A 72,089-nucleotide genomic window follows, 5' to 3' on the forward strand; every position below is an offset into this window, starting at 1 on the left:
CGCCGCGCCCAACGACACGCTGGGATAGAAGTTCCCGTAATTTGCTTTCACATCGCCAAAATACCTGCGACCTTGGAAAAATCCCCACGAAAGTTCTCGTAATTTGGCCAACTACCTACTATTTAGCGGGTATTTTCTTTCGGGGAAATTACGCGTAGTTTGCTTTCACATTACCAAAATACCTGGTATTTTCTGATCGGGGTAAATTTCCCGATCAGAGAATACCTGGAACTGGCGAACTTCGAGGCGGTCTGAAACCACCTTATGTGCTTCAAAAGCATTGTTATTACCCCAGCTGTAGCTCAAGCAGCCTTCAGGCGCTCAGTGCATTTAAAGGGGTGGTCCGGGCTGAAAGTATTTATAGCTTAATAAATAGAGTGGAATTCACTGAGCAAAATGCCGAAAATTTCATAAAAATCGGATAACAAATAACAAAGTTATTGAATTTTAAAGTTTAACAATATTTGGCGAAAACAGTCGTCATGAATATTCATCAGGTGGGCTGATGATGTCACATCTCCACTTGTTCTTTTGTATTTCATTATATGAAATTAGGTTTATTCAATTTTTTCCTCCAAGAACTAGACAAAGTGGATTGACAACTGATTTTAGTGCATTAGATATTTATTGCTGCATCTTATTTCATAATAAGGGAGACATATTATTCACAAAAATATGAAATAATGAAAAAAATATGATTTTATGTAATAACATAACAAAACAGAAAGTGGAGATGTGACATCATCAGCCCACCTAATGAATATTCATGACGACTGTTTTCACAAAATATTGCTAAACTTAAAACTTCAATAACTTTATTATTTCTTATCCAATTTTGATGAAATTTTCGGCATTTTGCTCAGTGAATTCCACTTTATGTATTACGATACAGATATTTTCAGCCTGGACCACCCCTTTAAGGAATAAATTCCTGCCAGGTACTCATGCACCTCACCTGGGTTGAGTGCAGCACAATGTGCAAAAATGTCTTGCTGAAGGAAACTACGCCATGGCTGGGATTTGAACCCACGACCCTGTTTCAAAGTCCGGAGACTAATCCACTAGGCCACAACGCTTCACTCAATACTGAATAAAGGGTACAAAGAAGTGGTACTCATATGAGATTTGACACCCATAGGGTATTTAACACATTGAAGGTTTTTGCTAACTAGTGTCAAAAAGTTTTGAATAATTCAAAAGGCATGGATCTGCACTTTGCTACCCTCTACCCAGGTGTTGAATGAGTGGGATGCAAAAGTTAATTGTCAAAGCCATATGCTACCCCTTTCATACTGGAATCTTCCTTTTTACCCACCAGCTTCACTGGTGAACTTCTCCTGGACACATTCCTCACTTCCCTGTCGAAGAGAAAAATGTGCCCTTTCGCACTAACACCTCTTCCCTGGTAAAAGTCGACGGGCGAATTGCTTGGACAGAAGTAAGGGCAGACCGCGGCACACTTTGTTAAGGTACTTGTTACCCCTAAAGGAACAAGTTCAGCACATGCACAAGGAACGAAAAGAAAAGTGTAAATGTAACTTGATTACACAAGGTGTAAAAATTGTTTAAATTACAACCTAGTTTAGGCTTCAGTCAAAACTCTAAGCGGCGACTGACCGATTACCGGTTGTAGCCTGCTTGGGCGACACTGGAAGTTAGGCATCGCCTAACGATTTTTGAAAAAGTCGAGCTGGCTTTAAACAGACTTATCGGTGGCCGAGCAGTGCCCAGTCGCTTACCCACTATTCAAGGCCAAATCTGGGTCGAATCAGGGAACTTTTCTGTTTGGTGTCCAAACAGTGATGGGCTGACGACCCACCGATTCCCGGGTGGGCTTCCAATGGCCACCCGCCCATTTTTTAGTGATCGCCCTGCCAATCTTGAATTCTATGCGAGATCGACTGATCTCTGAGCAGCCAGCACATTTGCCAGGAAGTTATCCTGTGTACCTTTCATACTGGACACTTTCCCCCTCCACTGGCGAACATCAACTGTGAAGTTCACCAGTATAAAATGGGCATGAGGTATATCTACCCCTTTAACTTTCACTGCATTGAACTTTGGACAAATGTATTTTAATTAGTTCATTAACTAGGCCTTGGAATTGCCTTGAATTGAGTTTGGCATTCAAACATTGCAAGTAGCTCAAATTAAGAAGAAGGTGCATACATGTGTAAAGTCAAATGGTGCCACAGGCACGGTTCACGTACCAGATCGTTCTCAACAGAAAAGCACCACCAAGTCTAAGTCAGTGTTACACAACAATTTTCCAGTCTAATTTGTCTTAACCATGTTAGCTGGATCAGTAGAGATGAGAATATCACACCTTGATTAATAATGATAATAATAATAGGCATTTATATAGCGCCATCTATATAGAAACAATCTATTCCGAGGCGCATTGTTTATTATTATTATTATAACCCCGGCTTTAGCTCGAGCTGCCTTTCATCGCTCAGTGCATTCAAGGAATTAATCCTGCCAGGTACCCATTCACCTCACCTGGGTTGAGCGCAGCACAATGTGGATAAATTTCTTGCTGAAGGAAATTACGCCATGGCTGGGATTCGAACCCACGGCCCTCTGTTTCAAAGTCAGAAGAATCCACTGGGCCACAACGCTCCACCTTGATTCTCATAATTATTGCATCTTATTATCTCTCAAGAGTCTGTAGTATGCATATTTCCTTCTTCTGTTGTTACCATAGGGCAAGTGTCTAGACTATAAGGAAATTTAAAGATATGATTGCTTTCTTAGCTAACAGACGGATCGAATATCCAATAAATGAGAAATTCAAGAGAACCATTTGACTTTCCGAAATGAAACATCCTATCATACTACATCTACATGTATGTTGTATTTGCATGAACAACTGGATAATAGTTAATACTAACAACAATAATACTCAAGTTTTTTAGCGCAAATTGCAGTTAAGTGTCTTATCATTGATACCCTTTTGCATTAATGCGATAGAATAAGACCTTAAATCAAGTTATCAAGTTCAACACAGTCTTGTCAAAAAAGTTTTGGGATCTATGCATCTGATCCCGACTTTGTGAATTCTTTTCAGACATATCAACATTTAAAGGCAGTCAGGAACATTGCCCAGGATTAAGAAATAAAAATCAAGGATTAAGCCAGTAATTTGATCCAAATTATACAGACAAACATGACCAGAGCTCAGGAAAACCAAGTGGCAAAATATTCATCAAGATTCAAGACATATATATTTATATATGATGCTACAATAACGGTACCACCATACCATTCATAAAGAATTTGTCCACAAGGCAAGGACTGTTTCAGTTGCCACAAAATTCTGGGCCACCCGGCACATGTGGTCTATATACCAGCTGGGTGCTCTCGCTAAGGCCGTCTGCATCTGCCCGAGTTCAAATTAGCGCGCTATTTCTGCAATCTCGAGATTATTTGTAATGGAGACGCAATTATAGTACTACTTTGTAGGATTAATCTCGAGATTGCAATCCCAAGTCAACTTGGGATTATTTGCAAAAATAGCGTGCTATTTACGATCTATCCCACTCATTCGCAGGTGCAGACGCAATAGGGATTATTTACTGCATGCACGGTGTCAGACCATAATGCATCGATGCCTCGCTCGAGCAGGAATCGCTCTTCTTGCGATGGTGGAGACGGGGTTTCTTGAATCGCAAAGAGGGCTGATCAGGCTAAAAACTCGAGGTTGAACAAAATCGGGCTGGTGCAGCACCGCCTATACAGAGTATCTCAAGTATTTTTTTCAACTCTTCAGACAGTGACTTTCATATCATCTCAAAAGTTCATGCATGGTTGTCTACATATAACATTGCCCTGAAAGCAAATTTTCCTACTTTTCACAATGTTGATTCATTCCTTTAAAAGAAAAAAATATATAGAGCTGTTTTCTATCAAACTTTGGCAATCGTATAATCATCAAGCGAATGGTTAGGAAACTAATGGATGACACCATGAGGTAAGAGACGAAGGAAGGAGGACATACACTTGGATCAACACCAAACTAAAAAGGTTAGAAGTTGTTTTATGCATCACACATGCATGTGGAACAGGGAAACAAGTGGAGTGCCTCTGGCAGTATCTCCTGCATCACGCAATTCAATATAGCAGCAGCGCTGACTTTGAAAATGACCGTAGAATAATCATAAAAAAATACCATTTATATGATGATATAATACTATGTTCATTGACCCTAAATGACTTTTGACCTTGATCATTACAATGAAGACTTGTGCAAGATGATCAGTGATACTTGATTACATTTCATGAACTATTTCCATTAACTTTCAAAGTTATGATAGCAATGCAACTAGACCAAAGTTCATTGACCTTAGTCATGTGACCTGAAACTCACGCAGGTTATTCGCTGATGATTGATTACTCTTTTGTCCAAGTGTCATGAACTAGATTCATATACTTTCATAGTTATATTTAAACAAAACTTAAACTTGATTAAGATCTCATATTGATTACCCCAACATGATTTAAGTTCATTGACCCTAAATGACTTTTGACCTTGCCACCTTGGACATGTGACCTGAAATTCACACAGGTGAGATCAGTGATACTTAATTACTCTTAGGTCGATGCAAATTTCATGAACCAGGTCCATAAACTTTCAAAGTTATGATGGAAATCAACAAATATCCCAAACATAACCAATATTCATTGACCCTTTATGACCTTGGTCATGTGACCTGAAACTCAGGCACAATTTTCAGTAATACTAGATTACCCTCATGTCCAGGTTTTATGAATAAGGTCCATATATTTTCTAAGTTATGATGACATTACAAAAACTTAACCTTCAATTATTTTGATGTTGATTCCTATGGTCCTCATATATTAATTGACCCTACACAACCTTTGACCTTGGTCATGTGACCTCAAACTCTGGCAGGATGCTCACTAATACTTGATTAAACCATTATCTCCAAGTTTCATGAACTAGGCCCATATAATTTCTAAGTTATGACATTTCAAAAACTTAACCTTTGGTTATAATAGATTTAATGTTGACGATGCCATCACCACCAGATCGCCATCATTGGAAAAGCGGCACTTATAGTCTCACTCTGCTATGCAGGCAAGACAGAAATGAGTTTCTGTTTCTACATGTAACTGTTTTCCAAATTCCATAACAACTAGACTTTATCTTTTGGAAAAAGAAAAAAAAAATTAACACAGGGCAATACCTTACCAATGCTCCACCCCCCCCCCCCCCCCCGGATAAGTATGTATCCAGGACATCATAAATGTACCTTGAAAATATACACCCCTCGGCCGGGCCTACCTCAATATCTATAACCTCAAAATCATGACTAACTTTACTGATAATGATGTGCACAAAAAACACATAAACAGACAAAAACAGACCATCAATCATGTTACAGTAGAAAGAGTATCAAATTCTTGATCCTATACAAATTGCAGGAGACAATTAATTTTCCTCATTTATTCAGACATCCTCTATTACCAGGGAGAATTTCATGTACTACTAGGTGACAAAGGTTCACTGAACGTTCAGTTCTGCTGTTGCAATAAAACTGCAGTCACATCATACTGTACATCAAATTGGGTTAGATTGTGTTGATAGGTCAGTAAAAGCTATTTCAAGACCAAATGTTGGGGACTTAGAAATGACAGTGGAAGGACAGAAAGTTTGAGACGGTAGAAACGAAGCAGTTTTTGATTGAATTTGGAGGAGTAACTTCTTGAGTTGTACTTTATTTATCCAAGGAGGCTACGGGCTAAAAATAATCCCAGTATTTAATTTGAACAACATCCGAGCCTTCCGTGGGTACATGAGCATGTTCCCCTGTAAAGTCTGAATAGATCTACAGATATCTTTCCTCATCCCTTCTAGATCCCATTTATAGACCAAATTATGAGTCAACTCAAAGCCCCTGAATTAATCCTTGCAACTTTTTATCTACAAAACCTACAAGTATGATCATTTATCAAGAGCCAAAAATGAATATGTGAGTACTTTGATTATCTAAAGAAGATACGTTTTTTAATTCTGCAATGTTACTAAAATTTCATAGTTGATCAGAAACAAGAAAATGTCTACATAATGCAAATACCCAAACCCTTTTCCCACTATTTTTACTATTTCAACATTACTACCAGGAAAAACATCTTTAATCAACCTACATATAGTTCACATTCCGTGGAATGAATTCTATGGCTTTGTAAATAATTATACTCTTTTTTTTCTCTAGCTCTTCTCATTCATGAAAGTTATAAATCTCACATGTCACACAACTGCAAATACATTGCCCATTACATGTAATATGAAGGTATAGATTTTTCATTAATTAATATGAAGCTATAGATTTTCATCGTGGAACATTTGTAGTGCATTGTGGCTCAGTGGATTGGTCTCAGGACTTTGAAAAAGAAGGTCTGGGGTTCTACTCCAAGACATGACATAATTTCCTTTAGCAAAAAATTGATGCGCAATCTCCATTGTGCTGCACTCAACCCAGGTGAGGGAAATGGGTACCTGCAGGAATTTATTCCTTGAAATGTTTGTCCACTGTAAAAGGCTTTCTGTTCTGATATAAAAGTCTTTGGAAGCACAACGAGATGTTAAATGGCACATGATCTGTGCTACAACTACAGGAACTATATTATATCATTATTATTAGTCAGAATCTTTGAGAGTGTCTCAAAAGGCCACAAAGGAGAGGGAAATAGAGAAAAGTAAAAGTCTATTACAAAAGCATGCTATTCTCATGAATTGTCAAAGGTACAAAGGGGAGCCACGGTGAGAAATTTGACTGATTTATATGTTCCTAGAAAACATACTTTACTATCACCAATTACACACCTGGGTGGAGAGTGGCATATGGGGCTTCACATCTTGCTAAACGGCATTTGCTCAGATGTTGGATTTGAACCCCAGACCCCATGGTGTACACTCTAGGGACTCAACCACAGATCCACACCTCTTCTGGATGGGGAAATCATACATGTACATCTATCTTCCTGTCCACATCACCATGTAGAGTTCCAAGAGTCCCTGATACAAGCCTTGAAGAATTGGCTTGGAACTGACTGGTGTGATCAGAATATCATCAAACTTGATTGGTGTGGACAATGATTTCACTTCCACAAATTATCTGCCTTATTAGCTTGATGAAAGATTAAGGGCTGAGTCACAATCAGGACAAAATGCCTTATTGCGATTCTTCCAAGTGTTGCAGGGACATGGTTTGGGCACCTTACAAAAATTCAGATCTGTGTCTTTCCTTCAGGAATCCTACAAGCATCGTTTCATTGCTAATTATCACATTTCATCGTTGACAAGATGTTGGGAATGTGCAAGGATAGCTGTGGAAGACACTTCACACGTTTACAGTGGGTTTTCTGCTATTAAAAAAGACACAGCACAGACTAATATTTGTACCTCAATAATAAAAAATGTATCCCAAGAATTTTTCATACCTTAATCCAAACAGCACATTACCAATCAAAACAGATAAATTTGTCTGAATAGCTAACAGATAGTAGCCCATAAAAGGATGAAGTCAATCTCTCGTTCGTGGATTAAACATGTCAGTATGACCAAATATTGTAATATTTTAAAATGTATCCTGTAAATGATTATGAAAGTGAATTTCAAATCAATTTCCACTTTACTACTAAAACTTACTACTAAAACTGAAATTTCAAAGTATTCAATCGACAGGCAAACTTCACAAAGAGCAAATGAGGAAAAAAATGCAACTAAAGATACAAAATGTGTACATGCAGCTGCTTTTAAATTACAAATCTTTCACATCAAAGCCGATACACTTGCAACATGAAAGGGAAGTGCATGCAGCTAATGTTGGAAAGAAACCACATAGGAAAAAAATCTAAAAGTACATTATTGAAGGAAAAGATTGCCTCAAATCATGGAGGTAGAAGCTTCTCTTTCCTCCTTCCAAAATAAACCGTTTTTATAACGTCTGAAGATTGAGATAATATGAGGAAACACCCTGTCTTGGCATACGCACTGATTGCAAGAGATAACCGACGATGTCTCGTAAACCTGACAACCACAAGCTCTTCCCATGTACCACATGCTCCATTTAACTCTGAACGTGCCAGATGAATTGCATCTCTATTGGATTTAAGTGTGTTATTTGGTGATGATAGGCAACAGTGGCATGTTGAGGGTTAAAGTTCAGAAAGTTGTATATTCAAAGGAATCTATCTGTTCTGATTGCTGCTCTGCAATAAAGTACAGTGGATTTTTAAGATATGTAGCCTTGCGCGTTTTTAAGTGTTCCCTGTGTTTTAGAAGGGAACCCCATAGTGCATACATAGAAACATTGGTTTGAGCTATACCTGTACCCCCCCCCCTCCTCCTCTCCTCTGCTAACAAAGACAAAATAACCCCTATCCCCCAAACAGTTGTGACTAATTATTGAAGGGGGGTGAATAGATAAAGAAAATTGATTCAAACGTAGCATTTATCCACATTTGGATGCTCGATCCACCCAGGTCTTGAAAAGTAAATGGTTACGTGATAGGAAAGAATTAATGTTCAGGAGAGCCAAGCTAATGCTGCATTGATAGTTACACCAGCACTTACAAACTTTGAATCAAGCACTGTAAATGTTGCATTACTACATGTATATCAAGCAAATTAAAATTGAGCAAAAACTGTAGGCCTACTGCCATTAAAAATGTTTTTAGATCTGCGTTCAAAAATGTGCTTTTTTCTAAAATCCAAACTTAGGCAAGCTTATATTCTGCATGACACATTCATTGAAATTATCCATAAATTATCATTTAGAGCCTAACTTAAGATGACATATCAGGGCTATGCTATTCCTAAGGCTAACCTGTTTGGATCTACACACCAATTACTCTAATTGAATAATATCCCAAAGCTTAGGCAAGTTGCCATGAAAGGTGCAACTAAATTCTAAGAAATTCAGTACTTTTAAATCCATATGCACTCTTTGTGTGTCCAAAAGTGAATCCATAGAAAACCCCTGAACAGTCATAATTCAATTAATATTCTTTCTTCTCATTTCTCTTACTCCTACTCCTATTTTTATTTTGTGCTCGTATAAGTCTCAATCTTCCACATACATGTAGGAGAGCCTATACTATTTCTTCCTCTTTTTTGAGAAACTTTCTTGTTAAGTTACAAACTATGTATACAAATTAAAACTGCGATAAGCACAGTAGAGTTGGAAATAATTGCCTTCAGGATAATGATCATTAGCATCAGCTGAAACTTTTTAAAAATTAAAAGTTAAATGCACAAAGTTTTTCCAGCATGTTATCATACATTCAATAAAGATGCCTAGATCACTCTTGTGTCTGCTGTAAAGTTTGAAAAACCGATTCACAACCAAAAAAGAAATTTCTAGCCATGTAGACTGGCCTAAGTTCTTGAGCCTATTAATATCGAGTCTGAATAATAATCCAACAAACTACATTTTTTAATAGGCATTTTAAAATAGCACCCACAATTCCTATAAAAATGAAGCAAAATGGCCTACCCATTCAATATTTAATTCCTGGCAATCAATTAACACTTAATTAATAATGCTACTGGTCACCTAAAGTTCATATTGAAACGAGGAGTTCCAGTTGTGTATTTTATTTTTATTTGAACATGAATATGAAAAAATATATCCTTGAATTCGAATATAAAAATAAATTAAATGGAATAAATTGAAAATTCATGATTCACAATTGGGGGAACTTCATCAACTCCTCAAAGAATGCACAAAATATGCATATATATATATTTTTTTTTTTCTTCCATCTGGTAGAGCTTCATGAGGTTCACCAAATATGTAAACATTTTCATTCACTCTTTAATACCAAGTAATCAATTAACAGTAAATTAAGCTTCTGTCACCTCAAGGTCATACAGAATCTAAGAGTAAGGGTTTTTTTTCAAGTTGATGATTCATAATTAGAGACAGGGCAGAGCAATCCCATTCACTCTTTAATATCTAGCATCAATCAGTTAATAGTTAAAGGAGAATGAAACCTTTGGAACAAGATAGATTGAGTGAAAACAGAAAAATCAAAGAAGCAGATCAACGAAAGTTTGAGAAAAATCGGACAAATAATGAGAAAGTTATTAGCATTTGAATATTGCGATCACTAATGCTATGGAGATCCTCACATTGGCAATGCGACAAATATGTGTGATGTTACTTGTGAACATTTCTCCTCATTACTTTAGTATATATTTCACTTAAACTGCCTCTTTTATCACATCTATCGTTAGATCATGTGTTCTTTCTATAGGAGGGCATGTAATAAAGATTTTTAAAGAATACATCATGGATAAAGAGTTTGTATCACCATAAGAAAAAGCAAAAAGAGACATTTTGGGGGTATTTTACAGTCCATCAAAGGGAAAGTTGTTCACATGTGACATCACACATCCTTGTCACATTGCCAATGGGAGGATTTAAATAGCATTAGTGATTGCAATATTCAAATGCTCATAACTTTCTCATTATTTGTCCGATTTTTCTCAAACTTTCTTTGTTCTTATTCTTTGATTTTTCTCTTTCGACACAAGCCTACTTGTTCCAAAGGTTTCGTTCCCCTTTAATGAGACTATTGGCACTACAGAAAGTTTAGTTGGGTTTTCTCCTTTATTCAATGAATCATAATTGGTCAAAGCTGACTCTAGGTTCCTCTATTCAGGAGCTGTCACACCTGTGTCCTGTTTTACCAAGAATTACGATTGATCAAATCAATCGTAAAATACTCTATGGAAATCAATCCATGTCATAACTTTTTTTTACAGAAAATTTGCAAAATGCCCTTTGTAAACAAAGGAGAACACACCAAATTGTCAAGAAATCAATGTATATCTAGGATTTTATTTTAAACAAACATGCATTTTATATGTTGACTTTGCTGGCTTTCCATAGTTGCAATTGATCGGATCAATCATAACTCTTTGTAAGACGGACCCCTTTTTCGTCATACAAAAGTTACGAATGATCCAATCAACCACAACTATGGAAAGCCACTAACATCAACATCTTAAATACATGTTTGTTCAAAATACTTTCTAGATATGATGTATTCATACATTCACAGTATGCTTGACAATTCAGTATGCTTCTCTGTTTTTAAAGGACATTGTGAAATTTCCTGAAGAAAAAATTATGACATTGGATTTCCATATACTTGAGGTTGATCTGATCAATTGTAAGTCTTTGTAGACGAGAGCCCAGGTTCCTTTCTTAAACAAGTGGAATGCCTCTGGCCGTCTCACCTGCATCACGCGGTTCAATATAGCAGCAGTGCTGACTTTGAATACTACTCTAACTCACACAAGATGTTCAGTGATACATGGTTACTCTTATGTCCACTTTTTATGAACGAGACCAATACACTTACAGAGATATGATGGTTATTCAACAAAAAACCCCAACATAGCCGAAGTTCATTGACCTTACATGACCTTTGACCTTGATCATGTGACCTGAAACTCGCACAGGATGTTCAGTGATACTTGATTACTCTTATGTACAAGTTTCATGAATCAGATCCATAAACTTTCAAAGTTATGATGGTAATTAAACAGATACACCCAATTCGGCCAAAGTTCATTGACCTTTGACCTTGGTCATGTGACCTGAAACGCGCACAGGATGTTCAGTGATATTTGATTACTCATATGTCCAAGTTTAATGAACTAGACTAATAAACTTTCAAAGTTATGATGGTAATTCAACAGATACCCCCGATTCGGCCAAAGTTCATTGACCCTAAATGACCTTTGACCTTAATCATGAGACCTGAAACTTGTACAAAATATTCAGTGATGCTTGATTACTATTATGTCCAAGTTTCATGAATCAGATCCATAACCTTTCAAAGTTATGATGGGAATTCAACAGATATCCCCAATTCGGCCAAAGTTCATTGACCCTAAATGACCTTTGACCTTGGTCATGTGATGTGAAACTCATGCAGGATGTTCAGTGATACTTGATTAACCTTATGTCCAAGTTTCATGAACTAGGTCTATATATTTTCTAAGTTATGATGACATTTCAAAAACTTAACCTCAGGTTAAGATTTCGATGTTGATTCCTCCAACATGGTCTAAGTTCATTGACCCTAAATGACCTTTGACCTTGGTCATGTGACATGAAACTCTAATAGGATGTTCAGTAATACTTGATTAACCTAATGGCCAAGTTTCATGAACTAGGTCCATATACTTTTTAAGTTATGATGTCATTTCAAAAACTTAACCTCAGGTTAAGATTTGATGTTGACGCCGCCGTTGCCGCCGCCGTCGGAAAAGCGGCGCCTATAGTCTCACTCTGCTTCGCAGGTGAGACAAAAACTTGTGATTGATCTGATCAACATCAGCTATATCAAAATGCATCAACATCATACTTTATTAATGTATTAATATGCATCATAGATCTAGAAAACACTTTGAACAATCATGCATTTAGGCCTATATGTTGATGTTGCTGGCTTGCAATAGAAGTTCTGTATTTCATAATTAAATGTGTGGGCGCACTCACTCGTCGGAGTGCTCAGACTGCATGCAAGCTAAAATGCGCACTGCTCTTGCTGATGAAAAAAAAAACATTGAAACATGTGTATATCTCACCCTGGTTTTAACAAAATGACGAAAATACAAATCACCTAAACTTACATGGATCTACGTGTCATCACCATATTTGTGTAAGTTTTATGAAATAGAGAGATACATGTATAGAGATGATTTTTCTCAATAAATTGCGATTTTGTAAAAAAAAAGTGTACTGCCATATTTTGTTGGCCAAAAACATACTAAATATGCCAAAAACGTACTGGTTGGCAGGTCTGTAGAAATCATTCACAACTCTGTTTTATGAGGCCCTGGATGTTTCATCCAGTGTATACCAATGTTTGTGTAAAAATATGTTTTCTCATTTAATCCTATTTCTAGATATAAATACTTAAAATCACAAAATGATTTGATATAAAGAATTTGATTTCTTGAAATTTTATATGGTTAATGTAAGGCAACTTTTTAATAAAAATGAAATGTATCATATAAAGAAATGGGATTAAATGAGATGATGGCTTGCCTTACATTTGTTGGCATACACTGCATGCTGACTAAAACATCCAGGTTTGACAGGCCCTTAAGGAAGGTAAAAGTAAGCAGTAAAATGAGCCTTCCATTGAGGTCAAATTAACTGTAAATCATTTCACCACAAAAACAATGAAAGGGTGTGAATTAAGACTTTGGCAGATCAGGGCTATGTAAAATTGGGGCTAAGGCCTCTGTTTGTTGACCATTACAGGCAATGCCAAAGCTGTGTTTCTTGCCATATTTCATAGCATCAAACTACCAGTAGCATAAATCCATTAATTAATATATTTGCAGGTAAAAAAGAGACCTATTTCCCTCCTTGAAATTAAATAGAATGTCACATTAATATTACGATTGATAACCATAAAGTATTCATTCTGATTCTTTATTTTTGTCATAAGATACAGTGGGTCAATGCCTGTGCAGTAAAGATAGTGTTTTTGTTACTTTTTCTTGTCAGCACCGTTCAAGGTAATAAGTCAAAACAGGTTGAAAAGGACACTATCAAAAACATTGCAGGAACTGCTTCACAAGAAAAAAAAGCTCAAGTTGCAGTGGAGTCCAGTACATAACCTTTCAACAAACTGGACAGGATACATGTATATTTTCAGGAAACATGTGCAAATCAATTTCACAAATGTGGACATTATTGTGGAAGAAGAGAGGATGAAAACAGAATAAAAAACTATCACACAAAAATACAAAATGCAGCAAACAGGGGGCAATCATTCTCAGGTATTAAAAAAGGCAAAACAAGTAGAGGAGGGAGGAAAATTAAATCAATTAAAAAATTTTCAACTTGATAATTAACCAAATTTAACACCCAATTTCGCTTCAAATTGCCTTCTTTTTTCCAGATGTCATCTTTGTTATCTAATTTAAAGGTTCCACAAAGAAAAATTGCAACAGCCAATTTTTTCCTGATGTATATTTCTTTGTTTTTAGAATGTCTTATGTATTTCTTTGTTTTATCATCTTTTGTTGTTATTTTTTCAATGGGAATTATTACAGACCATTTAAAAACTATTAAACCCTAAATTATTAAGCAGACTAATTAATTATCAAGCAGACTAATTCGAACAAAAAATAAGCACCCTTTTATAAATTTCACCTCATCTCCCATAGACTTTGTACACAAAGTATAAAAATGAGCCAATTTGGCATGACATCGTCTCGTAAAAAGTCACGTGGCATCGCAGTGCTATACCCATATGTCGCGAATTTGGTCTCAAAAGTTGTGCAAGACTTTAAAGAAAAATTCATTAAATTTTGCGTTATCTTTTTGCATTTCGGAAGAACCATCGAGGGGGGCCAACATGCCCCCCCCCCCCCCCCGTCCTTTTAGGGTTAAGTAAAAGTTGAATTGCAAAATAATTTGACATATTTCATTTCATTGCCTCAGTGGTTAGATCACTCGATTTTGACAGTATAGGAAACAACTTGTCACATTATTCTCACTTTATCTTGCATGTTTTTTGTACACAGACTTTTTAACTTGTCTCTAGGGTGATAGATTTTTATGCATCAAAATCTTCCTACATGTTTTATTGATCTCGCAAGCAGATTATAAACGGAAGAAAGTTATTCTAAGCTATTGTGTCAGAGCCAATAAAATTGGTGATGCATGAAAGTACATCATAATCAAGGCATGATTGGAATAAAAGAACTATGCAAGAAATCAAATGTCTCAAATAACTCCAATTTATCAAAGACAACCCATCCAACCTCCTAAGAAAACATCTTCAACTGTACTTTAGAGTACTTAAACTGAGAAAAGAGTGCAAAACAAGTCATCTTCTAGAATACCAATTATTGCGCTGTAATAGAAGAGAACTAACAATTGGAGGGTGTGTTTCAGTAAGATTTTTGTTAATAGCGATTTTCACAGACAGATGTTATAAGCTACTGGAAATTATTTCATCCAATTGGCTGGGAAAGAAGTTAGTCAGTGAAAATTGGCAGCAAGACGCTAAAGTGATACGGTCCCAAAATTTTGGGGCCTCCAACATCCCTCTGTACTTATGCTGGAAAAAGGTGAGCGGAACACGTTAACTTCTATCATTCATCAAGAATGAAAACTGCAATAGGAGAAAAGTGAGAACTGAAAGCAAAAGTTTGGGCCTCCCAGGCTACCAATCTGTGGTGTCCTCAATGGAGAAAAAATGAGATAAATGGAGGACCTACGGGGGGTTTCATTACTCAAAAGGAAGAATTAAATCTGAAGGTCTTTAGCTATCTACAGGAAATACTCCCTCCACAATCAAAGTGCCCCCTGGACAAAATGCCGGCTAAGATCCCATTCAATGCATCTTACTGAACGAAGTTGGTGTGATTCTTGAGTTAAAAGGAAGACCCGTGTTTACACAGTCCCTTTAATGCCTTTTGAGAAGGGGGATTGACTGGGTGTTTTGGGGGGCTTTGTAGTGGTGTAAAGGATGCTGGTGGTTCAATATATTGTAGATAACACAAAGGAGTGCAGACAGACAGGCTGTATGACCAATTTGATTTGGATCACCAATGAAGAGAGTTAAAAGAAGCCAGAATGGAGACTGTTATTCACAAAGAATGAAACTGCAATAAGTCAGGGCTTTTCTATTACCAGACAGACCTGACATCACATCACAATGATTTTTAACACTTTGTTCTCATCTTGAGATAAGGTTGTTTTTGTGCCGACTAATAATAATCACTTGTTATAGAATTCCTCGCTATAGTAAGTATTTGCAGAAATTCTGATTAATGAATAATTGATTTGTCCTCAATGAACCTTGAAATAAACTCCATATTGAATTCCAATAGGAGGTTTAAATCAATCTAAGTTAGTTTTAATACAAGGTTTATGCGAACAGTACATACTGTGGTTTAAGAGATATTTGAAAAGATGCAAATTAGCTGGTGAATTGACAAGAATGGGTCGAAGGAGGAGATATGGGCAATTCCATAAAATATATACATTGGACCCCCTTTATGAGGGACCTTCATGAAATTTTCAGTCTCTGATTTCTTGCTCTTTTGACAATCTGTAATGTTCTCAAAAGACCATGACTTGGTCAGTTTATTGAGTGACGTAAGACTTGAGAAAAATGGGGGTTGGACGCACAAAAAGGTTGATCATTTTATGGAATTGCCCATATAATGAACTGTTCATGCTGCACTCATCAAAGCAGAATGGCAAGTCAAGCCTTGTCAACAGAACCATTTGCTAAGGAGTTACGATTGATCCAATCAGTCGTAACTCTATGGAAATCCATCAGTGTCATAATTTTTTCTACAGGAAATGTGCAAAATGTCCTTTGTAAACGAAGGAGAACATGTGCACTGAACTGTCAAGAAATCAATGAATTTATGGATATACATTCATATCTAGAAAAAAAATTAAGCAAACATGTATTTTATATGTTGACTTTGCTGGCTTTCCATAGTTATGATTGATTGATCAATCGGATCAATCGTGACTCTTTGTAAGACAGGGCCCTGATCATTTTTATTTTCTTTAAATTCCAACAATCCTTCATCATAATGTACCACAATGCGTTTAATAATCATTACTTATCTTTCAAGTTTTTAACAACGCAACTTAATTTCTTCTATTTATCAGGGATGCTGTCAAGGCCTGTACTTCTAATTCACGAGGTCGCTGGAAAAAAAAAAACTCCTGTTTTGTACACAAGACTTGGAGTGAGGCTACAGCCAAGGCCAGCAAATTGTGGCCTCAAGTTTGTCTTCGACTACATACTTACTTTTTACATTTTGTTTTGTTTATAGTTAATATTCATGTACATAGAGCAGAATGTGACTGGATGATCAGCTGTATATAGACTAACTTGAAGAATCTTATAATTACAATGATTTCATGTGGGTTACTCATAATCATCCATTTTTTAAATTTTTTATTGGCTGAATGATGAGGTTCCTGTCTATAGTATATTTTGCTTCTTTTTTTCAAGGCACTTGTATCTAGCTATGTATCTATACTACCCCCACTCCAAATCTTCCACTTTCCCTCTCTTCCCTCACTGCCATAATCATCAATTTCAACATCGTCATCACCACATCCACCACCACCACCACACCACCATCGTCATCATCATCATCATCACCCACTAAAATAAAATTAATCATATCACATTCATCAAATCCCCTTCAGCAACACGCCACTATCACCTCCATCACCACAATGACGGATTGTGGCAAGACTAGCTCATTCAGACACGGTTCAACAAAGCTCAGCACCAATAAATTGTTTACAAAATCAGTAGGATATCAGGCCCCCCCCCAAAAAAAAAAGGAATAAATAAGAATAATAATGTTGAGGAGACATGAGACATTTGTCATTGCAGGGTGTCCAAAGAAAATTGTGAATTAAAAGAAAATTCTTTGTCTTGACTATTACAGGAAAACCCAAATATCAATATTCACCATATCACGTAAGGTCACAATTAAATCATTTTGACATCATGTAAAAATCATAATGAAATAAGAATAAGGTAATGACCTTTTCCTTGCAACTTTGGAAAAATGTGATGGAACTTTACCAGGGATGATACTTCGAATTGACATAAAAGCCGTGAATCAACTAGAATAAAACATTTTGTACACAAGAAACATGTTTCCTATCACATGTAATTAAATTGCTTCGGCCTACACGTAAATTCAGGATTTCAGCCTGAAAAGTAGTATCACTACTTGAAGCATCAGATACATGCTTAACTTTAATATTAATAGCAAACCTCATCTAGTGCTTTTTTCGGTAGGATACAAAGTGCAACTATTATTTCTAGATGCAAGGCTGACCACAATTGTCTCACCATGTCTGAATGCTAAAACCTTCTTGCACTTTGTCGCACCATACATCTCCAGTCACTATCCATGAGGTGGTCTTACCTGTAACCATGTGTCAATCTGTAATGTCTTGATCCCTTCGGTCAGTGCCTCGTAGACCTCTGTCCACTGACCGTAGTCAAACCAAAGGGTCAGTAGCCTCAAGGTATCCTGGAGGGAGTTATCACTGGACAGTGAGATGGAGCGCACAAAGCCATGGACAGCTGGGACAGCGTACTTCTGGACATAGTTATTCTGAAAGATAAATTTGCATATGCGGAAGTTTATTTGTCTTGCAAATTTGGGAAGGGAGCAAATAATGATTCCTTGGGAGGAATTTGAATTACAGTTAAAAAGATGGCTTTCTCAAAGCACATAAACAATGTCATACAAAAAATAAAACATGTTCTATCAATGAAACATTATCATTACTCTGATTCTCTGCCACAATGCCCACGTAGTTCATAATCAATTAGGACATCGTTCTCACTACATTCCTAAAACTAGTTTAGTGGAAACTAGTTTAACGTGTAATGAGAACGGCCAAAGCGATCTTAGAAACGATCTTCCCCCAACCAGATTGAAAAACCACCTCGTGATGTAGTTTTCAAAATCGCTTTGCCTCATGAAACTGGTTTTAGCGTGAAGATCGACAGGTGTAGAATGCCTACGCTGCGGTTTTCAATTTCGCCCGAAATGTGTCACCCCACTGAAAGCCTTTCCATAGCAACAAGATCGCTTTACGTGCATAATTTTGAAAACAACTTTCATGTGATCAATTGGGAATGCTAGCAAAGCGATCTTCCAAACTTTTTCTGAACCAATTTCCGGTAAACTAGTTTTAGAAAGAGAACGGTGTATAGGAGAATGATATAATTCAGAGGATCCAACATCAACTAACCTGTGGCTGCTGGGTGGTGGAGGAGGGCGTGGTCGCTTCCGCCCCTAGAATGTCGCCCTCGCCTGCTCCCAACCCAGGGGTGCTCGGACCCTCCCCTTCCCCGCCCACGTCACCCGCCTGGCAAGTGCCAACTCCGGGAGAGACTGGTGCGGCTGGGGTAGCGGAGGGGAGCCCCTGGTCGGCAACAGGCGAGGATGCGGCGGTGGTGCCGCCAGCGGGCGTGGTCGGTGTGGAAGTAGCGGTAGCGGTAGGGGTGGTACTCGCTTGTATGCTCTGCTGCTTGTAGTAGAGGACCGATTCATAGTTCATAAAGGCCCATGAATGCCATGCCTAGATGGAACAGTACATGAAGTGACAGGATAATAAGACTTCTCAATCAAAGGAGACAGGAAGGGATGCATTTGAGCCAATGTCATCAAGGTACACAATATCTTTCTATATAGCTGATGAAGAAACAGTGTGCAACCCTGATGACTTTTGGTTAGCATTTCAAAAAGCAAATAGTTTTACTCACTAATGATATGAGCTACCAAGATCTGATTGACTGAGAACAAATTTGTCAGTGAAAATGACCAATTGTTTCAGGAATTCCCTTTCCACTTTTGGTGTTTTTCTCAATAAAGTTAACCCTAGTGTAAAGGGTTTCATGTGGAAGTTTCATAAAGCTGTTTGTAACTTACGAGCTACTTTACAAATGACTTGTGATCCTTTCTCGTGGTATGATATACACAAATATTTCAGTGATGCTGATTTTGCCTCTGAGAAAGGATCACCAGTTGTTCGTACATTGCATGCTTCAGTTACGAACAGCTTCATGAAACACCTACCAATTTCATAGTGTGTGTTATATCCCTGTGTTTTTTTTTTTTTTCGTTTTTTTTTTTTTGCTTCAAACAAGGTAATCAATAGGATGTAAAAGGTTACAATTTGAAACGTTTTGATAGGAGTGATTAATTCAAACCCAATGAGGATCTCACCTTGTACCAGTCCCTATCATGTTCTGTAGCCTGTCTGAAGTAGCCTAAGATCTGTTCTACAGTTTGTTGGTTGAGACCTTCTAAGCTTTGCTGCCATTCACCCAGTTTCAAGTAACATCTGAAAAGAGATTAACAATCGTGTAAGATGGGTTGAGTATCAAATCTTTCAGGTTGTTTTGGCAACATTCATACCTTTGCACACAACATCCAAAATATAGCAATGCACAGACACATATGCCGCAATAAGATCAAAGTGCATTCACTTTTGTGCTTGCTAACTGCACTTGCAAAATATAATACATAGCAATCCATTTTGTTTCCATGACAGAAATCTCTTGCATTCAGTAAAAGTGAGACACTCTATTCAACACAGCTTTGCCTTGTTAAATACTTGTACATTCATCACTCTTCGATCCCATGCAAAATTCAATAACATCCATTTATATTTGCTAGTTGTATAACTATAATGATTACAATAATAATAGTATCGACAAAATGGTCAATGGTCAATGTAGAGTTGTGATTTCATTTTATGTGAATTACGCTTCAAGTAATAAATGAATAAAATGACCTGATACTTTTACTCATTTAACAGCTCTAAAATAATGATAATAATAGTTATACTGAATATGCCTATTTGTTCTTATTTTAACAATGATCTCATTACACTCTTTAATCGACTTATGTATATATTTATGAATATGTAATATGTATTATGTGCACGCCAATATTTTGTATTTGTCTCTCCTTGATTATGTATATTTCCTTATGTGTAGTAATTTGTATGTTTGCATGTACACAAAATGAATTTCCATTAAGTTTGACAATAAAACAATATACAAATAGCGAATTGGCATGAGTGCGATGGTGCGAGATTTCGCATGAGGTGAAAGAAAGATGCTCTATTCAACGAGGCGTTAGCCTCGTTGAATAGAGTGTTTCTTTCTTTCACCGAATGCGAAATCTTGCACCATTGCACGAATAAGAATATTCGCTATTTGTGTTGTACGCCTCGAAATCTAGCGAAACTATGAAAAAGAGTTTTTCCCTGCAGTAATCTATGAAAAGGGAGCAAAAATATTTAAAGCGAAAAGCAAATCCCACAAGCCGGGCCTATAAGCGCACACAGAATTGCGCATTTAGCCAGCGAGCTATACGTGCATTGTCAAATTAATCAATGAAATCGCATTGTGACGTCACCTCCTAAAGCCGTGTAACGGTACATTTTGGATGGTACGTCTTGCGTGCAATTTTGCATTTGCTCGTGTATAACAAGCTGAGTAGGCGTTGTACAATATATTATTAGTGTACCTTGCAAGTAGTTTATGAAGATCTGGATTCTCTTCTCCGTTAGGTAGTGTCAGCAATGGATGTTGGGTGAGGGTGTTTTGAACAAACTGATGCAGCTGAGACAAGGCTAACGGCTGAGGAGGGAAGAAAGGAGGAGAATGGAATATGAAAAGGCATGACTACACCAACATCCCCTACTTTGCTACTGAATAGCATAACAGCAGTTTATCTGGGATAGAGGCCAGTTTACTCTAAAGTCCTTAAGATTTTTTGAGAGGCAGGATTTTGTCACTCAAACAATTCTGCAAAATGGTATAATTCAATCAAAAAGTTAGGAGGAATTTTAGGTAAGAGAACAAGAACCAACAAATATTTTCTTCTCATTATGAATTATGTATATGAATGGAAATATCACCATTAGCTTAAGATTTTCACCATCATCATCATCACCACCACCACCACCACAATCACCATCATCATCATCATCATGACCATCATCATCACCATGACTACTACTCACCCTGATGCCATCCTTCCACATATGTTTGATGTAGGCAAAGATGACCCTTGGATCTTTGATGTGAGGGGCAAGGGATTCCAGTGTCACCTCCTGGACAGATGGATCAGCTCCAAGGAGCATCACTAACGTCTTATGAGATAGGACCTAGAACAAATATCACATGAGGTGAGCATTTCATGAACAAAGTCAATGATATTCGTTTACTATTTGATATGAGCTCCAGAAATCCTTGACTCTGATTGGCATAGAGTGAATTTGTTAGTGAAATATTACTATTTGCATCATGAAACACTCCCCAGATCAAAGGTGATACATTAAGGCGACCGCACACCTTACAATTGGTCTGCGACCAAATTTCAAAATAAAATGTAGTAGAATTCGATGCTAATATTGAGACATGGAATATCTTACTGTGTAATGTTCTAAATCATTTTACGAATACCTATTTTCAAATCTGTGACTATGCTATCATCCTTCTTAGAATAAAAGCAAATTTAATACCTAGTCGTAATGACGTCATAGCAGTCGTAAGATTGGCTGCGATTTGAAACTAATTTGTCCTTTACTCCAAACTAAAGGCTTGCAATCTTTCAAGATGGTTATATTAGTATTCTTTCAACTGATTTTAACCTCAAATTAAATGATATGTTCCATTCACATTTTCAGAAAATGAGCAAAATGCAATCGTGAAGTCGTGAGGTGTGCGGTGGCCTTAAGATAGTGACTTCTTAATTTCTTTCCTTACTTCTGGTGTGTTTAAAAAAGAATCAAGTATGACTAAAAGTCATGCATATACGGCAATGTGCACAATATCCACAGGTAACCTCAATGGTAAATATGTAACTCACATTGATCTTCGGCATGACAATCATTAACAGACTCTCTTTTCAGCTTAGGTTTCATAATTTTTTTTTCTTTCTTTTACAGTAGATCTAAAATGATATTGTGACAATTGGCCTTGATGTTAAAGACTTCCTTGTGGCATTACTACTATTTGTAATTACTTGTGCTTAGCTTTACGGAAGATGATCGTGTATTATTTTTCCTTTTCATTTGGACACAGCTGATTATCTTCCAACACAGAAAAAAAATTCCCTGAATAAGGTACACTCACCATCCTACCACTCTTCCTGCAGAGACTAGCATACTTGAGCCATGTTCTTAGATCTTCATGGGGAGAGATCACAAGAGACCGAACCTGGATGATCTTCTGCCAATCCTCTACATTCCGCTGACATCCCTGAGAAAAAATATATAAAGAAAGTTCTTGAAGTAGGAAAATCAGTCTGCAGAGCATTTCATCACCATTGTTGTCTTACAATTTGTCTGATCCTTTGATTTTGATTGGCTGAGAAGCATTGGTACCATGGTAACTGACAGATAAAACTGACTTTGTCAGATAAAATATCCGACAGGTCCTTTTTGAAATGCTACCCAAGTTGTTATTGCCAACGTCCATAACCATGAAATATATATTGTTAACAAGGCCAGCAAAACTGAACAAAGAATTGAATAAAACTTCATGAAGCAAAAAAGAAAATATGATCTTTCAGAGAATATTTTGTAAATCAATCAGGTTGTGTATTGCCAAAACCTCAGTAAGAGCATGTTTACAATGTTACAGGAGATGATTCCAAAGATGTAATATGGTGGCCAAGGCAGGGAATTTCTGGCTAAGATTAGACAAGGAATTTTTAAATCATGGTTTTTCTGAGTGCACTTTTATGATGTGATTGGTGCAGTGGATATTACTGGAGAAAACTGTTACTAAATAAATACTTTCATGTACCTGGAGCCGATCCCACCACATCTCCCTGATGATGTCCTGCCTCTCTGGAACCAGCTTGTACTGGATGATTTCCTCAAGTTCTGAGAGCATCTGGACAGACACCATGGCTCCATACGCTCTGTCATAGCTCTCCCCTGCCATAGCAGTCAGCTCTGTGTCGAGGATATCCCGAGCCTTGTCAATGCACTGAAAGAACAAGAAATATCAATAATGACATTTTCCTAACAAATTGCCCCCGTTCTATAAATGTAAAGGAATCGGGGCTGACACCATGGCCTCATAGCTCGTTTCTGCTATGTTTGTCACTTCTGCATCAAGGATATCCTGAGCCTTGTTGATGTGCTGCAATAGCAAGAAACCAATTTGAACAGAAAGAGCTTTTATTACTTACAGAACAACTTTGCTAAAGAATAACTTTTATGGGGCATTGACCCCCTTTAGATATTTGTACATCTAGAATCAATATGAATATTTATATTATCTTGTGTAAAGGACTCATTAAAAACTGAACAAAATATGATCAAGAAGTAAAATGTTGTCTCAATCAATTTGAAAAGGAAAAAGAATTTTAAAAAATCATAATTTACAGTCAAAACACTGTTCAGAATCTGGGTTGCATTACATAAAATTTATCATTAAATACAAATATTAGCAATCTACAAAAAGAAATCTACCAAAAAATATCATCTCAACCAAACAAAGTAACATGACTTCTGTAGCTTTTAACAGTGTTCTTGAAATAGCCATGGACAGAGAACCTTATGGGTCCTGGGTCCCATTGCACAAAAATTTATAATGAAATACAATTCCAAAAATAATATTTTCAACCAATCAGAATATCATATTTTAGGAGGTACAATGGATTCTTTCGGTGCAATCAATCCTAACACCAAACATCAAATACAACTTGAATTTAAACAAATCACTATTACACAATTGGGAGTTGCGACTGATCAAATGCAGTACAAACCTGCTGTGCCTGACCAAAGTGATCCTGATGAACAGCAAGCACAGCTCTATAGAAGGCTCCATCATAGGTGTCCCTAGGGATGATACATGTATATTCCTCCATACTGTCCCAGTCACCCAGACCCCAGGCAGCAGCAGCGGCCATCCGCGCCATTCGCTGTCGGCCTTCATCGGGCACCAGAGGCCATCGGTCACAGGCAACGTTGTGCAGTTGACCCCTAAAAGGAAACAGAGGAAAGATCTGACTTGCAGAGGAAAGGTTGAATTGCACATATAAAATATATAGGAACAACAAACAATTAGTAAAAGTTAATGAAATGTGGCCGATTACTTTCATTCTATGAAAATAACACTAATTTCCTCAAGTAGCTTTTAGATACTCTTATTTTTCTTTTTAAGTCCTCCATCTATGTCACTGTTACAGACTCTCAAGCTGTTTGCCACTTTCCTCTAGAGTTTGAGCAAATACATGAATATCTATGACATACAATTAATATTTGCATTTATTGTTAGATAGGCAATAGTGCCTTCAAAGAATAGACACTTCATTAACACAAAGAAACCTTACCATTCTCCAAGAGCTTCCAAACATCTCATACGACCAAGGGTTAGATCAAACTCATCTGGTGACTGGTCCTGTTTCTTCTCATAAGCCGTAAGGGCATTGTCCCAATCATGGAGTTTCTCGTACCAAGTCTCTTGAATTTGCTGTAATAGTATAAGAGTCTCATATCAGATATGGTTCCGAGGGATGGAGTTCATAGTAAACAACACTTTTTATGACATTAATCACTATCACCACCACCACCATCATCATCATCACCTCTATCATCATCGTCATCATCATCATTATCATTATCAACATCATCGTCATCATCAACACTATCATCATCAACATAATCAACATCATCATCACCATCATCATCAAAAACATAATCAACATCATCATCATCATCACCATCATCACAATCGCCATCATCTTAATCATATCGTCGCATGCACCACTAACCGTCCTCTCTGCGCACTTCGATGCGAAAGTTAAGCGCACGAACCGTCCTCTCTGTTACGTTGCCCACTGTGGCGTAAATAATTAACTTCAAGAAAATATAAAGATAGGGGATGAAACTTTGGAACCTGAACTTTTTAACGAAGACACTGGTAAATAATTTGCTCTCCTTGTAGGTGCACTTATTGCTGGTTTAAAAAAAACTTTTCTTTAAATGCGTTTTCTGCAAAAGTCACTTTCACATCGAAGTGCGCAGAGAGGACGGTTCATGGTGCGTGCGACGATAGTAATCACTATTATGAAACATGGAGTAATATAATCATTAACACCTCCATCCTAAATGTATGTCTTCTTTATTATTGCTGTCATCTTCTTATCACTACCAGATTCAAATGATTATAAGATATTTGAGACTTTCATATTCTGATAACATGCACATTGTGTTTAACTCATCTTACCACAGACATTCAAGATCTTCAAAGATGGTCTAAACTTACCAGTTCAGCTCTGTAGTTTTTCATGGCATACTGCAGCACCCCAGTAGCTGCCTCTGATTGGTGAAGCTTGTTGTTAATACTGTCAATGTGAAAACAAAAGTAGCAATTAATTGCAACAGCAAAACTAATTTGAGAGTATGGTGGCTTCAATAAAAATACAGTGACACAAGATTTTTGCAAGTCAAATAATATTCATATCCTTTGTTCTGTTGCACAAAGTTCTTCATACAATGTAATTTTCTAATGCTTTTGAATGTTCGTTTCTTGACTGTTATTAGTATTCAATATTTTTTTCTTTCAAATATCTGCTGCTATAAACAATTTTGCACTAATGGTAATCTATGACTTGCAAGTAATACATCAAATGCAACTCCAAAACTCAGACTTAACTTGCTTTGGAACCAATCAGAAGCCTTGATTTGTGACTTGCACTGATGTTTTGTTCATTTGGGTGTAAAAACAACTTGTTCTTCAAATATCCTCATACCTGATAAGAGCTTCAAGGATCTCAGTGTTTGGTCCACGGTGAAACTCCTCTTCTTTGTAATGCAAGGCCTTGGCATAAGCTCGACAATTGGACGCCCTCTCACCTAGCAGCACTGTATTCAGAGGTAAAGGACCCTATAAAAACAAACAGTTTAAAACATATACTGTAAGACAAATTCAAGGACTCATATTAAGATTGGCAAAGAAATGCATACCACTGCATGTGGGATAAGGTAATCTACAGTATCTCTATTTAATTTTTCTTATGAAATATGAAATACAGAAGTAACTTCTGAAGGCTTCCATGGTGAACAAGAAGAAGAGTGTCATGGTTTCACAGTGTATCTTTCCGTGGGCATATGTTGGTCCTGAAAAGGACCATCCAAACTTGACATTTCGACAAGTGTGTTCCTGTCTTCATCAGGAAAAATACAGAAATACAGAAGCCAACAATTCTAGCAATTCTAGGTCTGAAGTGCCCTTTTACAATTCTCCAATTTGGTCTGTAATATAAATACAAGTGGAATGCCTCTGGCCGTCTCACCTGCATCACGCAGTTCAATATAGCAGCAGTGCTGACTTTGAATACTACTCTAACTCGCACAAGATGTTCAGTGATACATGGTTACTCTTATGTCCACTTTTTATGAACTAGACCAATAAACTTAGAGATATGATGGTTATTCAACAGATACACCCAATTCGGCCAAAGTTCATTGACCTTTGACCTTGGTCATGTGACCTGAAATGCGCACAGGATGTTCAGTGATACTTGATTACTCTAATGTCCAAGTTTAACGAACTAGACCAATAAACTTTCAAAGTTATGATGGTAATTCAACAGATACCCCCGATTCGGCCAAAGTTCATTGACCCTAAATGACCTTTGACCTTGATCACGTGACCTGAAACTCGAACAGGATGTTCAGTGATACTTGATTACTCTTATGTACAAGTTTCATGAATCAGATCCATAAACTTTCAAAGTTATGATGGTAATTCAACAGATACACCCAATTCGGCCATAGTTCATTGACCTTTGACCTTGGTCATGTGACCTGAAACGCGCACAGGATGTTCAGTGATACTTGATTACTCTAATGTCCAAGTTTAACGAACTAGACCAATAAACTTTCAAAGTTATGATGGTAATTCAACAGATACCCCCGATTCGGCCAAAGTTCATTGACCCTAAATGACCTTTGACCTTAATCATGAGACCTGAAATCTGCACAAAATTTTCAGTGATGCTTGATTACTATTATGTCTAAGTTTCATGAATCAGATCCATAAACTTTCAAAGTTATGATGGGAATTCAACAGATATCCCCAATTCGGCCAAAGTTCATTGACCCTAAATGACCTTTGACCTTGGTCATGTGACGTGAAACTCATGCAGGATGTTCAGTGATACTTGATTAACCTTATGTCCAAGTTTCATGAACTAGGTCCATATATTTTCTAAGTTATGATGACATTTCAAAAACTTAACCTCGGGTTAAGATTTCGATGTTGAATCCTCCAACATGGTCTAAGTTCATTGACCCTAAATGACCTTTGACCTTGGTCATGTGACATGAAACTCTAATAGGATGTTCAGTAATACTTGATTAACCTTATGGCCAAGTTTTATTAACTAGGTCCATAAACTTTGTAAGTTATGACGTCATTTCAAAAACTTAACCTCAGGTTAAGATCTGATGTTGACGCCGCCGCCGTCGGAAAAGCGGCGCCTATAGTCTCACTTTGCTTCGCAGGTGAGACAATAAAATGTGACCTATAGAAAAGTAGCATTGCCATAAAAACATCAAAATTCAAGACCTACTGTACATTTTGACTCTCTCTTTGAAGGTTAAAATCAGAAAGTTACAAGATGATCAAATGACTTCACTGCCAAAATCTCATAAAATTTGAGAGAAAAGTATGTTCTTACAATAAACCTTGGCCAGTCATTTTCAATTTTGATGAGTCTGCACTTTGAGGCTCTTACATGAAATACCCAACATTAATATTTGTCCACCATTTTGAGTCAGATTTTTAAAATGAATATCGGTATATGTGCTGCAGGTGTGAAGTTTGTGGTTGTGTGGGTCTTCAGAAAAGGAGCAGAAAAGGATCAGTGTGCAAACCCAGGCCATACATGATTTAAATGAAGGTGATTTATGACAGACTTCTTACCTTGTCTGAATGTTCCATGAACTCGGCCAGATTGAGTAGGATCTGAACTATCTCTGGAATGTCTTGAGAGGTTAAAGCCTTCTGAAGACTCTGAATAAGACTATCCTGATCCTGCTCAGTCAATTCAGACCAGCAAGAAACAAACGCTGCGTTGAACAATTCTCTGTGGGTGAGAACAAGGGTAATTATACATGATCACAACGTAATGACTTCCGCTCAGCAACACGTTATACATCATTCAGCAACAGAATTGAGATGGAGAGCGACAACCACCATGTCCAAATCACTCTTTGTTACAGGCCGTTTTTGCAACATTGTGCAAACTCTGGGCTTTCATTCAGATGAAGATTCAAGTCAGCAAAGAGGACATGTTCACCCATACTTTTTTTTTCATTTCTGTCTTTTTTGCATGCCACAATTATGAAAAATACCCCATATTGGTAGTGATAATTCATCTTTTTACGGCTGGTCAATTTTTGGGAAAGAACATGTATGCCCCCCCCTTCTGATAAATCGTGAATCAAAGATCTCCACTGACATAGGTAGGTCTTAGAATAAGATGAGGGGAGAGAAAACTTGAGTATAAAGGTCCTATGACACCAATTCCATCTTATTCTAGATACATATCTATTATTAGGTAATTTTACTTGAAAAATACAAATTTGCCATCGGTTCCTGTGTACGACGAACCGGAGTTATTCCATGGAAATGAACTTCAACGGGAACGCCCACTAAAATTTTCGAAAGAGTCGACCGATCGACCTGTCAATCATTGTGACGTCATCGAAGGCAGGTTTTCCCAGCTGTGCAGCCGGACCCCTAGTTATTGTACACGTTCCACGTGCAACGACAATAGGCACCTCACGCTCCAAACGTCAACAACACTCAGCAGTTTCCTTCCCTGACGTCATAATTGTCACGTGATATACGAAACCCTAATCGGGCTGAATTTTTGTGGGCGGGGCGAATTTGACTAATTTTCAATATAAAACTGCCTTTGGACCTGATGTGGGACGATTTTCGGGTAAAATTTTGATGGAATCGTAATTAATAACCACTAAGCTAACGAATAAATCAGCATCTTTGTTATATTTCATGGGACCTATAACCTTACCTTGCCAGAGGGTTATAGGTCTGTGCAAGAGCCCAGCATGACCTAAGAGCATGAGATGGTGATTCCTTGAGGAGCTCGATGCTCAGACGGCGTAGCCACTCCATCCAGTCATCTCGAGAGACGCGCCTAGTCACAGCCCAAGCCTGAAAATATAACAGTGGCTATTTCTTGAAAAAAAATATAGAGTTTGAAATTGGTTTCAAGATTGATGCAACACCTTCAGAAAGAATCATGTGTTATGATTGTTTGAATTGATGCACAACATTTTGATGACAATAATGATGATCAATACCACATAATCAAATACATACTACCTGTAAGAGGTATTATAGCTTAAAGGACATAGTATTACTAAAGTACTATGAGAGACTGATCTTACCAAAGGCTTACACCAATATCTGGGGGTGAAATTTAAGCGGTAACATGCAGACAATAGCCACAATTCTTTGATCTTTCTGAGCAGGATGTGTTTATGAACAGGTTCTGTGATACCAGTTTCAATGGGGGAAAATAATTCAGCAGATTCTAATGGTCTCTTTTTTAATACAACATGATTCCTCTGACCTTCTGTAAGTTCCTTGTACTGACAGGAAGCTTCTTAACGGTGATTGGTTCCATGGCAGAGCTGTCTTCCTTGGAGCTTGTTCTCTTATTCCTAGCCCTCATTAACAGAAGCTCATCTTCTGCGATGGTTGTACCCTGATCAAATAAGCACATATGATTTGAAAAAGTGACGTGGTATGTTATCAACATAATGCACACTTGCATGTGTGTTATATTCGGGATCAAGCGCACTCAAAGGTCAAGGAACTTTGACCAAATTGTGGTATCAACATTGAAATCTTAACCAAGGTTAAGTTTTGGAAACCATCACAATAACTTGGGGCAATGAAAGATAAGCCCAAGGCATTCGCGTATAATGCTTTCAGTGTAATTGTGATAAGAGATGCCTTAATCTACACTTATATCACATATTTAAATCTGTGCATTACTTGTTTTATGATATAGGTCAGTAGTATGAATTAGTGGTGGAAAATCTGTATGGCTACATCCTTGAATTCATTTCATAATATGTATTCATTCACCATCAACAACGATGGATTTCATCAATTTATTTTATAAGTTTATTGAATTACACATCACTCAGATCAATTTCAATTTCATTTCATTCAACATTTGCATAAAAAGACAACACACATCCAAAACTTATGAAATACTATGTAACACAGAACCAATGATATGTAAAGGGATCCATTGTTGCCTTAGCCAATGAATTCATAACATATAGGCCTACCTTCAAGATTTTGAGGATCAGCGTCTCATATTTCTGATGATTGATGCGATGTTTCACCAGGACCTTGTTCACCATCGGAATGAAGATCTGGAATTTCTTGCCGAGCTGGAGAACCACGGAGGAGAGCGTATCCATGGCGACAGGTCGTAGGTCAGGCGTGGTGTCCAGGGTACGGACCAAGGGATGGACGATGCGGGAAGCAAACTCCATGAAGTCCAGGTTGTCACTGAGATGATCAACCGTCTCTAGAGCAGTCCTGAGGAAGCAAGGGAAAGGTGGAAAAGAGACATTAGTGACCTTCTATTTGTGGAGAAATACAAAGTAACCCAACATATAAGCTGCCTAGGATAAAGAATCTAAGCCCTTAACCCTACATTTTTCGCGATAATTTCTAAATGCAAGAAAATAATACGCTGAAATTTCATGACTTTTTTCTTTCACATCTCCCGCACATTTTGAGACCCTGTTTGCGAAAATCGGGGGTGTACTTGCGGAGATATAGCATATATTCGTGACCAATGTCACCGAAAATGGCAATTTCCATTGACTTTTGTGTGTACAATGTATGGGTTTTACAAGAAATGTTGTCAGATGAATGTTTTTTTCTGTTTTTTCCTCACATAACTTTCTTTTGGGCTATCACCAACTATTCTAGATTTAAAAAACAATAAAAAATAGAGATTTCAAAACAAAGAAATACATAATAAATTAAAAACAAAGAAATACATAAGAATTTGGAAACACGGAAGGAAACAAGATTATCGCGAAAAATTAGCATATGCGCATAATTAATTACTATTATAATCTAATAATTATACAATTTCAATACAGTTGAGTGAGCTGTCTTTTAGATTACATGACTGGCTACTAACATGCTTGATTCCATTGCATTTTCTCAAAAAATGGGGGGGAAACTACAAAAAAATGAAAATTCCTTGAAAAAATTTGAATATTTGCATAATTAATTAGATAAATAAAAAATGATAATAAATATCACAAATTTGACAATGCATTCTTGTAAAATACATAATGAGACACCCACACACCAAATTTGGTCGCAATCGGTCGATAAACGGCCGAGATCTGAGAGGGGGCCTAATAGGCCCCCCCCCCCCCCCCCCCCCCGGCTATGCAATTTCAAAAATAGCTCGGGCTATATAGATTATCATTACCCAAAATATCAAATTAAATCAGTCTTTTTCGAATCCAATGTATGTACATTCCCCACTCCCTGTGGAGTATTCACGCTAGTCATTGTGAGGCACTGACAATGCTTTGCAAATAAAATGTGTTACACAAAATGAAATTTTGAACAGCTAGTTTATTCCTCTGCAAATAGCTGTTGGTGAAAACTTAAAAAGTCTGTTTGATTTAATTTTTAATGGCGACTCAAGAATATTCTGAACGTCAAAGAAGTATTGCCTTATACAAGATTAGTAAGAAAGGAAATGATGTGAAAATTTGGAAGATATAAATTTTGGCTATATTCTCCATATCATTTTTATCCAAAAATATAGACAACTCCAATTTGCGATAAGATTGAAAATGTATTGATCAATTTCAGCAATAGTACAATGCTGACATGAAGAACAAATGGGAAACTAGTGATGATGAGGCATCAACTCACCTCCTAACTGAGACAGGGAGGTCCTGAGAATCAAAAAGCTTGACCACCGGAGGTAGAAGAAGGTGGAGGTAGTCATCTAGATTGGCTCCAAACTTCTGCATTGCATTCAACAGCTGTAGATGTGGAAAAATCAAATTCAAAGTTATTCTCATTCCTTTGCACTGTGCATTCAAAGGTGATTTGGCTAACCACAAAACACTGATAAGCGCCTAGTCTTAACTACAAGAATATAATGAAAAAAATAATTACGTAAAATCAATAAGACAAAAGCTGTGCATATGACAAACAAGTGGAATGCCTCTGGCCGTCTCACCTGCATCACGCGGTTCAATATAGCAGCAGTGCTGATTTTGAATACTACTCTAACTCGCACAAGATGTTCAGTGATACATGGTTACTCTTATGTCCACTTTTTATAAACTAGACCAATAAACTTACAGAGATATGATGGTTATTCAACAAAAAAACCCAACATGGCCAAAGTTCATTGACCTTACATGACCTTTGACCTTGATCATGTGACCTGAAACTCGAACAGGATGTTCAGTGATACTTGATTACTCTTATGTACAAGTTTCATGAATCAGATCCACAAACTTTCAAAGTTATGATGGTAATTCAACAGATACACCCAATTCGGCCAAAGTTCATTGACCTTTGACCTTGGTCATGTGACCTGAAATGCGCACAGGATGTTCAGTGATACTTGATTATTCTAATGTCCAAGTTTAATGAACTAGACCAATAAACTTTCAAAGTTATGATGGTAATTCAACAGATACCCCCGATTCGGCCAAAGTTCATTGACCCTAATTGACCTTTGACCTTAATCATGACACCTGAAACTTGCACAAAACGTTCAGTGATGCTTGATTACTATTATGTCCAAGTTTCATGAATCAGATCCATAAACTTTCAAAGTTATGATGGGAATTCAACAGATATCCCCAATTCGGCCAAAGTTCATTGACCCTAAATGACCTTTGACATGTGACGTGAAACTCATGCAGGATGTTCAGTGATAATTGATTAACCTTATGTCCAAGTTTCATGAACTAGGTCCATATATTTTCTAAGTTATGATGACATTTCAAAAACTTAACCTCAGGTTAAGATTTCGATGTTGGTTCCTCCAACATGGTCTAAGTTCATTGACCCTAAATGACCTTTGACCTTGGTCATGTGACACAAAACTCTAATAGGATGTTCAGTAATACTTGATTAACCTTATGGCCAAGTTTCATGAACTAGGTCCATATACTTTCTAAGTTATGATGTCATTTCAAAAACGCCTATAGTCTCACTCTGCTTCGCAGGTGAGACAAAAAAATGGAAAGTATCAGATTGGAGCATGTCTGGGGCCTATACAACTGAATAGGCCCATTGTTCAGGCAGAGTGTTGACGAAAATCAACAGAAGCAAGCCAGCACAGGTGATAACTGTCCCCTGGACCAGAGAAATGGCTAAAGACAACGTATCAAGGCAACACCAAGAATGCAACTTTTAGATCATGTATTCTTATCATCCCTACTCATTACAATGGTAACTAGTAATTTTTGCCATTCTATAGTGAATTATACACCTATATTTTGCCAAGGAATGAAAGGATTTCAGTATGCTTCCATCACTCCAGTTTTTCAACAAATGCAAAATGCCCATGGTGTTTATTAGCAAAATTCCACTGCATTTTCAATTGTTTAATGAAAAGATTTATGAATTGAGATCATAAGTAAACAACATGATCATATGACGGGAACCAAGCTATGTCCATGAACTTTTGGAGATTTACCTTGGTTGTAACAACCCTTCCTTGGCTGTTGTCATGCATGAAGACCTTGAGCATCTGAGGTACAATGCAGGGTAGATAGAGTTTGAACTCTCCTCCTAGGGCTACTACTGTCTGTTCCACTAGTAGGATGATAGTGTTCTGCAGAGGACTGTTCACTGTCCAAAATTCCTGAGAAGAATAACAATCACATACCACTATCAGAGGTGCTAATTAAACAGAGACTTGTCACTTTAAATGCATAAAGGATTATAATTTGCTGACGCTACATTTAGCGTTCCTGAAATTACAGGAAATACATGTGATAGAGCAATATCTCTTAGCTTTCCCACCATAGATATCCTTCAGTTTCCAGCATTGTAAGCAAGGCAAAGTTATACAATGAGGACTCACCCGTATGAGGTCAAAGATGTCATCCAAGAAGTTTCTAATATGCTGCTTCACTATGGATATCATAATACCAAGCTGCTGGAACAGGAACTGTGAAAAATAAACGAAGCGGCAAGAGAAATCGAGTCAATGTATTTATCACTGAATTTCTACAGTCTATCTACTTACAAATACTAAATGCACACATAAAGGGAGAGTTGTAAAAACTTATTTGCAATTGATTTCAAATATCAGTCACAAATACCAGGTAAGCTGTCTCTGACTTTAAAACATATTGCTGTCAGCTCTCATGGAGAGAATATAATTTGCTGAACCAAGAATTGCAATTAAAAAAATTAGTCAAAGAAATTCCAAATACCTATTTTGTACATGAAAAAATCAATCCTACACTTAGAAAGAGAAATGCTGTGAAGTGAAACTTCATATTTTTGCACAGTGATCTATCATATCAATTTTCATATCAGGTGGGGAAAATGAAAAGTATATACCAAACATTGGGAAAAGAATTTGTATTGTACGAAACTTATTACATATGAACAATGAGATATATGCATACCTCAGAAAGCTGCATTTGAACTACATGCACTTCAAAGGAGGCAATATAAATGCTGGAAATATTCGCGATCAAAAGTGCTGCAAGCAAAGAATATTATTCATACACATTTTGTAAAATATCTTTCATAATTGGCTCAATTACATTCGCTCCTGCTGCAATTGAACAATGAAAATCTATTACATGTACACTCCTAACCCTATACCCTCTAAGATAAAAAATAGACAGGAGCAAATGTAATGTCACCTCATAACCGTTGATAGCTTAAAGTAATCTTCCTACAGGGGATTCATTCATGTAATATTCTACTGCTACATGAAAGCAAAGCAAGCACCTCTCTTGTGTTGTTATCACAGGTGCGTATCACATTGATATAGGTGGGCATGATCTGAGGAAGGAACTGGACACATTTCACTCCAAGGCTTTTGAAGATGAACGTGATGGCCTGGACCACGCCCGTGTGGTGGTTGGCCAGGGAGCCGTCCCGCATGATCCGCATCAGTGTTGCTATGGCAACGGCAGGGTAGAACTCCTCCAGGGATGCGCTGCCCATGTTGACTAGCATCTCGCTGGCAGTTGATTCACCTGGGTCAAAACAAACAGTGAGGAATGGAATTCTATCATTTCAATTAATTGTAAGAGGAGAAAATGCAATAGATTGGGAGAAGGGTTACTGCATGAAAAAAAAATATTTGCCAAAAGATTCTGGCAGAAAATATAAAATAAACCTTATTCCTTGACATCATCCGCCGCCATCTCAGAGGCAGAAGCATTTCGGTTAAACGGTATTACCTGCGTAAATATCCAGAATTCTGGAAATCATCCCTGTAGAAAGAGACGTGATGCAGTTTATTAGTAAACCGCATCACGCAAAATACGGTTTCTCATAACCACCGGCTATTGCCGTGTTCTACGACACAGAATGTAAGTTAATCGGATTATTCACACTGTAGAAACAGGTTGGTTTAAGATACGTTTTTTTTATTCCAGAAAAGATAAACTTTTTTTTAACAATTCTCTGTAGACACACATCGATTGCCTTGCATGCATAGGTGATCTGCAGCTGTCGCATCTCTGACAACTCTGTTTACATATGTTCCTATATCCTCTGAGGAATGGTGCTACCAGATTAAGACGTCATATGCATAAGCAAGGCATTGCAACCAGGTGGCCGATCTTATCAATGAATAAAAATAGTAATAATAAATTGGAGCATGTACTTATATAGCACATAATCAATTGAAATTGCTCTATGCGCATTGTACAAATTGCTCTCCAATGTTACAATTACGCTTCAACAAAAAAAAAGCAATGAAAAAAAAAATGTCCCATATGTGCTTATTTGCGTTGGTAATGTTCAGTTTGATCATTTTCAGCTTGGATCTCATTATTTCATCATTTATGCCAATATTCCAGATCTAGATCTATGGTGAGATAGTGATATCTACCGAAGACTGTCAATACTCTCATGAATTCACTGTTTGCCGAACTATAGCTAAGACAACTTCTAGAAATCTTTAATTGATGCTATAAGAAAATCAACCATTTCTATACCTCCTTCTTGAGATTTAGCATCAGACATGCTCTGGGTAGCTCCCCCATCTCCAGTGGTATCAATGACTCCTTGATTGATCTTATGCTTGTAAGGATCCAAGGCACCTAATAATCCTAGCACTCGGATTGTCTAAATACAGAACATATGGAAGAAACAAATTGCAGTGATTTAGAGATACATGTACATGTAGTTCTCTAGTAATTTAGAGATAAAGTTAAGTGATTTCTGATAGCTACTGATGCAACATTTACAAGCAGTCCGAGTAATATTTTTACTATTTCTTATTACATATTTTTAATGAGTTTTTAAGGACTTGACAAAAAATATCTTTGTACCCACTGGGGATCCAGGGGGGCAAAGCCGGCCTGTGCCCCCCCCCCCTTTCAGAAGCACAAATAAAATTTGTAATGTAAAAATGCCATTAAAACAGAAGTGTGCCTTTCCTTTTTGAAAGTGAAGACCTTGTTTTGTTTTGTTTTTTCCTTGTCAAATTTTACCTCAGGAAAATGTGCCCCCCCCCCACTTTTGGAAAATCCTGGATCCGCCCCTGATTGTGCCAAACAATGAATTATAGTAACTATTTCACACATGTTTTTTTTTTTAATGAAATGATCAAGATGAATACTAACTTCTCTTCTTAGAGTTGGAGACTGCTCAGTCTTGAGGAAGTTGAGTAGAACATCTAGAAGATTAGGATACTTGTTGTATGGTTCCACCACATAGCCCGTGCTCTCTACTAATTGTCCTAGAGTCCACAATGCAACCTGATAAAATAAAGAATACATTACCGGTAACTTGATTTAGTCATTCATTACTGTTTTAATTTGTAATGCATGTACATGAAATGATGAATATTAAAAATGATAAAGTTGAGACCAAAAAAGCAGGACTGGCCCAAGACAGATTGATCGGATGAATCGCAACTCTTTGTAAGACCTCTTTGTAAGACGGGCCCCAGGTAGTGTTTCATGAAGCAAAGAGTCCTACAGTCCGACCTCTCTTATCCGGCCTCCCCTTATCCGGATCTCTCTATTATCCGGACGCACACTTGCCGAGATTTTTTTTTTTTTTTTTTAAATCTAGTACAGGTACGTGAGGAAATGAGATTTCAATCTAAACTCAATCCTATACATAAACCCACTCTGCTTACATATATTTCCCAACATAGTCACCCTACACCGAACATATTTTTCATGAAAATATCTCACCCAAATCACCAAAAGAACTTTAGGAATGATAATTTCCAGTAAATCAGGGTGCAGCGCAAACATTTCATCACGTTTCTCTTTTTGATTCGCGGGAAAAACAACACATGTCTTGGTAGCTAACTTTAGGCCTCAATACGGACAGCGCCATCTATCGTGTTTGAGCCTACAGTCAGTGGAACAATGGCTGACATTGCGAAGCTGCGATACCCGCCGCGATGATCTAATTTTAAAACTTGGTTTCATCGAGTCATTCACTTTCTTTCGAAGTATGCTCGATGTATACCTCAGTCATTTTAGCAGGTAAATTATCCAAGAGTTTTGGCCATCGATCGATTTCATTTCAATAAAAACACTGCCTATAATTTGCACTGACTCTGCAGTGAATATTGTCTTTACCGTACGCCCACTACAATAGTGCAGTGTAGCTACCGCCGGTGGCCTGGGGAGGCAGCCGGCAGCGCTCTGCGTGTTTTTAATATTGGGTCTCCCAGATCCGGATAAATCCCTTATCCGGATTGGTGCTGGTCCCAACGTGTCCGGATAAGAGAGGTCGGACTGTAATTTGTTCAGAGCAAATCAGATGCAAGGATTCGGAAGCTGATAACATGCGTAAGAGAGACTATACAGGAACAAATTCTACATGATAGGACATGAATGAATTATGAACAAGATAGATGAAACTTAGCATTCCATAGAAGTGTGATATATTAATTCTCTTATTGAGTCTTGAGTAATGACTGATGACCTTACCTCTCTCTTGCGTAAAAAAAGCATTGTCCTGAAAAATCTACAACATAATACAACATCAATGTATAATGAATAACATAAATAAAACCTAGCATTCCATAGAAATGTGGCATGTTAATACTTGTTTAGTCTGGAGTAATGAGGACCAAGTGAAGACCTTACCTCTCTCTTGCGTAACAGAGCACTGTCCTGTAACATATCTAGCATGATTGGACACAGTTCATCCATCCATTTCTTCATCTCAATGCCACTCACCTGAAACACAAAGAAAATCAAACATTCAATTCGAAACTTAATAACAATAGCTGGATCTATAAGGCACTTTTTGCCAAAGGATACAAAGCGCTGCTATCTTTAACCTGGCTTTAGCTCAAGCCACCATCACCGGCGCTCAGTGCATGCAAGGAATTACTCCTGCCAGGTACCCATTCACCTCAACTGGGTCATGTGCAGCAGTGTGGATAATTTTCTTGCTGAAGGATAACACGCCATGGCTAGGATTCGAACCCACAACCCCCTGTTTAAAAGGTGAGAATCGGAACCACTAGACCAAGATGCACCCACATAAGGGAACACACTGCCTCATGGATCAACTTATTATTTTTGTATTTATTTTTATTTGATCTTTCCTAGCACATTTCTGATTATAATTATTATTATTATTTTATTCAGCATACAGAATCAAATAAAATATTACAAACAAGTGAATACAAAATGCAATAGAGTCATACAGATCATAATATAAAATTCAAGACAAAATTACGTTGTATCAGGTGCCTCTGGTCAAGCTGCCAGGGTATGGAAAGTTAACTTAATAACTATGGTCCGCAGACCTTCCTCCCCATACCTGACCAGACGCACCTGATATTGATTGAAATAATACATATATATATACATACATGTATATCAAAGTAAAATACATACATTTGGTAATGGTCATGATGTATAAACGAATGGAGAAAAAATAAGAAAAATTATTAAATCGTTTGTAATGTGTAATGTCAGAAATGTACAAACATTTTAAATTTCTTTGTTTTATCATGATTGGTGATATACTGTGTTCTTACAAAATGCATTATTGCCAATCATTGAAGTTTCAGTTTCACTATATCATCATATCAAGATAGCACAAATAAAAGTCTGATGTAAAATCGGGAAATCTATCAAGTGAAACACATCTTTAGTTTATATATATCATATTCACATCACAATCTTTTGGGGGCACATGCATTGATATAATCTAGTAATAAATGACAAGTGGAATGCCTCTGGCCGTCTCACCTGCATCACGCATTTCAATATAGCAGCAGTGCTGACTTTGAAAACTACTCTAAATCGTACAAGATGATCAGTGATACATGGTTACTCTTATGTCCACTTTTTATGAAATAGACCAATAAAACTTAAAGAGATATGATGGTTATTCAACAAAAAACCCCAACATGGCCAAAGTTCATTGACCTTACATGACCTTTGACCTTGATCATGTGACCTGAAACTCGCACAGGATGTTCAGTGATACTTGATTACTCTTATGTCCAAGTTTCATGAATCAGATCCATAAACTTTCAAAGTTATGATGGTAATTCAACAGATACACCCAATTCGGCCAAAGTTCATTGACCTTTGACCTTGGTCATGTGACCTGAAATGCGCACAGGATGTTCAGTGATACTTGATTACTCTAATGTCCAAGTTTAACGAACTAGACCAATAAACTTTGAAAGTTATGATGGTAATTCAACAGATACCCCCAATTCAGCCAAAGTTCATTGACCCTAAATGACCTTTGACCTTAATCATGAGACCTGAAACTTGCACAAAATGTTCAGTGATGCTTGATCACTATTATGTCCAAGTTTCATGAATCAGATCCATAAACTTTCAAAGTTACGATGGGAATTCAACAGATACCCCCAATTCGGCCAAAGTTCATTGACCCTAAATGACCTTTGACCTTGGTCATGTGACATAAAACTCATGCAGGATATTCAGTGATACTTGATTAACCTTATGTCCAAGTTTCATGAACTAGGTCCATATATTTTTTAAGTTATGATGACATTTCAAAAACTTAACCTCAGGTTAAGATTTTGATGTTGATTCCTCCAACATGGTCTAAGTTCATTGACCCTAAATGACCTTTGACCTTGGTCATGTGACATGAAACTCTAATGGGATGTTCAGTAATACTTGATTAACCTTATAGCCAAGTTTCATGAACTAGGTCCATATACTTTCTAAGTTATGATGTCATTTCAAAAACTTAACCTCAGGTTAAGATTTGATGTTGACGCCGCCGCCGCCGCCGTCGGAAAAGCGGCGCCTATAGTCTCACTCTGCTATGCAGGTGAGACAAAAAGGAATAGTGACATGTACTTTTGGGGGGAATTTACCAACACTACAGATAAGCTTCAAGCACTGAACAAAATCATTAAGTGTTATCATCATTAATATTGTTATCATTGTTAATGTAATACACTCTCATATAAACTCACTTGAGCCTGCTCTCCAATGGCAGCTAGAACATTGATCACAACACTTGGGTTTGGGTCAGCTTCCTTCAGTTTCGGTACAAGTGCCTGAAAAGAAAATGTAAAATAATTTTTTAAAAGGAGGCTATAAATGACCAATACTGTATGAAGTGCATGCATCACAAAAAAGTTTCAATCTTAAATGATAGGAGCCTTGACAGTAAGTTTAAAAATAACACTCACAATATTAATCAATTAATCAGAAGTATCATGATTATACTAGCCAAACTGTGACATTTGAAAATACATTGTACATGAAAGTGTCACTACTTATTATATTGATGCAAAGAGAAAGTATCTATTTTGCAACAATCATCATTATCACATCACCATCACTGTTATCATTACCAGCAGCAGCATCACCATCATCGTCATCACCATCATCATCATCATAATCACCATCCTCATCACCATTAAAACCTCTCCATTATCATCACCATCATCATCACCACCACCACCATCACCATCTTCATCATAATCATTATCATTATCATTATCATCATCATCATCATCATCATCATCACCATCACCACCACCACCACCATATCACCACCTTCATCATAATCATCATCATCACCACCATCACCATCTTCATCATAATCATTATCATCATCATCATCATCATCATCATCACCACCACCACCATCACCATCTTCATCATAATCATTATCATCATCACCACCACCACATCACCATCTTCATCATAATCATCATCATCATTATCATCATCATCACCACCATCATCACCATCTTCATCATCATCATCATCAACAGCATCTACCTTTAGAATAGGTTCCATGTATGGTCTGATAAGCCTTGGTGCGTTAGAAACGAGATGGGCAAGCATTCTAGCACTCTGTTCTTTGTTACGTCCCACACCACTGTGCTCTAGTTCAGTCAAAATCTAGGGGGTGGGGGTAATAATAGTTTAATCATCAAACATAAAGGCCCGTATTCTGAAGTCAGGTTTAACTTAGATCACGGTCTAACTCTGTGCTAAAATTATGGGGAGCCAAAAATTTTGTTCAGATTGTATATTTCTTATGTTTACTATTTTTTTTTCTTTTGCTTTCATAATGAAGAAAAATATGTCAATTATCATTCCCAGACAATTATGAACATTTGGGTGTCAAATGAGTTAATGGGCATATGGTTTTCTGACCCAATTGGCTCTCCATACTAAAACCACAACTTAACCAGGGTTTAATTTCAACCAGAGTTCAGAATACGGGCCAATGAGTGTATTCCTTTATGAAGGCATAACAAAGGCAGGGTTAAGGTTGGGTAAATACATCTGTACATCATATATGTACAGAAAATAAAAATGTCTTACAAATGATAATCTTAAACCTGGCTTGGCTGGGCAACACAATGTGGTATACCATTGATGTAAATGTAAATGACAAACATTCTTAGTATGTTAAAAGAAAAGATTCAACACCTGGCTGGAATGTCATGTTTCTTTGCTCATTTCTCAATAATCACCATTCCCTCTAGTATCATTTGGAACAAATCATTTAAAGGGGAAGTTCACCCTGAAGAAAAGTTTGTTGTAAAATATTACAGATAAAACAATAAAAAATATTGGTGAAGGTTTGAGGAAAATCTGTTAAAGATTAAGAAAGTAATTAGAATTTTAAGTTTTGGATTTGTGACGTCATAAACGAGCAGCTGTTCCACATGTTATGTAATATGAAATGCATAAATTTCATGTTTTTGATGATTCCTGATGACTTATTTTTGTTTTCTTTTCATGATCGGGTGTGAAATGGTTTGTCTACTGATATACAAAAAGTACAATAATAACAAATTTCAGTTTATGAGAAAATGACATTTCACTGATTTTTTGTCATTTGCTATGACGTCACAAATCAAATAATTCAAATTCTAATAACTGTTTGATTCTGTGATGGATTTCCCTCAAACCTTCACCAATATTTTTCATAATATTTTCTGCGATTTTTACAATAAACTTTTTTCAGGGTGAACTTCCCCTTTAATACAGACAAACATTTGGGTGGTTATTTGACTGGATTCTGTTTGAACTCATTTAAAGATTGTTTCCACAACTGGCATACATCTTTTACTAAACAATCACTGGAACAGCATACCTGAATGAGTGTTTTCCTTAGAGAAGGCATGACATAAGCAGGGTTAAGGTTACTGAGACGACCTATTGTACACATGGCGAGCTCCCGTATCTCGAAGATCTCATCGTTGAGGGAGAGGAAGAGGGCACCAAGGTTCTCGGCCTGCGCTAGGTGGCCATCAAAGCGCTCGTCAAGTGATGCAAGGACACAGTATCGGATGTCAGGATCTATGGAATACATATTCAGATTTAATTCAAATAAACTATAAAAACAAAACACAAAGACAACAAATGTTTTGTGTAAAAAATAATTATACAAATAATATTCATCCAAACTAAATCACACAATAAATAAAACATTAAACCCATCAATTCAAACTAATAGGCCTGTATTCAGAAATCGGATTTAACTTAAACTCAGGTTTAAAGTTGTGGTTAAGTATGGACAGCCAAATGTTACATAATCACTAACAGTAGAGATATAATATACAAGCTCATTCGGCTCTCAAATCATTCATAATTGTGAAGGAAGTATAAATAGATGATTGTCTTCACTATCGATGAATCGGGAAAGAGCACAGTAAACATAGGAAACATACAACTTCATAAAAAAAATTTGATACTTTTGGCTTCCCATACTTAAACCACAACTTTAAACCTGAGTTTAAGTTAAACCCGACTTAAGAATACGGGCCATAAAATTCACGGGGATGAAATCCTGTGGAAAGAGGTTAACTCTACTGCCCTAGGGGAGAAAAAAAAGTGACTAACAGGAACTACAGCAAATCCTCCTCTGGAATTCACCCCTGGCTATACATATTACTCCCAGGGTACATTTGATAGGGAGAAATAACAAGAGAGAATAAATCAAAGTTTAAAGAAAGGGAGGCATAAAAAGTGGTAACAGAATAAGGGATTAAAATGCATTTATAAGTGAAATTCATAGACTATTTGTTAATTTATGACATGCTCTTGTCTTGTGTTACCTGAATCAGTGATGGCTACAACCAAGAGTTTAGAGAGTACCTCTGCTACCACCTGAGTGTTTGTTGCACTGACTGGGTGTGGGGCACTCCGTAGCTGAAAAGGGTGGAAAGGAATTTTTCATCATTTAAGTCAGTATTTTGTATCTTAATAGAACATTATTCCCTTTCATTCGACTCTGGAAATCTTCTATCAAGTTCATTCTCCTGAAGACGACAAGTACACACTTGTAGAAACGTTGAGTTTGGGTGGTCCTTTTCAGGGCCAACAATTGCCCATGAAAGAATACATGGTGTATCATGAAACCCGCTACACTCTTATATCAGGTTTCTCAATAAGGTCTTCATTTCGTAAGACACTTATATCTTAACCCTTTTCTCTAAGCTAGCTTACCCATTTTATTCTTTGTCCAATTCATCTGTCATGGACTTTTACCATTCTCATTTCATGCTACTCTTATTATTAAAGCTAGCTTACCTATTTTATTATCTGTCCAAATCACCTGACTTTTTTCCTGTTCATAGTGTACACGAGCAGAAATAAATTACTGATAATATACAATCACCCACAACACCTTGAAAATAGATATTTTACCAAAAATAGTCCACTCTACCATGAATACTGACATGGTGACCCACTAGCAAGGGAACAAATTAATATTCTTTTTTTCCAATTGGAGACATTTTGTAATTTGTTTGTATGATGTTACACTTTTTTTAACCAAGTAGCAATTAATGTACAAGTATTCTTTCACAACTTAGAAAGTTTGAATGGGGGCTGTTTTATCTTTTTACTGTTCATACAAACAATCAATAATAGCTTACATTTACAGCTGGTTGAAGCAGGCTGGAACAGGTTCTAGCAGCCTCAATCCGGATCTCCTTGTGCTCACTGGACAGGAAGTGGTCGGCACAGTGACGAACAAACTGGGTTAGGGAGTGACCTTCAAAGTCAAAGTTTCCCAGGGTTCTGAGAGCTAGCACAGTACTAGTGATATCACCAGAATCTACCGATGACAACGTAGCACCTGCCAGAAAATGAAAATCAATATTTTTTCCCAATTCTGTGGCTATTATTTCTTCCATTCATTGATGTTGATTTATAATGATTCATTAGCATTTTACAGGAGATTTTTTTAACTTAGAGGAACTACTTTTTTTTATTTTTTTCATGCGGGAACAAACTGCCCTTCAGCACCCAATTGGCTTGTTTCTTTTTTATTCTTTTTTGCCAGTTAGCTCTGGTGAAAATTTTTCAAATGTACATTGCAATAAAATTTTGAAGTAAATTTTACATAGATATATCATATATTGGTTCATTTACCCATAACCAGTAACCAAACATTATTTGCACCTGGCAAGGTACACTAAACAATCATCTAAAAGTATCTCACAGATCACTGGCAATTCTAAGTTAACTTTCAAATTCATATATTTCCATTTTCTTGATAATTCAAAAAGTTCTTGAGATTCCAGATATTTATTACTTTCTCATCACTGCAATATCCTAATTTTCTGCAAATTACACTCCAAATGTGACTTCCAGCCCAAGATACAATAGCATGTTTACAAACCCGTTTGACTAGCAGGAGATAAAAGTGCCCTTGGTGTTCCGGGATGTCGCAGGGGTTTGTGCATGAGGACGAGGGATAGCATCTTGAGTAGGCCATCTTGGATGTCTTTCTTGAGTTGTGGTATCTGCTTAGCAAGGTCATGGAGGGCTGCCGTCAAAGCAGGACTGAATGAACAAGGCATGAAAGAGGTATGATATGGAAGTTAAACACATGTAATATGAAGATTCTAGGGCTAATCTCTACGTAAGGTCAGCTTTGATTTACAGATTCTACCATAAAATCAGACGTGGATCTAGGGGGTGTGGTTTCTGTCCAAAGAAATGACTGCTGACCTTTTTTTGACAAATATTTTGGACAAATAGAACCCCTTTCAGAGAAATCCTGGATCTGCAGCTACTTATAATTCAAATTTCTTGTACAGCACATATCACATTATGATATACGGACTAATACTAACTAACATGCTATGGTTCTTGTTTCTAACAGCTTCTAGTGATCCAAGTATTTGATGATTCAAATCAATAAATATGAAGTGAGTTGATCATTTTCTTAAGATGTGGAATTGCCCAGGATAAAAAAAACATTGAATACCCACCTCAGACCAACAGCAAGCATGGGTTCCAATAGTTCTTTGACATCTCTAGCGATGACTGGTCCTACTGCTCTAGCTAACATACTGATACAGGTAAACACTGCTGGATCCACTATGATGCTTTTATGTTTCCTGAAAGCAAGAAGAGAAGAGGGATATTTCTCATGAATATTCATGGCTCAGTTTCAAATAAGGTAAGTGTGGTACAGTTCATAAAACAGCTAGCATAGCTTCAAATATTCCTTGATTTGTATTGGGTGTTCATGGTTTGAATAGCTGCTTTGGGTAAAGTTTCTCGGCCTAAATGAAACTGCTCACATTTAAAAAAAAATGCTCAGCTCACCAACTGACTGAGATGTCTTTATGGGCAAAGAATGCGCAACAAATCTCTGAAAAGTTACTTAGGTGTTCTGAGTAATGATTTCTGAAGTGCTTTGACTAACATATCTTAGCTTGACTGACCTGGAGGAGTGTCAATATGTGGAAAGTACAAGTCAACAATGTCAATGCCTAATTGCTTAGACATCAAATTATATAACGGTTTGATTAAAGTTTTCTTATCCCAACTTCTCAATGTAAGGTATCTTTATATGACAAGAGAAAATGAACATTACCCCCAAGACCTTGCTTTAGGTGATTGGAATAGCTATGGCATGGTTGCTTTTGAATTTCTTTGGGTAACTGACCTGTGTGGGATGTCTTTATGTGGCAAGGAGGAACGAACAATCTCTAAGATCTTGCTCAGGTGCTCTGTGATGTTTCCTTTGACCGCTACTGCTAGAAGACCAACGGCTTGGAATGCATTGGAACGCTCCCTCTCCTAATGAAACAAAAACAATTACAATGAATATTTAATGGTGTTTCCAGACCTTGTCTTTACACAAAGTTTAAAGTTCGTCTTCATTCATCCAAATCAGAAATTTGTTTCGTTCACAACTTCAAGTAAATGAACATCAAAATACCATATTAAACATATCAAGCTATTATTACATAGCACAGGCACTTTGTTTCTTCCTGCAATTTTAAATATTGGTGGCATTTAAAGTTGGAAAAATGCATAATATCTGAATGATACAATACACTTATAGGCTTGTCATGGTAATCATGAATAAAAATGCTTTAATGAAATTTGCATTATTATTTTCACATTAAATTGATTAACAATATGAATGATCTTTTCACCCTTTCCACAGGAGGAGTCCCCCTTTATCAAAAATCTGATTTAGTTGCTGTATTCAAGTTATCAATTCACTTACCCTCCTCAAGGATATCAGCATGTAATTGACTGTGTCATCAAGATACCTGAAATAATCAAGCACAAACATAGATAATAGAAATAATATGTGTCTTTAACACTTCATCCGTTGATTACTGAATTATGTGATTCACATAGGCTTTGAACAGGGAACATCCAGTTCCAGGAGGCAATGGGTTAATACATAAGGGAAATGTCTCTTAGCACCTTACACATATACTGGTTGGTGTTAATATTGCTACTAAGAGTTAAATTACGTCTAAATTCTGAGGAAAGCTGGTTGCCTCCTAATTCATAAGCAAAAATAATCTTAATTTTCCAGTGAAAAGTTGATCAAGAAATCATTTTTTATGAAATGAAAAAGAAAATGGATGTACAAGTATAGAGTAAATTTCAATGATTTCTTTCGAGAAAGTACTTGTTTTGAGCATGGATGAGGAAAGGTGAAATTTAGCATGCCAAAGCAGAGGGGACTAAATAACAAATAGACCAAATTGACAATAGTCTGAATGGGTATAGCTCATGTGGTCTTAGACTATCTAAAAGACAGACTACTTTTAGACCAAGTGAATATAGAACATTTTCCGGTGACTTACGAGTCTACAAACTTCTTGGGTTCAAATGCAGCGAGCCTTGGGAGGAGGTTCAGAAGAATTTGCTGGATGAGAGGGTTGCGACTCCCACGGAACTTCAACACTTGCTGACAGACCTAGAGTGTGTTGGTTTGGTCCAAAGAAAACATGAACAAATATCACATTGCAAAGTGATGGAGATTTAGTTTGATAACAGATTTAAAATAATGATGATTTTAATGATGATTTTGCAATAATGCAAAAACAGAATTAGAACCGAGTGAGATCTATACAATGTATCAATACAATTGAATAGGATATATTTATTTTTTTCATGTGGATTGCTGACTCTGGTTGACAAATGTTAGCCAGCACTGATGAAGGTATGATGATGATGATGATGCACAGCATTTGTATAGCGCCATATATCTGTCAAAGACATTCAAAGGCGCATTGGAGGAGCCAGCCAATCTGGGTCGCCTACAAGGGCGCGCACACAGAACTGTGACTCGCAGGTCTCTCCTCCCGATAACTGGTTGGGGGAACGCAGGTGGACCACTACACTGGGGTTTCCCCTATTCAATGGTAATAAGGAAAAGATCAATAAAAGGTTGCTCCTGACACTCTGTGGTGCCTTAACTTTAAGTGTCATTGCTATACCAGTGCATAATGATTATAAACAGAAGGTATTGTAACATCACTGTTTAAGGAATCGCCCACACCTTATATCCACTAATCTCACCTGGGTTGAGTGCAGCACAATCAGAAAGCAATAGTTGATGGGTAGAATTCATACCATTAAAAAGCTATAGGTAAAGGTTGGTCAAGATTTTTTGAACACTGAATTTTGTTTTTCCCCTTAGAACATGTAACAGGACTACCTGGTTCTGGTTCAACAGGTTAACCCTAATTCTCCCGGGGGGGCCATAATGGCCCCCCCCCTCAACAATTTTCGCGATATATCTGCTGCGCGAAATTTTTTCACCTCGCAGCTCACTGACTTTTTACATTCAAGTCTCGCGCAAATTTTGAGACCAAAGTTGTGACACCCGGGTACGCGGTTACGACATTACGCAACATTATGCAAGTGCATGTCAGACCCAAAATTGCTCATAAACGTGATTTCATGTACAAATCCAATGCAAATTGCGTATTTAGCCAAAATTCATAAATGTATCATTATTTCTACTTTTACTGATTAAACTTAATTGATTTTGCCTTGTTTATGATCAGAATTATGTCTGGAACAATTTCCATTGAAAAAACAATAAAAAACAAAAAGTAAAAAAACAAAGAAATACATAAGAAATTCATAAAACAATAAAATACATAAGAAATTTATTTCCAAACCAAAGTTTTTTTGAATTACAATTGTTAAGAATGCTACAAAGAAAATTGTTACCAAGAATTAGCATTCTAGGGGCTTTATTTAGTGAATTAGAGCAAAAAGTATGATTTATGCATAAATTAGCATAATTAATTCATATAAAATAAAATCTCATTATTTTGGAAAATTTTACCATACAGCCTTGTAGATTACATCGCACACTACCAGCGTGCAAATTTTTGCGTCGCTCGCGCGATCTGCAGCCGAGATCTTAAGGGGGGGCCATAATGGCCCCCCCCGGGAATGACAAGAATCAAAATACCCCGGGAGATTTAGGGTTAAGGTATCCGTATATTATCTCAAGAACTACAACACTACTCACCGGGTTGAATTTCTCCTGCATCAGTTCCAGGCAGTATCTGCTCTCAGTGATGCGTGGTTTGGGCTGGATACTGGTAGAGCCGAGAGACAGCGGACTGGCCAGGGCTCGCTGGACGTACTGGTTGTATCCTAGCTGGGGTCCCGTTGGTGACTTGGCTTTGTTGCTTGATGAACCAAGATCCTACATACCCAGACATGGATCAGAGAAAGGTGGATGATGAAAGAGTTTGGATTGAGAACTATGGATCAATGCCCCGTAATAAGGTCAGCAAGTCATTCCAAAGTTTTACAAGTTACCGCGGCTGGCCTGATTCAAGTCACACTCGTTGCAATCACCCTTAACCCCCTCCCTCCCTCCACTTTGTACTATTCAGTGAATCCTCCATTGTCAACCCATCCCTCCTACTCTCCTCCTCCACTTGCTCCTTCCATGTCTTCACTGGCTGTCCACTCCTCCTTGAACCACCCTCCTCAAACTCAAAAAACCCTTCTATAAATATGATCATCGTCCATCCTTTACCAACATAACCAAAATTGTCTTCGCCAACAAAGTTCAGCATAGTTTATAAAAGAAACTTAAATCAGTGAAAGTATAAATAACAAAGAATGTACATAGAGTTACATCAAAATTATATGGCATCAAGTAATCTAATCCAAACCAAAATTTAATGAAAGTGTGAATTTTCATTACACTGCATGTCAATCAAATACAACTGAAGCTAACTGTTTCTATCAAGAATTTAAAAAAATGTATTCACTCACTCGAAAGCTGTGTTCATGTTGTGTCTGCTGTTGTGAAACCTCCTCCATTTCTTGACGAAGACGCTGTCAAAAAGAAAAGAAATATTTTTTAACAGAAAATAAGAATAAACGATCCCCATCTGGAAAGGAAATCATTCTAAAATTCATTTCTTCCAGAAAAATAAGAGTTAATTGTCCATCAGCCTTTCAATGCTATAAAAGTAGTATTTTATTTGCTTTGTAACAGAAAATAAATTGAATGTGAATCTTGACAGCAGAATTCTCTCTTTGCTGCATGTCAACTGATCTTCATTAAACTAAGAAAAACCAAAGAATTGCTTGCTAAAAAAGACGAAAAATTAGGGTCAGTTGGTCACTTGTTTTTTAGGTACCCCCGGTATAATATGAAAGAGCTCCTTAATGTGAACACAAACTTATATGGAGATTGAGGTTTGTTGTCCTCTACTTACAGCATGGATATTGTTTTCCAGCATCATTAGCCAATTCTTATTAACATTGGTTCAATTCCCACGGGGGGGGGGAGTCTTCAATATTAATAAATTGTTAGAAATAAAAGGTGGCATGTTTTACTGGGGTCAATCAGATTACAGCAGTAAGAATAATAATGGCATATTTACCAAGGGTAGCCACTTCAGTTCGAAAAACCTTTCTCCCAGCAGGCCCTGCTATTATTATTACCTGGCTAAGCTAGGAATCGAACCCATGACCCTCTAAGTCAGAGTCAGAACCACTAGACCACTAAACGCGCCCACATAATTCATATAGTTGGACACTGCCTACATGTACCACAGAACTCCTGCTGAGCATCCTTATCTCACAAAATCCTGAAACCAGCAAAGCTGGAATTGCTGCGGCTTTGACTCGAAAACTGAGGACATCAGACGTCTCCTAAATAGGTCTTTCTTCTTGTACCATAGCGATTTATTTGAAATCAAGGAAGAACTTACTTGATGCAATCCATATATTGATGTACGAATGAGTGAGACCCAGGCTTACCTCTCCTTCTCTACTGCTATTTCTGATGAGTTCATTGATGATGAGTAATGATCCATGGGCCCTGTCGTCTCGGTTCAGTCCTTTTTCTCCCTTTCCTATTTCTTCAAAGCCCTTCTCAGCTTCCTCATATGTTTGCTAGCATTTTACAAGGGAGAAAAGACAAGTGTTACATTTATACATGTACATGAATGTGTGTGTTGAAATATGGAGTGCCACAGGGGTCAATCATTATCCCCTTAAAGGGGAATCCAGCCTTGGCCATAAAATGTTGTGTTGGGAAGGAGAAAAATAAATTAAACAGAATGGTGAAAGTTTGAAAGAAATCGGACAAGCAATAAGAAAGTTATAGCTGCTTTAAAATTGAGATCACTAATAGTATGTAGATTTCAAATTGGCAACAGGGTAAGTAAATTATGACAAGGGGCAAGGACAACTTTCCCATAGGCCATGTACTTTATTATCAGGGATTTGTGGTTTTCTCCTAAGTACCAATTTCCCTGGGGCAGTAATCTAAATATAATCCAGGTAGTATATTGTTTTATGTCCTCATGAAAGAAAAATATAATTTGAAATAAAACTTTTGGGAAAAATGACATTTTAGCCATAATATGTATTGGAGTACATGGAAGAGTAGTCCTTGCCTTACATCACTATGCCATCCCATATGCGGCCAATTTGAAGTCTCCATGAATATAGTGATTACCAATATTTACAACTTTTAAAAATTCATAACTTTCTTGTTGTTTGTCCAATATTGTTCAAACTTTCACCTATCAACTTATTTTTCTTTTTCTTATAAAAACAAAGGTTCTATTTGGGTTGGATTCCCCTTTAATGCTTACCATGTACATGTTCATGTCTTATGGATGTATGACTTACAATTGTAGGTTTCCACTGCATAACAGTTATGGCAACTTTTCAATCAAATGGTAAGTTCTAAAGAATCCTTAAATATGATTGCCTGTTGAGTGCAATGGAAATTAATACCATTCTCAGGCAATGTTGAAATAACAGTTACTTTGACGAATTGGACTCTGGATAAAGATTAAATTACAGAAATCAAATCTATGCCATGCATTCATGTCCTTTGTCAAAGACATCACTCTACCTTTGCCACTTTTCAAGTCAAGGCCAAACAATATAGTACACTTAAAAACAGCTCACTTTTAAGCCAAATTAATGAACTGCATAAATCTCTTAATGACTGACACTAGAAAGAAGCTATGGGACTACACTGACCTTATACCACTGGGGCTTCTGCATTTCTTTGGTTTCACGTTGAGCGGTTAACTCAAGACAAGCTCTCAATGCAGAGACAGCTGCTTCTCTGATTGCTTGCTACAATGAATGAAAAAGACACAAAATGACAAAGGTGAATCGAGTCTGGGTGGAATGTAAATTAATGAATAAACAGACAAATTAATTATATAAATTAATCAGTAACCAAATACATAAATAAATGAATAATAGATATGAAAAAAATAAATAAATGTAAATAAATAAAGAAGATCTGATTAAAATATGAATGAACAGATGAATGAATAAATGAATGAATGAATGAATGAATGGATGAATGAATGAATGGATTTAATTAGTGAATGAATGAAATAAAAAAAAGTACTGAAGTGTATCCAAAGTGCAAATTCTTCCACCCACCATAGACTATTTTATATCAGGACATAATGAAAAGATTGTGACTACAACTTATAGTATAAGGCATTTGTGCAATTTTAGTACTCAGAAATGCAACACATTCTGTGTAGAAATGTTAGTAAACAAACTGGACAGAATTATGCTCAAATATTTTTTTTCAAATTTTGTGAACTAATCTACAGATTATCAGCCAATTGCAAAATCCTATACTATATGCAAGAGCTTACCTTGGGGTCTCGGATAGCATTGAAAATGTTGTCGAAGAATGATTGCACTTGTTGGAAGAAAAATGTTGGAGTGTTTTCTGCTAGTTCACGAAGAACAAGAACCTGCAAATACAACCAAAAAAGGACATTGTTATCAGTTAGAAAGATTTACATTGTTTACAGATCTAGTACCTCTTATAGAAAATTGCAATGATTCAAATGTTCATATTGCAAGGCACAATAAAAGTCATTATAGGTTACAGATCTTAAACAAAATTAAGTTGTATAACATCAATAGCAAACTGTATACTTCATTTCCTTAACAAGTGAAAATAATTTCAAATGTAGATATTGTTTTTGTATTCTTCCTATGCCAATATATCCAAATAGTCAGCAGTAAAAAAAATAATGTCGATCAGAAAGAAGTTGAAATTTGATACATACAGCAGCATGTCTGCGACCCTCTTGTCTGTCTCCTCCCAGCCACTCGAGGGCTCTCTTCACCTCAAAGTCTACATACTCTGGTGTGAATGTACCTCCAGCCAAAGCTAAATGACCTATGGCCTTTGCTGCCATCTCCATGACGATGACATCATTGGAAGGGAGCAGGTTACGTAGATAATTGGCAAAGCGTGTGATTCTTGTAGCATTGTCTCCATCTATCCCGATGAGGCTTACTGAAATTAAATATCAAGAGCAATTTCATTATCAAAATGGCTTTCATTGCATTCTAATTTCAACTACTGCAGCCAACAATTTCCATATTTAAACCACTGGTTCACTGCAACCATCCTGCCTGTGGGGAATCTACAGGTAGGACTATGGTATGGCAATGCTGTACATAGCACACAGTTTAAAAAATCATTAAAATATCACTTTTGTGACCAAAATTACTAATTTCCATAAAGTTGCAATTTATTTTTCATTGGTAACTTGGGAATATTTTTTGTATTCACCAGAGCGCTCAAAACTTGAATTTTGGGCATATTTTTGTGTAACCCTCTATTGGTGGAAAGTAATATGGCAAGAAAATTTTCATTTTTCAATCTCTACTTTTAAGAAAAAAATAATTTAAAGAATTAAATTTACATAAGAGCCAAGTTATATAATGAATAGCTGTAATGAAAACTGACAGTGTAAGAAAATCAAGCATTTGTCCCATAGAAATAGAGAAAATAAGCCAAACATTGCCACCCTTATTTTGCCACACATGGAGATGTAACTGAGAACAAGGTTATATCATAACCTTGTTCATTGAATGAGTGCTTAAAACAAGCATTGGGTATTAAATGTCATATCTCAGCTTTGGAAATTTCTCAAGACAGTGACTGTAGACCTATATCTTGTTGTGTCTCATCTCCTGGGGCCGATTTCCCGAAAGGGTCTTTCCAAGGACCGACTTATGTCATGTATGTGTCGCCCATCTTTTATGATAAGCGGGGTGTTTTTTAAATTTATGATACAGAATAAGATTTGTTAGTTTGCTTCAAATCTTATACAATTTCATGATATATCACATCATTTTATAAACAAATATTTTGTTTATTCTAACGGACAAATAAAATATGTTTGCAGATGATTTATTTAAAATGTGTTTCACATGGCGCATCATAGATGGGCGACACGAAAGATGGTCCTTGCAAAGACGCCCCAATGAAGGAAAGGTCATGAGCCGCTATAGTACAGAAAACAAAAACAAAAACAATTTAACAAATCAAGTCGCCTTTCTTTATTCATTTGGACCCATATCCCTGAACACACACCTTCAGGAAATTTAAATCTATTCGTTACATGCACTCACCAATCGCCAGAATTCCACCTTTTTTCTCGTTCACGTCCTGACTTGATACCAACTCAAAGATGTGGTGGTTGAGATCGTCCATAAACGAAGTGCGCTCGTCCGCCGAAACTTCCCGCAGCTCGGTGCTCACGTAGTGCTGCAGGTTTTTCGCTGCCCTGGTGCGAACATCGTCGTGTCTGCTCTTCAATCCGCCGACCAAACTATTCATTTGTGACATTTTGACTGACTTGAAAGTACCCAATCCAACTCTGAATATGCTATATCATGTCTGCAACTTTAAAAGATAAGAAGACCAAGAAAATAGAAATTCGTAGATTATAATAATTGACGCCTCTTTTCTCTCGGCTCTCTCAGCTCACCACGGCCTTATCTGATCATCTCATAACAGGAAATGCAATTTGACCTGTGACACGCGCATAGCGCATCACGCAGATAAAATTAAAAGACAAATTTCCCGAAACTGAATCTCAAATTTCCTGAAATTCATAGACACTGGAATTTTCAAATTTCATTTTTAACACAAATCGGACTTTAAAAAACCAACCTACACAAGTTTGGTCCAGGTGTAAGTGACCAAAAATCCAAATCGAGGAATTAACCTTTTTTTTCTTTTTTTACGTTCTTATATAATTTTATCGAGGGGCCCCTTTCACGAGCTCTGCTTCTATGGGCCCAAACCTTTCATGCTATATTCCCTTGGCCGACCTTTGTACTAGATATTTGTATTATATCACTTGAATGGTTTGAATAAACTTATATCACTCACTTATCACTTATCAATATGCACTTTAAAAAAATTATATATAGCAACAAAATAACAAACTGCGAGCAGAAAATTTTAAGCTAGCTTATGAGGTAAACAAATCTTTGAATATATCATGAATACTGAAATTTGCTATGTTTAATTGCAATTTTCGTATTACCCGGAATCATCTGGAAATTTTTCAGATTACCCGATAATGATCGGGATCAATTAGGCGGTCGAAATTGCACAAAAACATGCTTCTATGTACACACCAGGGGCGGCAGAACGTATTTTCGTTTAGGGGGCAAAGCAAGAAAAAGGCACTTATATAATACGTCAAAATTTGCATTTTGGTGCAAACGGATATTCACCATAAGATCATCATCTGCGTGAAGTATTTGTATGTTTAAGTGGTAATTGAGTTGAGCAAAGGGACAAAGCCTTAATTTGAGTGACTTAATGTTGATGACATCTTATTGCTATATAATAAACGTAAATCCCGATTTATTTTTACGTTATCTTTGTGTATATAGTATAATTTCATCATTTTATTATCGTAATTCTGTTTGTATGGCGATGACCCTATACTGGAAAGAAGCTTTCGAGCTATCGTACGTGGGTGAGGGTCGTCCTGTGCAAGCCTTTTGTTTTCAATGCTATATAATATAAAACAATTATCAATGGTGACTTGCCAAATAAAATCAATCAAGATATTTATTTAGGGTTTATTTTTTTCCGCAATTAGCCCTTGCAATCAAGGATGTACCTTTTACAGTATAGTGCCATAATAACCCCCCTCCCCCCCCCCCAAAAAAAAGCGAGTTTCATTAATTCAGAATTGAAAATTTTTAAAACCGCTATAAATGCGTTTGGTGCCCAAAAGGTCGATCATAAATTTGGCACCCCCCCCCCCCCCCGATGCGTTTAAGGTCAGTTACGGGGGACAAGGGGGCCAAATTGAAATGAGGAGCCCAAACTGACCTTAAAATGGGGGGATCAGTGTGATGTTGACATGGGAATTCATGTTCGGCCTGCGCCATTCATATTCGACTTATGGGGGCTTATGGGGCGTCAGATTGAACTGAATTGAGGGGGTGCCAATCTGGTATTCAACATGCAGGGGGCATCAAATCGATCTAAAATTATTTTGTCTGAACATTGAACATTCGGAGAAAAGTTTGTGATCTTGAAAAAGCTAAAGCGTATAGGCCTATGTATAAGTTAAAAATTACCGCGAGCGCCAAACAGAAATTTTTGATATACGTCCCGTGACCTGTACGAAATAAAGGGACTTGTTAAGACGGTTTGCTGGGCTGTTTGCATGCAGTTACCCACGAAATATCAACATGCTAGTGCGAAGAGCGAGCTAAAATTGTTGACATTCTGACCTGATTTTTTGTAATAATGAACAGGAAAGGTACGTAACTAAACAATTGATGCGAGGGCTATAAGCGCGGGAGTAAAAAAAAAACAAAGAGATTTAACTAAAAACGGCCGGGACACGTCTATTTATGATTTCTAAATCACGAAAGGGATGAATATGGAAGCTTAAAAGTGCCACCGAGATGTTGAGATAATTATCTCGGGAAGTCGACATCTTGATAGCAAAAGATAAGATGACGAGATCCTGGATCTCATCATGTCGACATCTTTTAGAAGAGATGATGAGATGACAAGATCCTGGATCTCATCATGTCAACAGCTTTTAGAAGAGATGTTGAGATGACAAGATCCCGGATCTCATCATGTTGACATCTTTTAGAAGAGATGATGAGATGACAAGATCCTGGATCTCATCATGTTGACATCTTTTGGAAGAGATGATGAGATGACAAGATCCCGGATCTCATCATGTTGACATCTTGTAGAAGAAATGATGAGATGACAAGATCCTGGATCTCATCATGTTGACATCTTGTAGAAGAGATGATGAGATGACAAGATCCTGGATCTCATCATGTCAACATCTTAAGAAGAGATGTTGAGATGACAAGATTATCTCATCATCTCTTCTACAAGATGTCAACATGATGAGATCCGGGATCTTGTCATCTCATCATGAGATATACATATCTCACCATAGTAATCTAATGCGAGTGCCAAGCGCTTGCTGATTTTGTTAGAATTATATGCATCCAAACAGCTAAAGCACTTGTAGTCATTGTAATCATGATTAACATGCGCATCTCACTAATCAAATATTGCGAGCGCGAAACGCGAACTGAAAATCTAGGAAATTCAGACCTGAAGAGGGACATTTTAAGGCTTGTTTGTAGGAATTCACGAAGACCATACGTATTTCACAAACCAAATGAAGCGAGCGCGAAGCGCGAGCTGAAATTTTTGACCCCAAACATCATTAATTTTTAAGGACTATTTTTTTTTAATGATCCATTAAGAGTACACATATCTCACCATACTCATCTAATGCGAATGCCAAGCACATGCTGATTTTAGTAGAATTACACCTAACGACATACTTTTTGTAGACATTGTAGTCATGATTATCATACGCATCTCACTAGTCAAATATTGCGAGCGCGAAGCGCGAGCCGATTAGGAAATTCACACCTGAAGAGCAGCATTCTAAGGCTTGTTTGTAGGAATTCACGTAGACCATGCGTATTTCACTAACCAAATGATGCGAGCGCAAGCTGAAATTTTTGATATTCAGATCAGAAAAAGGGACATTTAAGGACTGATTTTAGGAATTCATGAAGAGCAGACATATCTCACTAATCCACTAATGAGAATGTAAGCACGGACGGGAAATTATTAAGACCTAAAAATCATATGTCACTACATAAAACAATTATAATTCGAAGTGCGAGGAAATATATTTGGTGTATATTGACTTGAAAACGGGAGGTTTTAGTACAACAGGATTGTATATCTCGTTAAACAGACAATGCGAGCATCAGGAACAATGAAGACATAGGCCCTGAGCAAATTATGTTTCATAAAGTTATGATATTTTTTTATTTTTATGTAATATAACATAATATGATTATAATATAACATAATTAACAATAATTTATTCCTTCCCACTACGTTTCTCTACCTTTCTCCCTCTTTTTCCCCGTTTTTTTTGGGGGGGCCAGCCGATTAGGGGGCACATGCCCCCCCTGTAGTTACGCCACTGATTGAATAGCAAGGGCAATACACTAACACGACTTAGAACTCTCCTTCGTTATACTCCTCTTTCTTGTTTATTCCCTTTGTCTTAAAATTAAAAATACATACTTGAAAAATTACGAAGCTGGTCGCCCTCTGCGTTCCATATAGCGCCATCATTTTCTTTTTGTTTAAGTAATCCTTGCATTTCATTATATCTACGGTTCTTGTGACACTGTTCCTGACGATCTTTCTCTTCCTTCCTTTTGCAATGATCGCAATAGCCCGTCTCACACTGTGCAACTCGTTGCGATCCGATTTTCAAAGAAATTATAAAACATTTGACATGAACATTCCAACCAATAAAAATCTTAGCGATCCGAGGTCTGAATGGTTGTAGGACTACTGAAATCAAAGTTCAAAGTAGTTCGAGCCTCGATGCAGGAATAGAATAAAAGCAAATTCAATACCAAATCGTAATGATGTCATCATCGGTTGTGGCTTGAAGCCGATTTGGACTTAAATACTCCGACAATAGGGCTTGTCGCAAAGCAAATTTGATAATTCCTAACATTATGCCAAACTTCATATAGGGTAATTTTCTTTTTGTGGAACTTTCATATTTAATGCAAATGTGATTTCTTTAAAAAGAATTGTCGTATCGGATCGCATAGTGTGAGACGGGCACAACTGTTAATGGGCATTTATACTGAATTCGTATGGTGTTTCATCAAAATATAATTTGAGCGCATGGGCTTATACGATTTGCGCCAGGAATAATTGACGGACTTTAGGTCTTGGTATACGCTGTGTTGTTATTATTATTATTATTATTTATTTCGGCAATGAAAATAGAAAGAAATTGGTACAGTGTATACACATAATAAACATAACAGAGTATAGATTGAGCACCCACTGGACTGCCAGGGTCAAATAAAGTTAACTGAATTACTGTAGTCAATAAAGACCATTTGACCCTATCCAGTGGGTGCTTACATAAAACAGAAGCGGATAAAAGAGTGGGTATGAACAAAGATGTTTAAGATCAATTATAATAGAATAAAATAACATAGGTCTACTTAATAACACTTCATCTTAGCTTAGAATATCGAAATTAGCTGTTTAAATAAATAGATAATGAACTCATGCAAGGGTAAATAATATGGTCATTCATTAGGCATAAAATTTTTCTTTAGTTCATTTGTCCATGAAATAAGTGAGTTTACAACCACCCCAGAGCGCAAACTTGCCGGCAATTCATCCCAGTAACGGGGAAAAGAATTGATGGCTGAAAGATGAAGTCGATTTGTTCGCGCTCGGAGGTGGTTGAACTTCACGACCTCCAAGTGCCTACTGTTAATGACAATGGAACATCTAACTGCATCACAACGTACAATACCATACAAAGCCTTCACAACATAAATTAGTAATGAAAATTTCCTCCTTGATTCCAATGTTTGCCAGTTGAGTTTTAGTAATCTGTCATGATAGGACATTTCTTGCCTTCTTTGTTTAAGTATTATGCGGGTGGCTCGTCTCTGAACATTTTCGACCTTTTGGGATAGATATTTCGTATGCAAGTGCCAAGCTGGTTGACCGTACTCAAGAATCGGAAGAACAATTGTTTTGAACAATGAGAATATGGAAGATGCGGTCAAGGACTTAGAGACTGACAATACAAAACCGAGCATACGATTTGCTTTCTTAACAATGTGTTCAACGTGGGTATTCCATTGTAACTTATTATTAAGCATTATTCCTAGATACTTGTATTGCTGAACTGATTCTAGAACAATATTGTCATAAGTATAGAAAGCTACTCCAGGGTTCTTTGCCCATGTTATCCGTAGAACTTTAGATTTGGATGAATTAATGCGCATTCTATTGTTCATACACCATGAATGAATATTATCGATATCGTTTTGCAACTGATAACTATCAGAGGGTGTAAATATTGGTCTGTATAATAATGTATCGTCAGCAAAAAGTGCACATGGTGATATGGTTTGGGAGAGAAGGTCATTTATAAACAAGTTAAAGAGACACGGCCCTAAGACACTGCCTTGCGGTACACCAGAGGTTATGGGCAACCAGCAAGAGGTGGAACCCCTATAAATTACTCTTTGTTCCCTACCATGAAGGAAGGAAAAAATCCAATTCCAGACACTTCCAGTAATGAAGAATTGTGAAGAAAGCTTTTTCATCAACACGTCATGTGGCATTATATCGAAAGCTTTTGCGAAGTCGAAAAAGATAACGTCAAGTTTTGGTGTGGGAGAGGAATCAAGCAAATTCAACCATTTGTTTGTAATATTCATTAACTGAGTCACACAAGAGCGGCCTTTCACAAAACCATGTTGGTTAGGGTTAAGTAGACAATAGTCATTGATATGTGTTTGAATACGATTTGTTACGATACGTTCCAGTACTTTACATACAACCGAAGTTAGGGCAATAGGTCTGTAGTTTTGTACCAGAGCCTTATCCCCGGATTTGAACACAGGGGATATATTGGCACGTTTCCAAGACATAGGCAATCTACCATGAGAGAGCGAGAGGTGAAATATCTTACATAATACAGGTGTAATGGTAGTAGAACCCAGTTTCAACATCATTGGAGTGATTTTGTCTGGACCTGGAGACTTTTCCTTCTTCAAACCCTTTACCACATTAAGCACATCTATTTCTTTGATTTCAATAGTATGTAAGTATGTAGCAAGTGGATTTTCCTCTAATTGGGGGGTTTCTATTGGTGCATCAGAATAGGGTGTGAAAACAGAATTGAAATATCGACCAAACAACTCCGCGATCTTATCAGACTCATACAATATTATGTTATTATCATTGATTGTTAGAGGATCTTGACTCTTACGTCCTTGGCAAAGTCTTGCGTTCATCGCAGTAACAAGGTAGAGTGGAGACTCTGCATAACCCAATATTGCCCGGGCTATTTTGAAATTTTCTAGCCCGGGGGTATGGAGGGGGGCTTTAATCTTGGCCCCTCTCAGATCTCGGTCGTTGATCACGCGATCGTGCCGAAAAATTGGCACACACGTCACTCATGACGTAACCTCTCACATTGGATAGTTAATTAATCAGCAGACGAGAGAATTAATTTCCGCACGGTGTCACCTCCAAATGACCGACAATAGCCTTGAATTTTGTTTATAGTGTTCTATGAATGAAAACAAAATAATGCTCCGATGAGATACCTCTAATTTCACCTTTTCAAAAACGGAGGAGCACATTAATCGTCAGCCCTCCTCCACTTTCCTTCCAAAACCATGTACATTGGAAAAAACGTAAAAATTACCATCTATTATGTGTTTTGCATGACCGCCGCTCCCCCCCCCCCCCACTTTTACAACCGACCCGCGTCCCTTGTCGTGATGAAGTTCAGTAGCACTCTGTTCTGTATTTCACAGACGAGATTGATTGATAACAGAATATCGCTGAATTTGGTAATAATTTTCTTTTTTTTTCAATTTACTCTCTACATCAGGAGGCACACATTGTTTTAGATTGTCCCGCCCAGCCCCTCATTCCAGACTACCTGATGGCAATGGGGACGCTTCTGCTTGTTAAAGGTCAAGTCCACCTCAGAGAAATGTTAATTTGAATCAATAGAGAAAAATCAGACAAGCACAATGCTGAAGATTTCATCAAAATCGGATGTAAAATAAGAAAGTTATGACATTTCAAAGTTTTGCTTATTTTTAACAAAATAGTTATATGAACGAGCCAGTTACATCCAAATGAGAGAGTTGATGATGTCACTCACTCACTATTTCTTTTGTTTTGTATTGTTTGAATTATACAATATTTCCATTTTTACGAATTTGACGAATAGGACCACCTTGCCTGAAGCACAAAATGTTAAAATAATGGAATTCCACGTGTTCAGGGAGGAATGAAACTTCATTTCACATGACAATGACGAGAAAATCAAAATATTTCATATTTCAAACAATAAAAAACAAAAGAAATAGTGAGTGAATGACATCATCAACTCTCTCATTTGGATGTAGCTGGCTCGTTCATATAACTGTTTTTGTGAAATGAAGCGAAACTTTGAAATGTCATAACTTTCTTATTTTACGTCCAATTTTGATGAAATTTTCAGTGTTATGCTTGTTGACTTTTTCTCTTTTTATTCAAATCAAGTTTTTGTTGGGGTGGACTTGTCTTTTAAGTTAGCCATGTACCACCAGGCATGGATCCAGCGCAGACGGCTTGAAGTGAGGGGTTTTTTTTTTTGGGGGGGGGGGGTGAACAAGGGGAGGTAGTCTTTGGGGACACGTCCTCTACAAATTCTTATCCCTCTCCTCTCTTTTTCCTTTTGCCATCCTATTACACAGAAGTGCTTCACTGCACTGATAACAACAAAACAAATATTAAAGTCTAATTCAAAGTGTATAATGATATTACAGTTTATACATTATGCAATAGTTAACATCAACACCAACAAAATTCTAGACTACTGGTAGGCCTATGCATATACAAACGAACCACCCCCTCCCCTCCCCCACATATCACCGATAGGCTGCAATAGTGACAATGGTAACAGTATACGAATCGTGTAAAGGATATAAAAAAAAGTTCTATGAAAGTTAAGCAAAGATGATTTTGGGTACATGGGACCTGAGAACGAAATTAAGGGGATTTTGGTCAGAAAAATATAATTGACGAAAAGGTTTTCGCTCCAAAATAAAGTAGATTTTGGTGGTGATGCCTAAGGTGTATGACACTAAAAACGAGGGGTGCTTCAGCTGACCCACAATGCAGCACCCCCGCTTTCGAGGGCCTTTGCAACGAATGCGCAGGCGAACACTCGGTGCATGTGACGTAATGGAACAGGGGAATACCCACTCTCTTGCAAAACTGACATTGGGTATTCCCCATTTATGACGTCAAAATCACCCTTCTAGATCATTCTCCGTGAGCGCAACTCTGGTATAGATAAGGCTCGGTAGTATTCCTTCAGCACAGAGCATCCTCAGACAGACAACTGTCAACATCGACATTAACACATTCTTACAAACGAAAACTGTAAGTATATTGTGCACCTTCATGTTATTCCATACTACTGGTATAATCATTTAGAAATCAATGATGTAAAGATGTTGACGATCTATATGCGAATTTATCGCGGGATTGATTATTGCAACAGAGGAGCTTTGGCATTCAGTTTTGCTTGATTATTTTGTCGGATGAAACATTGGGCAAGGCGGACGGAGTGCCGAGCTCAGTTGACGACATCGACCAACATCATGACCCCAACCCCCGTCTCAATCTTGAGATCTTAGGTTCACAATAATAAAACAAGCCAATAGCTTGAATCTGATTAAACAGCTGGCAGCCGTCTGTCTCGAGGAGGTTTTAAACATTTTTTTATTTTTTTATTTCTCCACTGTAATTGATGAGTGGAGCCAACGGAGATAAGCGGAACAACCAATATAATAGAGACCGAAGTTTTTGGTCAAGAATTAATGTGTTAGACCGTGCTAGTCATTGATTATATTTTAGGCATATTTTTTAGGAAATAAGGGCGTACCAAGTATTCGGTGGCTCTATATCGCGTTAGGCCTGCACATTTGTCACAATCGGTAGCGACCAATCAGTATTTTTTCTTTTAATTACTCTTCATCATGAAGGCATTTCAAGGATCAGACACAATGGCAAATAATGAAGAACACGAGACAGAGGCAATGATGGTGGATGATGGAGACAGTGGGAGGGGATCTACCGACGAATCTGGTAGTCGTCGGGATTCTCTCTCTAGCATGGCGAGTGCGAATTCATCGGCGACTTCGAGCAACGACTCCGCAGTCGAATCCATGTTTGATCGGCGTAGCTCACTCAGCTCGAATGCGAGTTCGATGTCGGTCATGAGTGACAGATCCCTTTCTGCGTGGAGTAAGTTCTCATTTTATTTCCTTTTTTCCTCGTACACTTAAATCATGCATGGGCGATTTCAAGCGGGAGGGGGCCCGGGGGGCAATTACCCCTTGTGGATTTCAAGTAGTGATAAAAGGGAAAAGAAAAGAGAAAGAAAATGGAAGAAAATGTGAGAAAGAAGAGGATAAAAGGAGATTGGTTTTGACTCTATAATATCCCTCTTATTGATCTACCAAAAAATCATATTTTCCCATCATTATATATGAGAATAAAATTACGATTTATATATTATGCAGGTGGTCAGAGCAGTGATGCAGGTTATCCGGACAGCAACTCATCAAGCCGGAGATCGTCGCTATCGAGCGTTCGAAGTGACGATAGTACAACCACGATTCGTAGCGATGCGACGGCGACATCGATGAGGTCGGATCAAACTCGGACCTCTGCAGGATTTAATCAAGACGACTCGAAATCGACAAGAGATATCGATTCGACATCGGGTAAGCTGCTTCGTATAAGATAGCGCTCCTCGGGGTAGATCATTTACATAGTGTGAAAACAGACAACTCAAAGAAACAAAAAAAATACAAGTTTGAGAAAATTTCAACAAATAAATACGAAAATTATGAGTATTTGAACAATAAGATAATTAAGGATGTGGACTTTCTCCATTTTGCGATGCGACCAACATTGTGTGATGTCACACTTTGACACGTTTCCCAATTACTTTTGAACACATTTTGCTTAAATTTTCTCTTTTATCAAATCTATTCATAGATCAGATATTTAATTTCATGGTGGGAGGACATGTAATAGAGGTTTCATAATACATGTATATATCATGGATCAAGAGTTTGCACTATCATTAGAATGAGATAAATAGATATTTCGGATTCTAATCATTCTCAGTGTATAAAGGGAAAACTTAAAATGATTTGTAATCACAATGACATTTGCAAATAAAACTTAAACGAACAGTATGAATTATATAGGTACAGTATATAATATTGTTCGTAAAGTCACGTGTAACAATTGAAAAATATAAATTAAGTCCTCCCCAAATTCATCAACAAACAACATGACCATGGTTATTTCTTCAATCATTTTGTGCAAGAGTGAAAGCTAAAACCACAGTGATATGACATGAAATATAAAATTGTCAAAACCGATGTGATATCTTTCTTCTCAATATTTATATTTCCTGCATTAAATATTCCTCTTCATCAAGGTCATACACGTGTCCGCACCCCATACAACCACCGCTCTTGCACTACAAACACGACGACCACTACGCCCAGATCGGACCCGACTATCGAGATCATGGTTGTGGACTTCAGCTGCAAGACGCACATCGTCAGGGTCAGGCCGACGGACACCGTCCAAGACCTCAAGTGTAAGATTAAAGATAAGGTGGGGGTAGCCCCTATTCAGCAGCAGTTGACTTTCCAAGGGAGACCCCTCACGAATGACGCAAGCACCGTGACATCATGTGGACTCGAGAATTCGAGTATCGTGCACTTGCTGGGTCGAATGTTGGGCGGTAAAGATAACATGCATCGGGTTGGCTTCGTCTGAGATGACGACGACGACGACAATGACAAAGATGGGAAACCAATGAGAAAAAATGAAAGTGGTACATAATGCATGTAATAAGTTCAAAAAGATGTTATGGTATTCATGAAGATAAAAGTGTATTGGAATAAGAAAAATAAGTAGAGGAAAAGAAGCAAGAGATAAAAAGACAAAGAAAATAAGCAGGAAAAAAGAGAGATGACGACGACGATGATGATGATGATGATGATAACGAAGAGGAGTAAGAAGAAGAATACAGTGTGTGAGGAGAGGACAGAGAAATACTAGAAGAGGATGATGATGATGATGAAGAAGATCTCTATGATGAAAAAGAAGAGATGATGGGGGCGCTCTCGCCCAGAATTTTTCAAGACCAAGAAAAAAAAGGAAAGAGAGAAATGTGAAATATGGTATTATTTTTTTAATATTATATCAAAATCTATCACAAAACTGATTTTTTTTTAAATATAAATGTCGACATTTTTACTCACTCTCTTCCCTCGCTAGCAACTTTTTATCAATTTTACGCGATACGCCATATTGAGCCCCCTCAAAATATTTGGCTCACTACGCCACTGCACAAATTTATTTAAGTGATAATAAGCTATATTAAGAATGCTACTTTAACTTCGATCAGGTAAGGGGGGTCTCTTGCTTTTATTGTCTGTCTGAGATTCTCAATGATTCCCTCCCTTCAAACACGTGACCTGACGTCATGGTTACCATGATAGCTACCATCTTGAGCACGGATATTATCATCCCATCATTGAAATTCTATGTATCTTAACTTTAGTATATATTTGTATTGAATTTTAAATCGAATCTAAATGTATCAATTTGTATTCATTTTATGCTAGTCTAGAGCAATCTTCTCTTGACCATGGATTAGTAAGTGATAGATTTAAATGGGATTTTATGGTTGTACTAATATAAAATAGCTAAAACTAGGAGCAGCTATTTGCAGCGATTCTTTTCCCCCATTATCTTCACTCGATAAAACTGCAAAATCAACCTGTGTTTATTTTCCGGTTTTAAATTGTGGACATGATATTGCTTTGAAGTCTCGTTTCAATATTTACTGAGTTTACACGCTGCATTGGCTTTTGGTTCTACACGTGTAAACACGCTAATTATGAACTGCGTATAATGCGTATGTTATTATATTATCATGGTAATTTGTTTTTGGGGGTTTATTCTATAGATACTGTGAATCTGATGTTAGAAATATGTATACTGATATCAGCTACATGTACTTTGAAACATTTCTGTATACCCACTCATATTATCCTTCCAAATAATATTATTGAAATACTCCGATACCATCGCCTTGCACAAATGAGGGAGTGAGGGGAAGGGAGGGGGGAGGAGGGGAGGGGGAGTGGAGGGAGGGGTGGGGAGAGGGGGTGGTGATGATTGGTAGCATGAATTAGACGTTTGTTGTTCGAAGACTCTTCATAATGCTATATAATATGGTCGTTCATCATTTGTTTGCTATTTTTAGGTCACTGGGGAATTCCACGCAACTACCTTGTACCTTGTAGTTCCATTCCCAGGGGGCCGTTTCATAAAGCTGTTCGTAAGATAAGAGCGACTTTAAGAACGACTGGTGAACCTTTCTTACGCGCTTAACCATCGCCAATGTATTTACCATTTACCACAAGAAAGGATCACCAGTCGTTCTTAAAGTCGCTCTTAACTTACGAACAGCTTTATGAAACACCCACCTGGAAGGGTAACTCAGGGCTGATGAGAGTGGGATTATTATTACTCTGTTTTGCTTTGTTGCAGGTTTTGCATGTTTAGTTTTGCTTTAAGTATGTCAGTGCTTTTGGAGGATACCATATATCCGCTGTGAGATTATTCCAGTGGGAGATTGCTTCAGGGAAGAAGGAATTAGACAGTTGGGTAGTTGTGATGAACTTTGAAGTGACGTCATACAGTTCATCATGGGATCTTCTTAATCTCGTTATTTTTCTAGTGACATATTGATTTAAGTCAAGTTGAGTTTCTCCATGGATAATCTTATATAAGTTGATGATTCGGTGATTTCGCCTCCTTTCTTCAAGAGATATCCAGCCAATTAGTGTTGTCATTATGTTTGTAACACTAGATCGATCCCGTGTGTAGTTCCCTGTGACGAACCGGTCGGCTCGTCTCTGAACTTTTTCCAGTAATTTGGTGTTCTTGACTCTGCCTGGGTGCCATGCTATTCTAGGTGGGGTCTAACAAGTGTGAAACGACTGTGAAACAACTGAAACGAGCCATAAAATGCGATTAAAATACAAATTCGTGAATATTCATCAAATGTCACATAGAACCGAATGGTTATTTTCAGATTTATTAATGATTTATTGCAGAATTTCGATATTAGCAGGGATTTACATATTTAGAAAAACTTATTTGTATCATAACAGAAATTATATTCTTGTTTCTATAAAGTCAATGTGGTATACAATATACACACTTGACACTTACAATTTTGGGCAACATACTGTCCATTGTGTGGGGTAATGAAAAACACATATTCTGGGCAATTATTATATAATCGAGCAAATTTATTACCGAATTGTTAGTTTTTATTACCCAATTTGTGTGGACAGTATGTTGCCAATGCAGGGTTGGTTGAAAGTTGGACATTTTTGCCCAATTGTGTTAAGAGTGTATGGTTTTTCTTTTCTTTAACTTTTAGTATGTAATGTTATAGGCCTTTATATTGCATGATAGTGTGATGCCTGTATTACCGTTATACTGCCCTCTATGAACAGAAAAAAAACATTTTCATTGATATTTTTGTTAAGGTATAATCCTTGCAGTGTTGTGTTTGTTGTGGTGTAGGGAGTATTTTGCAAAAAAAAGGGAGCATTGGAAAACAATATTTGTAAGCTTATAATTATTGTTAAAAAATGACAATTGAATAATAAAAATATTTTTACCAGTACGTTCATTATTCATTATTTGTCCATTGGTAAGTGAGAAAGGCTGGTGCCATTGTGCAAGCGGGGGGGGAGGGCTGTTTTTTCTCTCTCAATGATTTTTATAAAATTGTTTTGCTTGTAAAGCAAACTGGGGGATAAAGAATTGACTACCTATTATCAACTTACGAGGAATGAATGAACATATCAGATAATTTATGATGATGGTGATGATGATGATAATGATGATGATGATGATAATGATGGTGGTGGTGATGATGGTGATGATGATGATGATAATGATGGTGGTGGTGATGATGGTGATGATGATGATGATGATGATGGTGGTGGTGATGATGATGATGATGATAATGATGATGGTGGTGGTGATGATGGTGATGATGATGATGATGATGATGATAATGATGATGGTGGTGGTGATGATGGTGATGATGATGATGATAATGATGGTGATGATGATAATGATGTGATGATGGTGATAGTGGTGTTAGTGGTGGTTTTGGCGATGGTGGTATTGGCGATGGTGGTGGTGGGTGTGGGAATGATAATGATAATGATGACGGTGGTGGTGATCGATGATGATGATGGATGATGATGATGGTGGTGGTGGTGGTGGTGATGGGTATGATAGTGATGATAATGATGATATGATGGTGAATGATGATGATGGTGGTGATGATGATGATGATTATGATGATGATTGTGGTGGTTGTGATAATGTGGATGATGGATGATAATGATGATGATGATGGTGATGATGGTGGTGGTGGTGGTGGTGGTGAAGATGATGATGATGATGATGGTGGTGATGATGGTGGTCGTGGGTATGGGTATGATAATGATAATAATGATGATGATGATGATCATAATCACGATCATGAGGGATTGGCGACAAAATTGATATTAATTCAAGGAGGTGCTAATTTGTAGCATGAATCAGACGTTTGTTGTTCAAAGACCCTTCATAATGCTAGATATCATGGTCGTTCATTATTTGCTATTTATAGATCACTGGGGAATTCCACGCAATATGAAATGAGCCTATAATGCGATTTAAATACAAATTCGTGAATATTGATCAACAGTGGCGTACCGTGGGTCACGGCATTGGGGGGCACCAGCAAAATTTTTGAGTCACTAAGTGAGCGCGCGAAGCGCGCCCAGTTGCCAGGTATACTGACCTGATTGAGACATTTTAAGGACAGTGCCATTAAATGGATATGTCTCTCATTGGTCCAATAATGCGAGCGCGAAGCGCAAGCTTAAAATTTTTGATATTCAGACCTAAAAAGGGACATTATAATCAATCTTTTGTAATCAAATCATGATACGTACCTGTCTCGCTAAATAATGCGAGCGCGAAGCGCCAGCTGAAATTTTTGTAATTATTGACCCCAAACAGGAAGATATTAAGGACTATATTTTAGGAATCCATTAAGAGTATACATATCTCACCAAAGTCATCTAATGGGAGTGCCAATAAGCGCTTGCTGATTTTGTTAAAATTACATCCAAACATGCACATAAAGCACTTGGAATCTTGATTAACATACCCATCTCACTAATCGAATCTTGCGAGCGCGAGCTGAAAATTGAGGAAATCAGACCTGAAGAGGAGCATTTTAAGGCTTGTAGGAATTCACGAAGACCATACATAGTTCACTAACCAAATGATGTGAGCGCGTACCGCGAGCTGAAAATTTTTGATATTCAGATTAGAAAAAGGGACATTATAATCAATCTTTTGTAATCAAATCATGATACGTACCTGTCTCGCTAAATAATGAGAGCGCGAAGCGCCAGCTGAATTTTTTTTGTAATTATTGACCCCAAACAGGAAGATATTAAGGACTAGGCCTACATTTTAGGAATCCATTAAGAGTATACATACCTCACCAAAGTCATCTAATGGGAGTGCCAATAAGCGCTTGCTGATTTGGTTAAAATTACACCCAAACATGCACATGAAGCACTTGGAATCTTGATTAACATACCCATCTCACTAATCAAATCTTGCGAGCGCGAGCTGAAAATTTAGGAAATTCAGACCTGCAGAGGAGCATTTTAAGGCTTGTAGGAATTCACGAAGACCATACGTAGTTCACTAACCAAATGATGCGAGCGCGCGTACCGCGAGCTGAAAATTTTTGATATTCAGATTAGAAAAAGGGACATTTTAAAGACTGATTCTAGGAATAATTCATGGAGAGCAGATATATTTCACCAATCCACTACTGCGAACGTAAGCACGGACAGGAAATGTTTTATATTAAGATTACAGGATTTCGT

The 72,089-nt window shown here is 37.3% G+C and overlaps 2 protein-coding genes across 2 annotated transcripts; one reads left to right on the top strand and one right to left on the bottom strand.

Annotated features, from left to right (window-relative positions):
* Positions 1–17,445: 17,445 nt before the first annotated feature.
* On the bottom strand, positions 17,446–55,903 carry LOC121427412 (serine/threonine-protein kinase mTOR-like). Its single transcript, XM_041623790.1, has 39 exons — positions 55,539–55,903; positions 54,182–54,414; positions 53,759–53,860; positions 53,118–53,216; positions 51,879–52,013; positions 50,883–50,945; positions 50,122–50,301; positions 48,437–48,549; positions 47,842–47,887; positions 47,272–47,405; positions 46,589–46,717; positions 45,994–46,157; positions 45,245–45,447; positions 44,423–44,516; positions 43,459–43,664; positions 42,129–42,251; positions 41,312–41,395; positions 38,976–39,068; positions 37,488–37,622; positions 36,858–36,987; positions 35,638–35,888; positions 34,754–34,840; positions 34,364–34,531; positions 32,575–32,687; positions 30,948–31,203; positions 30,218–30,352; positions 29,654–29,796; positions 28,540–28,702; positions 26,363–26,496; positions 25,876–25,954; positions 24,941–25,080; positions 24,374–24,590; positions 23,404–23,589; positions 22,729–22,854; positions 21,615–21,758; positions 21,116–21,228; positions 19,805–19,922; positions 18,828–19,157; positions 17,446–18,181 (listed from the first exon to the last, which is right to left on the bottom strand). The coding sequence occupies exons 1-39, from the start codon at positions 55,753–55,755 to the stop codon at positions 17,969–17,971; spliced, it is 5,799 nt and encodes a 1,932-aa protein (XP_041479724.1). The 5' UTR covers positions 55,756–55,903; the 3' UTR covers positions 17,446–17,968.
* An 8,411-nt stretch (positions 55,904–64,314) lies between these two features.
* On the top strand, positions 64,315–67,053 carry LOC121428218 (papilin-like). Its single transcript, XM_041624829.1, has 4 exons — positions 64,315–64,446; positions 65,052–65,313; positions 65,592–65,795; positions 66,524–67,053. The coding sequence occupies exons 2-4, from the start codon at positions 65,073–65,075 to the stop codon at positions 66,868–66,870; spliced, it is 792 nt and encodes a 263-aa protein (XP_041480763.1). The 5' UTR covers positions 64,315–64,446; positions 65,052–65,072; the 3' UTR covers positions 66,871–67,053.
* Positions 67,054–72,089: the final 5,036 nt, after the last annotated feature.

This window comes from Lytechinus variegatus, chromosome 14 (assembly GCF_018143015.1).
Source record: "Lytechinus variegatus isolate NC3 chromosome 14, Lvar_3.0, whole genome shotgun sequence".
NCBI lineage: Eukaryota > Metazoa > Echinodermata > Echinoidea > Temnopleuroida > Toxopneustidae > Lytechinus > Lytechinus variegatus.

Coding starts and splice junctions, on each gene's coding strand:
- LOC121427412 (XM_041623790.1), bottom strand. CDS start 55,755: ATGTCACAAATGAATAGTTTGGTCGGCGGATTGAAGAGCAGACACGAC. Junction 48,550..50,121: donor TGCAGGAGAAATTCAACCCG/GTGAGTAGTGTT, acceptor AACACACTCTAG/GTCTGTCAGCAAGTGTTGAA. Junction 45,448..45,993: donor ATCTCCTGCTAGTCAAACGG/GTTTGTAAACAT, acceptor ATTTTCTGGCAG/GTGCTACGTTGTCATCGGTA.
- LOC121428218 (XM_041624829.1), top strand. CDS start 65,073: ATGGCAAATAATGAAGAACACGAGACAGAGGCAATGATGGTGGATGAT. Junction 65,314..65,591: donor CAGATCCCTTTCTGCGTGGA/GTAAGTTCTCAT, acceptor TATATTATGCAG/GTGGTCAGAGCAGTGATGCA. Junction 65,796..66,523: donor AGATATCGATTCGACATCGG/GTAAGCTGCTTC, acceptor CTCTTCATCAAG/GTCATACACGTGTCCGCACC.